Below are 72,089 nucleotides of genomic sequence, written 5' to 3' on the forward strand. Positions count from 1 at the left end.
ATTCAGAGAAATGTGAAACTGACAGCTTTATAAAACTTATGAATAAAAGGTGGGGAGCAAAACTGTATATATACAGTCATGTTAAATTTAAGTTGAAATATTAGACGTTATGTACGAATGTTTAAAAATATTGCAAATATGATTTTCTTAGTTTTACTGGCCCATAAACATTAAACTATACTTTAAATATTGCATGAATAGCAGTATGATTATAGCCAATACAAACCATTGTGTCAGTTTGTTTTTGCATTTTTGCATATAGACGAAAGGTGAATTTCCACACAATGAATCTAAAGTGTTGCGATATAATGGGATAGATCACATTAATGGAGAGCCCTATCTTAATGATTTAATAAAGTGGGACGAGAAAATAGGTGTGAAACATCAGCCATTTTGCAGCCACGGAATGCTCTTTACAAGGTACGTAGATGTCCACCGTGTCTAACCCTAACGTAGAGGATATATTGATGACGCGCGGATGCCACCCAAAGTACGTGCTGTATGAAATTCAAGCGATTGAATCAATGGTCAGCAAATAGACATTTTCCTTCTTTTGTCATTAAAGATCAATACTTTGGAGGCACGTCGTAGCTCACACAATACATTTATAAATTTTGTCTCTAAAGTTTACATACCCTGCAGTAATTGGTAGTGGGGCTATCAATTTTAGCTTCAGATCTCTCTGGGCCTGTCACTTTATCTGCTTGCAAACAGTAGCACATAATATCGATTTTTTCAAATACTTCTACATAAGTTGGATAGGGTATGCGAGAAAATCACCATGACTTCATATTATATTGTTCCTGATGAGACTGAGTAATAAACTGCACACCATTTGCAAGGTAGAACAGACGTGCGATGCACATTGTTCATATCTGTTTAGGAAGACGAATCGCTCATTACCAAGAACATTGTAATATTTGTTTCAAATTAGTCTGAATAGTGCGGTGCATTGGTTACACCATGAACACGATCACGAATGGATAAATAGGTTGCATCAATATCAGCGGCTCCTTAATATTTCCAAAAAAATAAAATCGCGTTTGTTTATAATGTTGTCACTAATATTGGCAAATACGTTTGATGCCTGCATATATTTCCACACAGAAAAAAGGCATTCAATTAAATAATAAAATAGACTGACTATGGTACTGGTAATATTATGCGCTGCTGTTTGCAACCAGATAAAGCAACAGGCCTAGAGAGATCTGAAGCCTAAATTGACATCCCCACTACCAACTATCCGACATATGTCTATATCTTTTATTGCATCCAGAACTATATATATATATATATATATATATATATATATATATATATATATATATATATATATATATATATATATATATATATATATATATATATATATATATATATATATATATATATATATATATATATATATATATATATATATGTGTGTGTGTGTGTGTGTGTGTGTCTGTGTGTGTGTCTGTGTGTGTACATATGTATATATATCTATATATATCTATATAGGGGCCCCGAGTGGCCGAGTGGTCTAAAGCGCTCTTCGTTACGGATCACTGCCATCTCACCTCTGTCTGACGCGGTTCGAGTCTAAGATTCAGCCAATGTGGGCATGTGAGAAAGCTTGCCAGTAGCTTCTCGTGGGGCGGTGGTTCTTTCCGGGGTTTTCCGGGTTCTTCCTCCACCATTAATACTGGCCGCCATGTATAGCCTATCGTGTGCTGAAAAATGGCGTTAAATCCCACAACAACAACAACAACAACAACAACGCAAGTTAACAACACCACCTACCTCCAGAATTGGATGGATTAAAAAGATGATGACCATTCCTTCTTCATCACAAGAGAAAAAGAAAGTGAAGACAGAAGTGAAACAAGAACCGATATCCCTTGCTCCGACATCCTCCTCTGCGACACCTATTGCTGATAGCACACGCAAAACATTGCAATCCAAGAAAGTACCCCAAGAGAAAAAGAGTAGCATCTTCCAAGAGTGGGTGCCTTATTAACACACAAACACAAAATGGAAAAAGTGTTAGCCAGCATTTACTACGATCCCTCGCAACCCCAAGGTTACGCAGGAGTTCAAAAATTGTATCGTGCTGCCAAAATGCGACTGAAAAGTCTCCGTTTACCTCAAGTGCAACGATGGTTACAAGAACAAGCTACCTAAACGTTACACAAACCCATTCGACGCAAGCTTTCCAGAAGTCGCACCCAAGTGGAAGGCATCGATCATCAATGGCAAGCCGATTTAGCCGATATCTCTCATTTGGCCAGCTACAATCGTGGCTACAAATATTTGTTTTATGTCATCGACGTCTTTTCCAAATTTGCCTGGGTCGTACCCATGACTTCCAAATCGAGCAGCGAGTTAGTGCGAGCCCTGCAACGAGTGTTGAAACAAAGCGGTCGTCATCCTCTTCGATGGCAAACGGACAAAGGCACCGAATTTCTGAACCAAGCTTTTCAAAAAGAATTAAAGAAACGTGACATTCATTTCTTTACCACCGAGAATCCCGAAACCAAATCCAGCATCGTGGAACGTTTTCAACGCACTTTGAAAGAACGTATGTGGAAATATTTTGCACATCACAACACTCTGAAGTACATCGACATCTTACCGCACCTGGTGCAAGCGTACAACCAATCTTACCGTCGAAGCATCGGACGTGCCCTGCAAGAAGTGACTCCCGAGAACGAAGTGCTGGTGTTTGAGCGCCTGTTTGGTACGTCCCGACGAGGGCTGCCACCAAGAAAAGTGAACCGTTGACCGTAGGAGATTGGGTACGCATTGGCAAAACCAAACGCACTTTCGACAAAGGTTACTTACCTAACTGGACGACCGAATTGTTTCGTATCACTAGACGAGTGCATGGCCGTCATCCTGCCGTCTATAAATTGGAAGACAAGAACGGAGAAATCCTCAAAGGAACATTGTACTTACGTGTCACCTAAAAGGAAGACAACGTGTACGACATCGAAAGCATTCTCGAACGCAGAACCCGTAAAGTGGGCAAACGACGTGTCAAAGAAGTCAAAGTACGTTGGAAAGGATATCCACTCAGTTTTGATTCTTGGATCGACGCTTTGCAAGTCATCGACTATAAAAAGAAGTGACCATCATGCCCTTTCACACAGACGCAGCTACGTCGACCACTCCTTCACCTAGCTCTTCTCTGCAAGATTTACAAAAACAACCCTTGTGGGTGTGGTGTGGAGAACGTGTGCCTAAAACGCAAATCGTCTTTTTCTGCCAAATCTTCGTGGTGTATTGTGTCATCGGGGCAGCCATTGCCAATTTGAGTTTGCAACAAGGAGACAAACAATTGTGGACCATTTTATTGAGCAGTTGCATCGGTTACCTCTTCCCAATCCCTCCCTGAAATTCTCTTCGAACGGGAACCACGGGAACCTTGTGTCCAGTGCCAGTGCCAGTCACCACTCCAACAACAACAATAACCCCATTTTGAGCGGAGACACGCCTCTGACGTCCAGTAAACCCCTCGGACAGCCACAGAACTCTGGAATTATGAGTCACCAAAACCAATTTTACTTAACCTTACCCAGTGACAGTCCATGGAGGTGTTTCCCAAGAACACGTTGTGCTGTTGCACGGCCAAATTACCTCAGACCATCCCATTAGATCACGAAGCCCATTGGGAAGTGGCTTTAGTAGAAATCATTCACCCGACCCAAGTCCTCAATGTCCTTCCCAATCAAAATTTTTTTGATGTGGAAGTTCATGACGAACAATTGCAACAGTACTTGGATACCTATGGCAAATATTGCAAGAAAATCCCTGGTATAAAAAATCAAAAGTACACCACCTATCACTTGTTCGTTCCCCCAGGCTATTATTTTAGTGGTCAACATTTGGTGCGCACCGTAGCCTCCAGGTTTAATGTCGTGTTTCTGAAAGCTTTGGAAAGTGTCAAAAAAGTGTCACCATGGAATACCACAAAGCAGCTCGTCGCTTCTTGATGAAATTTGACGGGAGTAAAATCGTGTCCATTTTATTTTGTCCTGAATTGTTTGACATGTTGGGCGGAGACATGGACATGAGAATGGCCATGCTCAAGAAAAACGAATTACCAATCATTTACGACAACGAGTCTTTTAGCAAGTTATTTTGTGCCCCGGTAGAACTGAACCAAGGACTGAATTTGATCTTTGTGTACTCCGATGGAGTATAACGTGGTGGGACACACCTCTGTGCCCTTACTGCGTGTCATTCCTTTCAAAGTGGATTCTGCCACGGTCACTGACGAGGAAGGTGGAAACACTTACCACGTTCACCGCGAATTTGTACATCCTCACTATTTGCCTGTCAGCAAGTCGTATTTGGAAACGGTCAACATTGCTATAAAAAGAGATCTGGGACAAAATATTCCATTCACCAAAGGAAACGTCACGGTGAAACTCCATTTTCGAAAACGGTTCTCTCACGATTCGTAAGTCATGTATCCAGTGTACCGAGGGGTTGCTCGACAGCGAGGACACGGTTTAGGAGATATGTTAAAATCGGCCTTTCATTCGGTGACACGCGGACTGCACGCCTTGAAAAATGCGGCACTGACACAAGGCAAAGAATTTCTCCAAAATGTCATCGTCGACAAACAAAATCCTAAAGAAGCCTTCATGAGGGCAGGCAAAAATGTCTTGCTGCAAACGGGCAAAGACCTTTTGGGCCGACGAGGCACACCTATAAATGCCCTGCACGCTACCGAGTCAAGCATTCAGCAAGGACAAGGCAGAAAGAGACGACGAAGAAAACAGCCTTTCACCAGACTTCACACGTCTAAGCTAGAAAGGCAAAGAAAAGAAGAACCGTTCGATACTTAGACGTTTTCGATTATTGAGAAAGATCAAAAAATGATGCACCGAGAGTCTTGCGCCTGTTCCAAGTCGGAACTGGATCTGTTTGCCATGCCCCCCACCATGATGACCATGCAAGAATCCCAGTGGGTGGAATTTCATCCCGTCTCCTCTTTGACGGATTCCGCTCCCATCGAGTTTGAAATCAAAGGACTACCCGAAGATTACATTGATCTGAATAGCAGTTACCTGTATTTGAAAGTGAAAGTGATCAAAACGGACAACACCAATCCAGGAGGCGATGCTAGAGTAGCTCCTGTCAACAATATCATGCATTCCTTGTTCAGCGAAGTGGACTTGTACTTGAATAACAAACTGGTCAGCAGCAGCATGGATACTTACCCATATCGTGCCTACCTGGAAAATATCTTGACGTACGGAAAAGAAGCCAAGAATACTCACCTGGATGCTTGCGTGGTATGGAAACCTGACACGGCAGGTGTACACACGTTTAGCGAAACAATCCTGACAGAAGATGACAATCCTCACAATGTGGGGTTTACCGACCGTCGTAAGAAAATTCTGCAAGGGCGAAGTTTAGAACTGATGGATCGTTTGCATTTGGGCATGTGGTTACAAGAAAAGTATTTGCTCAACGGGGTGGATATCCGTCTGAGACTGAATCGTAGCAGTGCCGCTTTCCATTTGATGGCCCATGCCAATGAATACAAAACTATCATTCAAGAAGCCCGACTTTCCGTGCGTCGTGTGGAAGTGTTACCTAAAGTGGGAAACGACGTCAGTCAGACGTTGAGCAGAACGACCGCCAAGTATCCGATACGACGCGTAGAAGTGAAAACGTTCACCATTCCCGCTGGACAGCGATCTATGATCGAAGATCATCTGTTCCAAGGACAGTTACCCAAACGTTTGATTGTTGGTATCGTCAGGAATGCAGCCTTCAACGGAACCCACGATCAAAATCCTTTTGAGTTTCAACATTACAATGTGTCCAAGATCGAAGTCAGTCGCGACGGCAAGACCTTGTGTACCCGACCCTTTGAGCCCAACTTTGGTGTCGCAAAGAATTATTTGAGATCGTACTTGTCCCTGTACGAAGCCACCGGACAGTTAGGAACCAACACCAGTCGCGGTATTTCGAACGACGATTATGCAGGAGGCTATGCTTTGTGGGGTTTTGATTTCACTCCAGACCAAGGCAGCGACGAGGGACATTTCCACCCTATAAAATCGGGTCAGATTCGTGTGGAACTTCAGTTTGCAAATCCACCTCCAGATCAAACAGTGAACGTCCTCCTGTATGCAGAATTTGACAATACCATAGAAATCGACAGTTTGAGAGAAGTCATTCTAGATTATTAGAAGCCATGGAAGACTGTTATCCCTCTTTGCCTAGTGGAGAAACTTTGAAGATGGAATGTGAGGAGACCTTGGAAGAAGAAGAAGAAGAATCCCAAGACGAAGAAGTTATCATGATGAAGTCAAGATGGCCAGAACAAGAAGCCCATTTAGTCTCCTATTTTGCTACATTCCTGACAGATGTAATGAAAGAATTGACCAAGGAAGAGTGCTATGGATGTCACAACGATCATCCCAGTCAAATTCAACACGACAAATGTCTGATGTTGAGCCAAGAAGAAAAATTGGACGAATATCTGGACAAAGCTTCGGGTGTCATCGAGATAGAATTCGTGTTGAACGAGTGGTATAAAGGCTTTGATAAACATTCTTCTCCTCCATTAACGTCTCTGGAGCGCGGTCGCATCAAATCTCTCTTGGACCAGAGTAAGAAGTCGTAGCTAAACGCCTTTTACTTGTCAGACATTTTCAAGCAAAAGGTCAGGATCGAATTGATGACTTATCATTACCTGTGAAGAAGAAGAAGAAAAAACCACACAAAACATTGATACCTAGGAACTTTATTACCTTTTGAACCACAGTTCGTACACGGCTTCTTGGAATCGTGTCGTCTGTCTAAAGATGAACTCCCTCATCGCAAACCTCAAGACCATCTAGCTTATGTCATCAACACGGACGACAGTCATCTCCCAGGAACCCACTGGGTAGCCGTCTACTTTCCTCAAGAAGGATGTGTGGAATATTTCGATTCGTATGGATTGCCTCCTTTGGAAGACGATATCATTGACTTTATGAGAAGAAATGCTCAGACCACCCGATTGAATAATGTGAAATTACAAGGCACAGATTCCTTGGTGTGTGGACAATATTGTGTGTATTTTCTGCATCATCGCAGCCTGGGCTATTCCTTAGAACATTTAGTGACTCATTTTGATCCTCGTTCTTCTTCTAGAAACGATGTGAAAGTAGATCGATGGTTTTGTGACCATTATGCTTATCTTTTGTCTCAAGCTAGGAAACGTAGTGTCCATCAATGGCCTAATGACTTCCAACAGTGGAAATCACAATTTCATTCACAACGTTCTCAACCCTGTCCAAAAATAATGTGTGAGTTGAAAAAAAATGTTTGTGATTTGAAAAAAAATGTTTGATGTTATATTGTTAAAAATGTTATAGTTGTTTGTTAGTGTTAAGTGATTTTGAATAAAAAATGTTGTGTTTTGAAGAAAAAAATGCCTTTATGGTTTGTTTGACTAAAGAAATCTTGATTCATGCTCTTTGACTTCTTACTATCTCTCTCATGACACTCATTGAACGTTCCGGCTCGAAAACCGTGTAGGGATGTTTTCCTTCACGTCCGCGCTTTGACTTTAAAGCCGGGGTAACCTCCAGTCTAACCATCCATTGTCGACTCATCCTCCTACGAAGATGTGCTCCAAACTAGCTAAGCTAAACGAAGCCTACGTGAATTTGCATAGGGTCAGACACAGTCTGATACCGAAGCCAGAAGAGATAGAGAATGTGAGAATGCTAAAAGTCACTGAAGACCTGATAGAAGAGCTCTTCAGAGAAGAAGTGAACAGGGAGATAGAAGAATGGACAGAGAAGTACAGACTTCAGAAACAGCAGAGAGAGCAGCAACAGCAGCAACAGCATCAGCAGCAACCTGAACCTGACAGAGGCTTTGTCGATTATCGTATCGACACCAAAGAGTTCTTCTTCTCTTTCCGAAGAAGCAGACCTATCGTCAGAAAGTCTATCGTCAGAGGACATCGCATTCTTAGAAACTAAAAGATTGCCATAGCAAACAAAAAAACCCAGTCCTTTTCAGGTCTACCCAATACTCTAGAAAAGAATTAACAATTGATTTGCCAATGTGTGTATGTAGACTAGTGTGAATATAAACACTGACTCTTTTTTTTTATAGTGTGAGTGTATGAGTTTGTGTATAAGATTGTGTGTTTGTAAGTGCTCACGTAAGTTTGTGTGGATAGTAGATCATGATCATGTTTTTTTTTGCTGTCTGACGTGTGGGGAGAGTAGATTTGGGGTTTGATTGCTTTGCGTATGTGGATATTATATTGAAGTGATTAATGAAAATTTTAAAATTAGTAATGGGTAGTATAAAAAAGTGAGTGAATGTTTCTTTTAGGTCCGCGCGTTGTTTGGTCATGATCTAGGTAATATCAATTTTGTTTTAGGGGATGTTTTCCTTCACGTCCGCGCTTTTACCTTAAATTGAAAATCGCTCGGCAGTCTAGCTACCTTTGTTGATTGATCAAGAGAATGAACACCAGACTAGCAAAACTGCTTGAACTTCATGTACACCTGGAATATGCCAGGCGTATAGTGAATGAGCTGGCTGCAGAGGCCATAGTAGAAGAGGGAAGAATGAAAGAGGAGGAGAGAAGAAACAAAGAAGAGGAGGAGAGAAGAAAGAAAGAAGGGGAAGAAAAGGAGAGAGGAAATTTCAGAATCCCAGTGACACAAGATTGGCATTCTGAAGCCACTTATCCCGCCTCTGCTCTCCCCACAAAAAGAGTGAAAGGAGACTGGGGAAGGAAGAAGATGTGTGTGTGGTGCCAGGCCTGGAAGGTGCCATCATTAACCAGGTGTCATGGAGTTCAAAAACAAACAGCTCTTTTCAGGGCTACCCAAACCTTTAGAAAAGAAATAGTAATCGATTTGCCAATGTGTGTGTATATAGAGTAGTGTGAATATAAATACTGACTCTTTTTTAATTGTGTGTGTGTGTGTGTGTGTGTTTGTTTGTAAGCGATCACGTAGGTTTGTGTGGATTGTAGATTATTGGGTTATGTAAGAGCTTAAGTTGGTTTGTGTGATAGTAGATTAGGATTTCATTTTAATGCTTTGCGTGTGTGGATAGTAGATTTGGGGTTAGTTTATTACTCCTTCACGTATGTGGATAGTAGATCATGTGAAATGAGAAAAGTAGGGGATGTTTTCCTTCACGTCCGCGCGTTTTAAGTAATGATCTAGGTAATATCAATTGTATGTCTTAGGGGGATGTTTTCCTTCACGTCCGCACTTTAACTATAAGAACCCACAAAGTTTGATGTTCCAACCATTCTAAGGAATAATCAAAACAAAGATGGAGGTGACAAAATTATTCAACAATTTGAGAGATAGCTATTTTTGGATCATGGATGGGACTTATGTAGTAGAAATATTGAATAAGGAAGGAAGATTTGAAGGTAGCCTGAACAATGTGAAGAGTCTTGGAGTAGCAAAAGATCAAATAGGGGGAATGATTGAGGAAGAAGTAGAAAGAATCAGAAGATTCATTGACCCACCTTACGTGAGAGTAGTTACTTTAAAGGAAGCCTTGGATCATGTCATAGAAGTTAGGAGCTTCCTAGAAAATAGCTTTCATTGGACTGACTGGTGGTACGTAAAGTGGGGTTGTAACCAGTTGATAAAAGCATAAGAACTAATTAGAGAGGTAATGACAGTAGAAGTGATGAAGATAAAAGAAAAATGGAGCAAAGAGAGAAAGGAAAAAGAGAATAAGAAGAAGAAATTAGAGTTTGAAAGATTGAATAACAACTGGATGAAGATCCAACAGAAATTCAGAGAGATGGGCCATCCTGACTGGATAACAGAGGAGGAGAAGAAGAAGAAGAAGAAAGGAATAATGAAAAAAGTGAGAACTTGGTGGAAGAAGTGGAGGAGTTAGAAGAAGAAACCCAAAGGTCCTTTTCAGGGCCACCCACATTTTTCGAAAAGAGATAGACTTTCAATTGCCTACCCCTTTTTATATTTTTTAATTTTTTTTAAAATAGGGTCCCGACCCTGTTCCATTTCCCCTAGTCCCTAAACAGTCCCACGATCAATTCCCCATGTTCAATTTACCTTGTCGCTAGAGTGACCCAACAACTTTCCCCATCTTAATTTCCCTTGCCGCTAAACAGACCCACGATTTATTCCCATGTTAATTTCCCTTGTCGCTAGAGTGACCCATGATTTTTCCCCATGTTAAATTTCCATTGTCGCTAGAGTGACCCAGGGGGGTCTGTAATGCTAATTCCCATTGTCGCTAGGGTGACCCTATTCACTACTCACAAACATGCCAACACGTATGTCAGCTTAATCGCTTTCGTACATAGATAACCATGCAAATGTGCGGGCGTTGTAGCCTTGCAAATTTAGATCCACCGCAAAATATTTTCTTTAAATTTTAGATGAAAACGTTTGATAATTATTCGTTTAGAACAATAATAACGTAGGAATGATGATACTATAAGGATGATGCTAAATAATATAAAGGTGATAATTAATAACATAAGGTAATATAAGGATGGTAATAATATAAGGATTTGGATTAATAATAAAAAAATAATTCAAAATGTATACTAATGTAAAGATGATAATAAGTAATATAATTATATTAATTATATGAATATGATAATAATATTAAGACGATAATACAAAATATAAGGATGGTAATAATGTAAGGATGTTAATTATGTAAAGGTGATAATAACATAATGATGCTCATAGTGTTATGTGATAATAATTGAAAGATGACGAATAATAGTATAAGGTAATAATTAAGTATGTTAAGTGTAATAACATCAGCAGTTAATTAGTAATATTACCTTGATAAAAGGGGCCCCGCGTGGCCGAGTGGTTTAAAGTGCTCACCGTTCCGGATCACTGCCATCTCACCTCTGTTTTAGTGGGTTCGAGTCCAAGGCTGGGCTAGCGTGGGTACGTTGGAAAGCCTGTCAGTAGCTTCTCGTGGGTCGCTGGTTCTTCCCTGGGTTTTTCAGGGTTCTTCTTCCACCAGTTATACTGGCCGTCATGTGTAGCCAATCTTGTGCTGAAAAATGGCGTTAAACCCAGGAACAACAACAACCACCTTGTTAATAATGTTAGGATGATGTTTAATAAAAGAATGATAATTAAGTTTATAAGGATTGAATATGAAAACAAAATTGAGGTCAACTATATTCGTTATACCATAAACGATTGGTCTCCATGTATAATTTCCACACAAAAAAGACTTGTCTTATGTGAAATATAAGGTTGTCTTGCATTTATATTTTACAGGTGCGAAAGGTGGGTGTTTTTAGCTGTGGACCGCTAAGTGTCACGAAAAGCGTGGAGAGAACATGCGAGGAGACCAGCCGAAATACTAGAGCCTTGTTTAAACACCATTTTGAGAACTTTTAATTCTCTCCATCATTTTACAATAAAGAAGGCTCTCGTTGTAATAAAATGAAAAGATTTACTCGTAGTTTTTTACAGCATGTTATTGATATGTTTGGATATTATTTGTGTTATGAAGACCGATTTGAACGTGTATAGATATCGTTGGTAATATGAATGCTGATTTGATAATGTTTGAATATAATTTATGTTATGAAGACCGATTGGATATCATTTGTGTTATGAAGGCCGATGTGAACGTGTATGGATATCGCTGGTAATAGGAAGACTGATTTGATAATGTTTGGATATAATGTATATTATGAAGACCGATAGGATAATGTGTGGATATAATTTGTGTTATGAAGACGGATTGGATACTGTTTGGATATCATTTGTGTTATGGAGACTGGTTGGATAATGTTTCAATATAATTTGTGTTATGGAGACTGGTTTAACATTGTATTTGTAGCTTAGGTATCTGCCAGAGATTTGAGTTGAACTTGAACACGGAAAAGTCTGTGTTTTATTAACACGTAGAATGACATGGTATAAAAATGGCATACATCACCGAACAGCGCCGCTCAAAGCAGCCTACAACAATGCAATTATGTACGAAATAAAAACCATTGATTGTTTTGAAGGTAGTTCCTATCATATTTGAGATGTAGTATATATCTAAGTGTACAAGATGTACTACTGATGATGTAGGAGCTAGTTTCGCGGAACATTCTTTCAAATTCTGTGCATAATAAAATATGTAAAATGAAGGTAAATAAAATGTGTATATGTTCATTTACTTAAATCAGTGCTATTCATTACGAGTTTTGTATGAAATAGTACTGGTCAATCCTGTATATTATTATATACTTCTGATTGATATCATGTAAAATAGATTATGTTCTAAAGTAGAGATCTGATATACTGCATTAAGTCTTATTGTTTTGTAGCAATTATTTGTGCCTTTCCTTTTTATTTGAGGTTCATTGTTTAACTTTGCAGTGTTTTTCGTACTTGACTTGTGACATTTCATTCATACTTTACATTGTGACATGTCTTTCAAACTTGACATTGTGACATGTCTTTCATACTTGACATTGTGATTTTCTATCATACTTTATACTGTGATATTCTCTCATACTTTACATTGTGGCATGTCTTTCATATTTAACAATGTGACATATCTTTCATACTTTACAATTTTTTTTGTTTTTGTTTCATGCAAGTTTTGTATTAGTTAAATAGTCACATACTGATTTATTAAATTTCCAAATCTTCAGTAGAATATCATGACTCCTGAATAATTAATTCATAATAAACATATTTCAAAATTATATTTTCAATATATTTTCTACATATTAAAATTCCATAATGATTCTATGATGTTTTTTCTTATTTTCACATGCTTTTCCGTTATTTTTCGTTATCAATTGGTAGTATCCAACCTTTTATGCTTGAATGTTGATTGTCATTTCTCAAGAAAATTTATTATAACATTTATTATAACATTTTGAATCTTTACTGAAATCTGGAAGAATCACGATACTACGCACACAAGAGAATTTTAATCGGAGGAAATGGGTAGATTTAACGAAAAGAAACATGCATTTAACCAATCACTTAAATGACATCGTATTTTGATGATAACGACCTACGGGTACAACGACATTTTGACACATCCGAGTTCTCCACTTTGGATGACTCACCTGCAATATCTATGTAGGGGAGTAATCTAAGATATCTGTTGCACAACTGTGTGTATTCTAGTAAAATATGTTGAACAAGCACACTTTTAAACATTCCACTGATTGTGCTGATAACTGTATATTTAAACCATTTAACACAATTAGATATTCATTAAATTCAACCTTTTCCCCTGTACTGGGTTTACATGAACTTGCAGAACTGTTTTCATCTGGACCATCGTATAGTTGTCGGTGCTTGTTGTAATTGTATATGTTTGGACCACCGTATCGGTGTCAGTATTTAGTGTAATTGTATACCTTTTGGACCATTGCATTGTTGTTGGTCTTGAGTGCTATTGTGTATATATGGACATCGTATCGTCGGTCATTAGTGTAATTGTATAGATGGCGCTCTAAATTTATTTCTTTTCTAAGGAAAATAATTTTACTGGTTTTCCTCACTGGTTATGTTGGCTATCATACATATGTTAGGTATCGTTCAAAGAACGTTTCGCTTGACGTATGATTGAAGTGTGTAATATGGGTTTTACATTATACAGCTTGGTCTTCAGATGTGCACGTCAGCAGCAGAACAGAACACTTTTTAGACACGTCCATTTGCGAAAATAAAGCTTCTTACGAAAAAGAAATATGAAATTACAAGGTCATTAACGTCAAACCGAAGCCTCTAATCGACCGAGATTTTCTCTAATTGGGTTAGCTAATTTTGTTATTTTATCTTTGTCGCTAGTGTTTTCAAATCTGTATGCGTGTTAGTGTAACCATCCGGACACTCCTTGTTGGTCGTCACCCTCTATGCAGGTGTAGTGAGTGAATAATTAAATCATTATTATATCAATAATGTAATCTCATTCATCTAAACTAGCTCGGGCGCGACTACAGGCAATTAAGAAATATCTCCCCGTCCGTAATTCTGTAAAGCAACAAGTACAAAAAAGTCATGGGTCTAAGGTGGAATTTACAGAGGGTATATAACATTTATATGAACAGGTTACGAAGGCTACCAAATGTCCTCTTCCCACGTTGGAGAAAACCGGTAAAGGAACTGGAAAAATAGCAAAAGGAATAACAAAAACGAAAACGATTCTACGAATGATTCCAGATGAAACAGCTGCTGCTCAACCAATGCAAGAAATACTTGAAGGTATTGACCAAGCTTGTGCTGAAATGGGTGGTATAAAGGATCATATACCACAACCAGAACAAGCAAAAGAGAGGACTGAGCTAAATGATACATTTACCGAAGAAAGTATAACCACCATAAAAACGTAATGGCGTGGAAGAATTATCTTTGTTTGTCATGCGCAGTTTTGACCGAAGGAAACAAATTTGGAACCCGAGTACGTTATTGTTACTGTAAATCGTGATAACTAGTATACATTTATATTTCGCTTACACTACGGAGTTGATCGGATCCAAAGAAATGCTCCAAGATGCATTGCATTTAGTGATGGAATAAATAATCATCTTGCATTGTTACAACAACGAGAACTACAATTGCAACAACAATTATAATTAAAAAAGAAAAAAACCACAGCAACAATTACAAAAGACAAAAACAACCACAATAACGACAAAAACAACCAGTCCAAACAACAAGTGAGAAAGAAGGGCAAGATGCAAGTTATACCACCGGCGCCGCTAGAACGAATGTTTCTACTCGAGGAAGTGGTCTTGTCACTCCTTGTCCGTTCTGGTTCTCGCAATATGACTAATAATACAATTACTCGTCTTGGAGAACCATAATCAAGCGATGACGCTGCAACAAAAAAATGCGTCGATAATTGCGACATTCCGATGATGAACTTATTAATGACAATTAATGATGGAATGGCCACATTTAGATCTGAATATTCTAATTATGTATACTCGTTTATAAATTTTCTCAAGAAAATAAACGGAATCGTTGAAGATTTCTTTGAAAAACCAACATTTATAGGTATTAAACTCTCTGACATAAAAAAGATCAGACATTCTAGCATATACAAAATGGTTGTGAAACGTTACGATATTATCATTTTTGATAACTTTAATATCTAACGAAAATACATTTTTTCTTCAGAATTTATTAAATTTTATTTTCGTAAAAGCAATTACTATAATATTATCAAGATATTACTAGATAGAAATAATTACAATGTATCTATTTTGTAATGCTCATTTTAAATCAATATACACAGTAAATAACCAATGTTGGAACATGAATCTTGCGGATTCTCCTACGTGGACAGGTTCACTATGAAACATTTTTAAAAAATCACTGATATAACTTCTCTGTATTTCAACAAAGTTTCTTCTGGCTTTTTTTAGAAAGTGCTTACCATTTAAAAAGAAAAAATTGATTTTACAAAATTGACAAAATTGAATATTTATATTAACAGGATTAGCAGGATTAATTATCCCTCATTTGACATCATTAGAGAAAGGTTTCTCTTCAAACGTACTTATTCACGTATACAATTCGCGTTAAACCTATAAACATTGTAACTGAAAACAATATGGTATGTATTTGTGCCTAGAATGAATTTATTTAAGTAAACATAAATGCATATTAAAATTGTATTAAGATTCAATGAATGGTTTTAAGGATATTGCCACGCAATTGCAAACATTCTTTACTATTAAAATCGCCATGACGAAGGATATATTTGTGATGTTACTAATCGCGTTTGGTCTATCCAACAATACATTCAGTTGATAATCTGGACTATTAAAATCGCGATTACGAAGGATATGGTTGCAATGTTACTAAGTCGCGTTCGGTCTAAACACCGAATATATTCGTGTTTATTATCTGGACTATTCAAATCGCGATTACGAAGGATATATTTGCGATGTTACTAAGTCGCGTTTGGTCTATCCACCGAATACATTCATGTTTATTCTCTGGACTATTAAATTCGCGATGACAAAGATATGATTGCATTGTTACAAAGTCGCGTTTGGTCTATCCACCGAATACATTTGCGTTGATTTTCTGGACTATTGAAAATGCCCTGAAGAAGGGTATGGTTGCGATGTTACTAAGGTGAGTTTGGTCTATCCACTACATACATTCGTTTTCTGATTGTTGCTATTGCCATAAAACTCTTTGAAAATTCCCATGGGACGGATATTTTAAACAATATTAAATAATGAAGATCATGATTAGGCTATGGAGAAGCGCAAGAAGAAACACTGTATGTGAACACAGCGCTTTAACTTAGGTAAAGCAAATATAAATAACTTAACATACATCTATGACAAGTTCTGCAAACATGTACATTCCCGTAAGGAAATTAGAGGTTTGTTTGAGAAATTAGTAAAGTTTTAGACCGGGTGTGACATAAAGGACTCATTCACATATTTGAAGCTACTAGTATCACACAAAGCCTTTCAAATTGGTTATCTAGCTGTCTCGAAAGCAGAAAACTGGAGTGATGTGTTTTCAGAGTGAAGGTTTGTTAGAGTTGTTGTGCACAAACGATACGTCTTAGACCCTTCAATTTGTCTGATATACATACATGACAAAAGGACGTTGACAGGTACATATATTTGAGTTTTCTCTCCGGTGACTGTTAATGACACACACATAAACTATATAATGGAAAAGGCATGGCCAAAAATTAATGTAACCTTAATTCCAACTTGACCGGAAATATTGAGAATTACCTTTTTATAGTGTATACAACCCATTCTGGAATATGGCTACTTGGTTTGGGAGAACTGAATGATGACTAGTACTACACAATTAGTAAATATTAAATCGCTACACCAATAAATAAGAATGAAACGTCTTGAATCCAGACAAGAAAAAAAAATATAAAAAGAATAGAACAAACAAAAAAATACCCCCATAAACTTACACTTTTGTATAAAATTACAACTGGTTCACCCCTCCATATCTCACATGTGTTTTTCCACTAGCTTTTATCGGCATTACTTGCTATGATTTAAGTAATGTAAAAATGTTACCATCAATATAGGCTCAAGCAAGTCTTTCTTACAACTCATTCCTTCTTTATACCATTCGAAAATGGGATATGTTATCTATCGCGATTTGTCAAATATACGTGTAAAGCACATTAAATACTTGCGATACTTATGTTCCAGGACATATTTATTGCGTAGAAGGAAATTTTAAATTCCACTGCTCTACAATGTTTTTAGAAGTCGTCTGCTTCAGACATACAATATGCTATTTATTATAGATTTTGATGTGCTAAATTGAAATATGACAACTAAAATAACTGATTGGTTACTGGTTCCAAAATAGTTAGGTTTTCATATTTTGCGTCTGTGAAACTGTGTAGATAGTAGAGTTTTAATCATATATTTTAAACCTAGGTCTTTTCATGTGTTTATGGTTGTTTTAATTGCTAACGTTTCACCTGTGCTGTTTAAGTAACACTTGAAAAAACAGCAGAAGGGTTATATAAATAAAATTTATTATGAAACAAAAGGCAAAAAACTGTTATGTAAATATAAGTACATAGTTTAGTCCTTATCAGTGTCTACTCGGCTCTTCTTGGCTTGTCTCTTGTATTCATTAAGTGGAGCATCACATGTCACTGTCCAGCAAAGGCTGCAAGCATTGATGGGCTCTATTCCTATTTCTTAATTGTTGCAATGTTCTAGTGAAATCTCTCGCGGTGCTCGTCGCTCATTGCTCCACAGTTCGGTGGAAAAATCTAGATGAGAGTGCACAAATGTATGTATAGTGACCTGTTGCAACCAAGGCATTTGAATGTCTTGAGGAGATTTTCCGCCAACTCCCTGTAGTTGTCTCCCTTGCTGTTTCTGAGAACATTTGTTGCCACTAACTGGAAAGCTTTCCATGCCGTCTTTTCCTTGCCACGCAGTACACGGTCACATGCATCATCTCGAAGAAGTTCACGAATGAGAGGACCAACAAAGACTCCTTGCTTTATCTTAACTTCACTTAACCATTGAAACTTTACACGATGACACTTGAAAGCTGCTTGTGTTTTGTCCATGGCCTTGACAAAGTTCTTCATGACTAGCTTGATGTTCAAGGGTGGTAACATAATCTTCATTGATTCCAGAAGTGGTAGACGCTGAACACTTTTCCTCTAGGGCTCCAATGTCTATCAGAGTGGCCAGCCTCTCTCGATGTAGTGGGAATTTCTCGCACGACTATCCCGTTCGCAGAGAAAACAGCAATACTTCGGTTATCCAGTCTGCAGGCAAAGTCAAAGAGTAATAACCTTCAAATCGCCATAAAACTGCCATTGATGTCGGTCATTGTTTATGCACCTCAAAATATTTTCATAGGTTTCTCTTTTTTATTTTATTTATTTATTTATTTTCTCCCTTCCCATTCGTTTCTCCATATATTCTAAACTTCCTACACAATATTGGACACTTTGTTATTTGAAATTCCTTATTTTAATTTATTTATTTTCTTTTTCCTCGGCCTTCACGTACTCCATGGTTGTTCATCCTCTTGCTTTATAGACCTTTCCTAAATACTAATGTCTAGTCGAAAGACACATCAATTTGACTATTAACAATTTTTTTGTTTTCACAAAACTTAAGAATATTGAATATCATCCGCCATATATTCATATATATATATATATATATATATATATATATATATATATATATATATATATATATATATATATATATATATATATATATATATATATATATATATATATACACATTTTGTATCGTAAAGGAATAAGATTATAAGCCATTGACTTTCATTCTCCTTAGCTGTTGATACTGTACATCATATAATTACCAATTACTTACTTATGGAATAAAATATGTTTGAACTTAATAGTAATTTGTTTAAGTCCGAAGTTGGGGTTCTTTCACAGCAGAATATTAGAAGTGCGTGACTCTTGACCAAAAAGGATATAGCTGAGCGATCAAATCTCAACCACAGGAGATTTGTTCTATTAATAAACTTTGTTTTATCCGATTCCTAGTTCCTGTATATCATTACTTCGCATATGTGAGCTATATAAATGTAAAATATCTTACAGCCTTCTTGTCTAGCAAATCGTTACTGTTTGACTAAGGACTATTGATTCTAGCCTTGAACCTTAAGGGCTTGAAGACGTGTGTGTATTTTAAAAGAGTCGACTCATCATATTACCCATACCAATTAATTTTAATTTAAAACATATCATGCCGTGAGGAGATTCAGTAAACAAACAACACTCTGGGTATTTGTTTCGATAGCGTCAGGCGACGTTTTGGATTCATATTTGTCTTTATTCAAAAATATACAATATTACCATATACGAGTTTTACAAGAGTAGTTTCAGTACTGTGGCAAGGGTGATATGCATATTGTACATTGCTAAAAGGACTGTTTGAATTCAGATGAGGTACAAGCTGGGGTAGAACAACCTTTCTAAGATTTTTTATATGAATGAGAGATTAGAAACTGGGTGGTAGTTCTTTAAATCGTTATGGTCTAGTGTTGGTTTCTTCAGCAGAGGCTTTACAATGACAGTTTTGAAAAATGATGTGAATTCCCTAGATGTTTTGTTGTTCCTTTGTATGTTTAATTCAAACTGATCCTGAAATGTATGAAAATTGATACCGAACGAAACATAATGGACCCTATTTTCTTGCCTCCTTGTATCATTACAAATGTAGCGTTAATTACAAAATAAGATCTGTGTTATTTAAATGTGTGCAAATAGTGTTAACTATTATACAGGTATAGATAAAATGAATTATAAATATATTTTGATTAGTTGGAGACCAAATTACAAAGGCAATTGTTTCAATGATTATCACACGTGCTGCAACCTTGTCGATTTCATACATGGCTGAGAGTGGTAGGCTAAATCTTGGTCCTGCAAAATACAAAGACCGTTTCAATTTACTGGTATCTTGAGATATCTAATAGACATGGCTAATTATCATTTTAAAAATTTTGAATAAATAATAGTTTAGAATAACACTTATCATCATCCTTACAATCAAACAATCATTTTCATTAATAAACAGGTGCCATTATTACAGTTTGAATAAACACTAGCTAGTTTTAATAGTCATTCCAAAGTTTCGTGAAAGGAATGCTTTCTTTTGGTAATTGTTTGTTCGTTAAATGTGCACTACGACACGAAACGTTATATCGTGCAAAGTCAATATGCTTGACGCCCCTTGCCAAAGAAACCCATGTAATTGCCTACCGGGACTGACCGTGTCTTAATTGGAACCTTCATAAATAACAATGCGAGATTGGGATGCTGAATGTTCTGCCACAGTGACTCCTACTCAGCCCTCACCTAATTGTTAACTGTTTGCAGCATTGTAACACACCTTTCTTCAATTTGTATTTTTTTGCCATATGATTTGTATATATATATATATATATATATATATATATATATATATATATATATATATATAGAGAGAGAGAGAGAGAGAGAGAGAGAGAGAGAGAGAGAGAGGGAGAGGGAGAGCGAGAGAAAGCACCATAATCTATAAGATACATGATTACATATTACTGGTGTTATTTTCTAGGAATCACTTTGATATATATATAAAACAACATCCGTTCATTTAGTTAACGAGCTGTTTATAATGTTATAAGCCAGTCTAATTGAGAGAGAGAGAGAGATACAGTGTTATATATCATTGTTATTCAATACGAATAACTTTTAAGATATATATATATATATATATATATATATATATATATATATATATATATATATATATATATAAAGTTGTTTTGTTTTCTTAAAATTTAGCTCATTTGCTTGACCTGAATTGACATTTTCCTTTTATTCTGTGTAAACATGTAATACATAGGTAGATTATTATCGATATGTGTGGGTTTTAAATCAATATTATTAATAGAAGTAAATCTGTTTGTTTGGTTTAGGTCTAGGTAATGGAATTTCTCTAGTACATAATCCAAGTTCTGGTTTTTTATTTCTAGAAGGTTATTTGTTATTAAGGTAATGGGTTTTTTTTTGTATTAGAAAATGCTATATTGTGATCTTAGGTCAAGTGGAGAAATTGATATTTTCAGTCGTATTTTATGATCTAGCACTTTCATATGTTATTATATGTTGTGTCCAGTATTTCCTTTTTTGGTCTGAAAATGTTATTTCTTCAAATTATTGACTTCAAGTGATTATGTTCAATGAAAATAAAAATTACTCTGCTAAAATTCATGGACAGAGATTTTTGCTGGAATTTATAGTGTATTCAAAGCTGCATATATATTTCTATGATTCAACAAAAGACTTTTGACACATCAACACTATACAAGATACCACTGACACATCATCGCCTTCATGTTCTTGACCTATTTTGAATTTTATTATCAGGACTTTAAATTGCTAAGACTTGTGTCTATAATTCGTGGATTATTTTGGGATTTAATTTGCAATATCGTCAGTTATTTTGTGTCATTTTTTCTTTGTCCTCTAGAGAAATAAAATATTTATTGAATTTTACAAAGCTTTTTGCCTTTCACTCTTTTCTATTACTTATGGTAAGAACATAGACTCGCATATATATATATATATATATATATATATATATATATATATATATATATATATATATATATATATATATATACACACACACCCGCACATAGCATAATTAGCGTAGTGATGCCGTGGTAAGTATAAACACCGGATACACCGGATCTCCACCTCTGAAACGAATTATGCTATCCCTATCACCAAATGATGTTATTGTCTCGTTATAAAACATCATCTTGTCATTTAATTAACGAACTGTTTATAACAATATAAGATAATTTCAGGGGAGAGAGAGAGAGAGAGAGAGAGAGAGACAGAGAGAGATGATTACCCTATTATGCCCATATTTAGTTCCTCTAGCTGCACTAAAATATTTAGACATGCATTTTCTCGTTTATGGAATCGTACACCTTATTAGGTAGCAAACATCTGCTGGAGCAGTCTTACAAAATGCGTACAATGATGTATAACTTCAATGCGCATGCGCTCATTCAACTAACCAATCACGCTAAGCTGAGTCGGTTGAGACAAAATGGCTTCGCTTCCCAAAGATGGTAGGCATAGTCTGTGTCATTTATATTTGCTTCCGCGAACAGCCTTCAACTACAGTTGGTGCTGGGGATAGTAGAACTTGTTTCAGATTTGGAGATTGAGTGTTTGCGAATCTCACGGCATCACTACGGTTATTCAATGCAGCCATTATAATTTCTACTACACCCATATCTTCATTCTTATACACGGAAAAAAAATGGGAAAAGTATATGAAAATTAGCATAGGTCACGATGTATAATCTACATATAGTTGCATTCGAACTGAATGACTGGAATTGTTATTGCATTTGACCATTTCAGAATAGACAGAAAATCACTCCTAGCCACATAGGATTTGCAGGTTCTGGTGACTCGCGGTTGAAATCGTTCATTCTGATTTTTTTTTGTAATTGTCAGAGTGTGCTAAAAATATACAATGTCTGTAAATAAGAAGATAATAAGACACAGGATGGCTGAGTAACTTTTAAGAATGCTGCAATGCTTTATCATGGAGATGAATAATTGGAAACGATTGTAATAATTGAATTAAAAGTCATTTAAATAACTTGCAATTACCTTTCCGGCAATGCACTAATTTAACTTATATTTTAATGATGATAGTAGTTACTGTGTCAAAAGGTAGATGATTTTTGTGAATCGGTTTGATTACAGAAAATAAAAATGAATTAGACATTCTTTCATATAATGAACTGGCGTAAGTATTTATACGAGATCAAACTATTATGCAGCATGTCACCAGCAGTTATAAATTCTTTATCTAACTCGGCTAAATATACAGATATAATATCTTTATTATCTTATTGAATGTTAATTGTGTATGCTGCCGTTATTTTAAAATCGGGAAATTGGCTTACTAATGCAACGTCGCTTCCTCAAGCTTTTGACTTGCGTCATGGTACGGAAATGTATAAATCAATAGCAGATTAATTAAATAGCAGATGATCAAAATTAAACAAAGTCGTAATTAAGAGTATTGGATGAGTCATGTAATCTTGAACCCTTGCTAAATGACAGATGTACTGTATGAAATGTATTACAAATTGTGGCTGCATCGCCAGTAAATAGAATTATGTTTATGTACCAGTTATTTATATTGCTGACAATTATTTTTGTTTTTGTGTTCTTATACATATTTCTTCTGTTTTTTTCCAAAAATTCAAAACATATATTTAGCAATAATAATTTTGATTAATTTGAAATTTTACCTAATTTGGCTGTTTAATCTAAACAGAGTCATTATATTTATTATATTATATATATCTTATATTTTAAGGTTGATTGATGACACAATCTATTATGAGTTTGCGAAGTTTCTTTTCTCATCATAGTATAATTTATGACTGGATTAAATTTAGACACCAAACCTAAGCAGCAATCTATTCAGAATGTCTGAAATTTCACCACTGAGTACTCCAATACTGTACTTGTTTATTTTTCGATGCTAAAGATGTTGACCTTTCACCAGTGTCATAAAATATAATGTTCTTCATCATGTCCTCATAATATCTGCACCTTTCGAAACGGAAAGACACTGAATCGGTATTAGCTCAATCCTGTTTCAATTTGCTACTGTATCTGTGTCATTTGTGTCCTATAATACATTTTATTCATTAATCATTTCATTAATTCTATCACAGTAAATTTTGGATATATCAGCTTAAAAAGAGTTAGGTATTTTTGTTTGTCGTACTCACAAGAGCAGGCTTCTCTAATTTAGTAATATTTGATATTTCATTTTGTCTGTACATATTTTCATATTGGTCTTTTTGCCATAATATTCCATTAATTTGCAAAACACACCTTTGTTGATAAACCTGAAGAAGAAGTCCTTTTTAGAACGTTAGCTGCGTTTTGTCCAAATTGTACATCTTAAGTTGCTTTGGTCCCTATATATGAATATGATCACAGGTAAGGTTGCAGATTGTGAAAAAAACAATTTTGTGTGCGTTTGGTAATATCAAGCCCAATTGTCAGTACAGTTAGGGATTTCAATAATGAATGCTATGCTTGTGTTTATACTCAATGTGGATAACTCCAATTTTACGACTGACATATTGATTTTGCATTTTTTTAACATTTATTTTATAGTGCAGATAAAACCAAGTTTATAGGGAACACATTTCGTGAAGGGATGGATGGGGTAAGTGATCTGCAAAGTCACGCTAATGGTGTGGGATTTGATTTCTCCCTTTGATTACATGATGGCTTTCCAATTCATGTGTTCCACTTTTAAATTGCTTCAGATTCCTAATTACACTTTGAGGTAAAATATGAATGAGTTTGTTTAGTTAGAGTGGCAATATATTTAACCCTATTGACAACAGTTATCGACTTCCGGTCACAAATTCTACATCAAGGCAATCGTCAGTGAAAAAAGTTTCATCTTCAGTTATTCATTGTTCCAATTTATTGTGTTTATGCTGTACGGTCATTTCATGCCTACATCGGCAATTAGGTAGCTACTCTTAAATATTTAAAAATCTAAAGTTTGTCATAGTTACATCGGGTCTAGGATCGTAATAAAACACTGTCTCTAAAGCATCGAGGTGCAACACAATCATTGGCAGATCAGAAAGTTTTGGACATGTAAAAAATTGCAGAGTTCGTCAGCTCTGGGTATCTGAATGTATCTCTCTTCTGTTGTTATCAAAATCACAGTTCTGAATCAACATCACTGTATTGTTATGTCCGAAGAATAGTTAGGAATATTTCGTATTTCTATACGAATGGCTATTCGTATAGAATTTAACAGCAGGGTGTTCAATTTCAGAGTGTTAGACGGGTAGAATGCAAAGGCGTTCAAAGTTTATATATGACTAAACTTACGCACCTTATGAGCCTAGCTTCTGAAAGTAATGCATACATATCGGTTTAGTAAAACATGCATAATTTTGCATATCACTGAATTCTGTATAGACCGTTTTCACAATATTTTGTTACCATTTATACTATGTACTCTTTCCTACACATACACGCACACACACGAAGTAATACCTCACAGCAAACACATATGTGCCCCTTAATGAGCTCACATTGCGCATCCGGATTGTATACCTCTCCTGGATCTTTCTTCACATGCTGTTTATATTCATCATTATTGTAGAAATCACCCGGCTGAATGACGCACCGTCTGAAATGAGAAAAGATAATTAGTGTAGGGGGATGTTATATGAACAATTGGACCCAATACAGACTAGAACAATTAGTATTAGGCCGCTGTTCTCGAATGAAACCCTATATAGAGTTTGACATTAGCCCACATAAATAAAATGATGAACGGTAATATGGAAAACAATATCATATACCACCCATCACTGACGTTGTGAAACTATATTCTTGCAAGAGAACACGCAAGTTTAAAGTGTCCACATATTTAATATGATTGTGAGGTATTGTGAACAAAAGTAAACATACTGTAAAAGAATCAAGCACGCATAACTAGTAATCAGCGCAAATATTTACAGAAAAACACTTGTATCTACCAATCGATTGAGCTTTCCATTATAGTTTTAATGGCAACATCCATAAGTGTATCACGTGACATTCCACCATTACGGTACTGTTATCACCCAGCGCTTTGTACTATTGAAGTTTTATATTCACATTTACTGTAAATGTCTTTTATTCGAAAAAATATTTAGATGAACAGGATACTTGTGAAAACAATATTTTATCGAATTTGTTGCTTTAAAAGAAATTTTCATGTGTAATTTTATATAATTGGTTCTTTTTTTACCCAAATAGTTTGGTGATATCGCATGAATATAATATGAACACGCACTTAAATAACATGGTGAACAATACTAATGAATCAAACTTACTTTTACTTTATCCATGCAGAGAGATTGCCAGTGCCATTTACATGAATGACTAAAGAGTAAGTATTAAAGTACATGAAAGACTGTGAATACATTGGTTGAACTTGTAGAAGGCATTTTTAATCTGGTGTTGCAATTTGTGGCTGGAAATGACAGGGACGGGCTTGATGGTAGTATTATGGTTGAAGAAGATGGTTTTGACAACATTGCATCTATAGTGACATTTAAACAGATTGGGCACTGAAACATGTTCTCATTATTTACTAATGTGTATTAAATTTCAGATTAGGTTAACGTCATCCTTAAGATCGATCGAATCACATTGCAGAAAACTCTGTAAATTCATAAAAAGTAGAATTTTTTAACATTATCGTCCCTAACTGAGAAAGGGGAAATATAAAGTAGATACGATAAAAGCTGGTATGGGAAATTTCCTCAGTTCGATTTAACTTATTGTATACCTATGAATGATCGAATATTACACTCAGCCGATCTCAAGTGTCATAGATCATCATCCAGTGTCTCACCAATTGTACGCTGATGACATTCAAATAGACACATCTAGCCACCTAACTGAAGTTGATGCTGTCATCCTAGGTTTAGAGAGGTGCATTTCGATGTGAAATCATGGATGACATGTAACAAGTTGCAGATGAATGATGATAAAACTGAGGCCATTCTGATCACAACACAAAGCCATTCTCATTCACATTCTTTACCTCAGACAATAAATATCAGCAACACCAACATTAAATTCACACAATCAGTACGAAACCTAGGTGTTACTCTGGACAGTACTATCACATTGCACCAACATGTCAAGAACAAATGCAAGGCTGCATATCTTGAGCTGAGACGCATCAGCTCCATTTGCAAATATCGTTCAGTTGATGCCACTAAAACAGATGTGTGTTCATTAGTACTTTCAAGACTGGGCTATTGTAACTCAAGTCAGTCTGGTACATCTCAATATCTACTCCAAAAACTTCAAAACACAGCTGTTCGGATCATACATAGAGTACCACGAGCAAAATGTCCTATGATGGATGGATGGTACATGAAGGGTAAGAGGATGTGGCAGTTGTTGCAGTAGTGGGTGATTCATAAAACCTAATAATTCCTGTTAATCCAGTAACATATATAAAGAAAAATAATGGTTTAATATAAATGCTATTAAATTGAAACAGGGCTGTGGTCAGGTAACTATGTACAAGCTTTACGTATATATTTAACACCTGTGATTGTATTTTTGTACGTTCCATGAAAGGTAACCTAGAACTTAACATCACATATTATCATTAAGAGCTTTATTCTATGTTATAAGACATTTAAGTGATATTACTCAACACATATGATGCGTTCCTTTGGGATATAATATGGGACTTATACAACTTCGTTATGTTAATATTTGTACACCTAGAAAGGATACGTTTTATTAGACACCTACGTGGCAAATGTATAATATGACCTAGATTTATGAAAGATTGTGGCAAATACAGTAGACTAAAAAGTGTCAATCCGGTTATGCACGACCGTAGAAAGATCAAAGCTTGTCTATATCTGTATTGTTTAATAATCAGCTCTCCGGTATCTAGACCTTGTCTGGGAGCATTTAGAACTTCATCATCAACACGCCTTTACAGTGAAATAAATTAACCATCGTTTTCTTTCAGACGTACATACAAATATGAAATATTGAAAAATTGTCTCATTCGGATAAATAATTGCTTTAATATGTACAATATCCATACCGGATGACACCCATCCATGCTCGCATGTATGCTTACATACATACATACAGACACACACACACACATACACACACACACATACATAAGAAAATACTTACATATAAATTAAAACATGAATACATAAATGATAAGTGCATTCATACTCATATACATAAGATTACATATTCGTACATTATGTGGTGCAAAGAAAGCGTTCGTTTATTCATAGGCTACCTCAAACTGTGGATGCATATTTACTTCAAGACTTGTGTCTTTTACATATATATATATATATATATATATATATATATATATATATATATATATATATATATATATATATATATATATAATACAAATCATGTAGCGAATAATAATCCTTTCTAGTGCATCGGATCCAGCAAGGGAGCACGTGTGTCAGGGATTGCCACAACTTCAATAGCGTTTATATCTATGCGCATTTATCACATAGTAAAAACGGCACGTGATTGTAAAACAATTTTGTTCTGAACTTTTAAGATAAAGATTTATTGCCTGTAGAAGTAATGTATCCAATGTTCGGCTTATAACTTTGCTTGAAAAAAGTCCCTCTAGGCTCTTCTTTTAAGATTTTTGCAGCATAAATTTTTTTGTTTGTTTCACAGAAGTATGTAATAATAGTTTCCATAAGTAAGCTGAAACGTGGCAAGAATAGAATTTCATAATTAGATCTCACCTTCAAACTTTGACCTCAACCAATCCTATACTTTAGAGTCTAGCGGAGAAGAATGTCAGTATGTCGACAGTTGTCAGCCAGTCCAGAAAATGAAAAGAGCTGTCTACCTTTTCGCCGTTTGTCTCTTTGCCTACATTCGTTCAGGTGGGTACATACATACACGCACCCCCCCATATATATATATATATATATATATATATATATATATATATATATATATATATATATATATATATATATATATATATATATATATATATATATATATATATATATATATATATATATTACAAATCATGTAGTGAATAACAATCCTTTCAAGTGCTTCGGATCCATCAGCTGATCACGTGTGTCCTGGATTGATTAAGATAAATGCAGTAAACTGACAATGAACAGTGCGAGCTAACTAGCCTGAGCTTATTAGACTCTTTAATGAATCTTTAACAAAGGCAAATACAAAACATAGACAAGAAAAAGGAATAAAACAATAAAACGGTTCTGTGTGCAAAAAGTTACATAACTGTTTCTACAGAAATGAAACCTTTCAATTTATTCTCTTTCAACTAGTTTATTTCAACTTGTTGGTGATATTGGGCAATAGTTTTATTGACCTAGCAATTGATGAGCCATAAGATCTGTTATGTTATGTAAATTTATGCAAGCGCAAGTTATATCCCGGATATTACATTGTTTTAGTAGTCAGTATAGGCTATTTAGCAAATTAGAGAATTATTTAAAAGAAAACGCGTCGGCTGCAAAATATAATTGTATTTGTGCATGGCTGCCTTTTTCTAGTCTTCTTGATTTAAACCGCTTGGTTTCAATGTTCTTAGGCGGTGTATCAAGTAAGATTCCTATTCTTTTCTGGCTTGGGAACTCCAGTTGGTGTTGTGACCAATTTCATTAAGTGTTATATCATTGAAAGTGTGTCCAAGGGATGATAAGTGTTCGGCGACCGATCTTCTATTCAGCTTCTATGTCATCCAATCAGATCTAGGAAGGTTGATCCTTTTGTGTAGCTTTTCAGTTTCTCCGACATACTGGCGGCTGCATGTGACGAGATAAATTACATTATCTGTCTTTTGCACGTTTCGTTTGGACCAGGAGTGTTTAGTTTTTCTCTAGTCATTGTGGTAGACAATGTCATGCTCTCTATCATATGTTGATAGGTTTTGCCCCTTTTACCACCACTGGGGCCAGGTTGACAAGGGTGACCTTGATTAGTGATTGACGTAAGCTTTGCCCTGATAATTGCAAACTCTTTACTCTAAATCACTTTAAAGCTCTTCTATTCAGATTCCATTAATTCAACAGAAGCATTCTCTAAGGAATTCATTTGCTGCGCTAGTTCGTTGGCCTCTTTTAGTTTGCATTTCTTTCTATATGAAGCATATTAAATGGCTCCCATGGATTGTAAAAAAAGCAATGAATCGCGACTGAAATAAGATATTGATTCCACACAATAACTGTAGTTCCCGATTATTAAGTTCTCCATGATTTACAGCTGCCAAAATTTGCACACACTTTGCACTTGGGTTAAGGAGAAACACCAAGCAATCTTAATTACTAAAAACAATAAAATTACTCTCACTGAAATATGCATCATGGTTCCCGCTAAACAGCTTGTGTTCTGCATGATTAATGTTGCAATAAAACATTTTGGCTTTCACTTTATGTCCTGAAGAGACTCATTTCTTTAGTCAAGGGGTCAGTGATCAAAACTGCTGCAGTTGAAAGACAATATTAAGAATTCTAGACAATATCGTTAATTTTATGTGGATGGTTATTGATTAGGGGTAAAAAGTTCAAAGGTAAATCAGGAAAGTGCGTTCTGCGTAACAATGTCAGTTATTAAATATGAGAGTTATAATGTATATGTCAGTTTTATCACCGGAGTCAGGCTATCACCTTTGGAACAGCTTTCATTTCCCATCTATGGTAATGTACCCTAATGTATTTTACTCATAGTTATGCCTTTTTCATTTTTCTACTTCTTCTACTACCTGCATCAGTTTCGTAACTATCGGCCCTATATGCACATCAGGCTGAACAGATCTTAAAATATATCAACTATAGACTCTAGTGTATGTTTAGCAATCGTTGAAAAGCCACCAATGTATGCATACAAAAGGAATTCCGCAAAGGAAAACGTAGATTTAATGCATGTCCTTTGATTACAAAAGAGCGTTTGCTTGAAATGGTGCGTGATATCTTAAATATAACTGTAATGGCAAATTTCTATATATGGGGATTTGTAACATTTTAAAAAAGTCTATTAAAATAACACGTTATTCATTTTAAGAATTTTGGTTTCTCAAACAGATTCTTGCCACACTTGCATAATTTCCTCAACAAACTTGGTTATGAATTTCGAAAATTTTCTAAACTTAACTCTGGACCCATACATACTTGCTATGTGCTTGTTAAATATATAATCGCGAAGCGGAGATAGATTGACATTTAGAGCAAGATTATGTTAACTGCACATGCGTTTTAGTACGTAGAATTAATACTAAAAAAGATAAATAAATCAAAAGTAATACGAAAATTACAAAATAAAATAAAATCAAGTAATTATCTGTTTCAACTTTGTTAAAACAAGTTAAGAAAATTCGATATGCATTGTATTCCTCTAATGATATCTGATACATAATAACTCGTAACAAAAATACATTTGTCAAGATAACGTACATAAATTAGTTTTTAAAGGAAATAATCATCCGTAATATTTTAGCACAACTCAGTTTGTAAAATGTATTGCAAGCAAGATACTAATATCAATATATAACTAATTACAATACTATTAATTGCATTAGAGGTCATAAATAAATATGTCTAAAAACCTTGTGGCAAATATACAAGCAATTATGTTACTTAATGAATATGTTAAAAAATGAGGTGAGCATTATGCAGAATGTTAAAGAGAATTTCAATCATTAATTCTGTAAATTCCAGTTTTGCATAGTATATGACCAATAAAAAGAGTGGACTTGAGTAAATCAGAGAAATAATTTGATAGATCTTTGAATGTGCATGAAATATATTCAAGATAGTGATACGATTAGCTGACATTAATTTAGGAATTGCATGTTGGACTCGTTGTAACATTTACTGTACCAATATGTTGAAATAAAAGATGTATTTACAATGTCATTACCGAAGTAGAAGTTGGTGATTATACAACTCAAACCACATAAGGCAAGATGATTTGACGCTTCTTCCTTTATCATTACCAGCAAAACTACGCGTTGTTGTTCATACTGACTTTAAATCTCTCAGTGTACCATACTCTAAGCATTCATGTTGTGTACCATGTAAATTGTGACAGTATTACATATCCAATAGATATTGCTAAAATATATGAAATAAAAATAATCACTTATTATATTAGGTATTTTGCTTTAATGCAATTGCTCACAACCCGAAAAGAATACAATTTACTCTGGATACACCATTTTAGAACGTTAAAAATAAGCTATTTAATCCAAGACGACAAGAACAAGACAACAAATCACGATAAGAATCGTTATCTTGTTGCAACCGAAAATCATATTTTAAATAATTCTATAAATTTGCATATTTGTCAACCATCCATCTCTAATTACTATTAAAACAACGAAACCTATGGGATATAATTTAAGTTAAACAGATAGCGATGTGGCTTATTAATTACTAAACCAATATATAAACCAGTATTCATCATCATTAACAAATTGAAGCCTCCTGGTAAAAAATAAAAGCATTACAGATTGTATCCCTGTATAAATAATAATTTACAATTGTGCAACCTGTTCTTGTTTTTGATTTCTATTTATCTTCTCTCTGTTTTCTATTTGTCTTTGAACAATATTCATTTGGAGTAGAAGGCACGAAGGCATTTTATAAACTGGTTTTGCACTGTTCGTTGTCACACACACGCGCACAAACACTTATTAATATGTGTCTGTATGTGCGTTCTTACACCAAGCCTGGTTAAAAGAACGGAAAGCCAATGGACCGATACCAACCACAACACAGTACTTATCTCATTAGAAGTTATATATTATTATACCAGTGTTACACATGGTGATGGAATACGGACATCGAAAATATAATCTGAAACAACAATTGTAAAAACGCCATATATAATTCTTGAACAGACTTACTGAGTTAGTTGTTAAAATCAATATTTTCGAGTTCGATGGCAAGAACAAACTCGATATAAACTGAGTATCCACTGGGACTAGCTCGGCTTACTTAAATATAAACAATATTAAATATCTAACTTTTGATACTTGTAACACATATTTATTAACAGGTTCCACTTATGTTATGGAAAACAATTAGTTACAAGGTAGGAAAACAATATAAGTGTTCATAATGCAATCAGTAACAATTCAATTAAAGCATTTGTTAGACCGAATCATTTAGAAACGTAGTAGAAAGAGGAATTCAATAGCACTCTCAAATCAAAAACAGACATCAAATCATAAAAACAAAATTCAAGACGTGCCGAAACTTTAAATATACACATTTTACAGTACAGTCAAGGCTGAAACAATACTTGCCAATAGACAGATAAATGCAACAACATTTAATGAGTCCAATTCAATGCAAAATATTCAAATCCAGTATCATGGGAGACGAATGAAACTAAATAGTAAAATGAATTTCTATAAATAACATTGGCAGATTGAATAAATGGAAGGAAGACCAATGGAGGAACACTTATGTTATCCGGGTCACAATTTCAGTGATGTATTTCTGTCCGATTGCAAATGCCTGTAACTCGAAATCGGACATACATAAATATAATGCATCTCCATGCTGTCAATAATCATAGTCCAATATCGAGGAGAATTTAAACAGTAGTTTCGACCATTATAAAACTAACAAGTAATTACCAAGTTACAAAAATCTCATTTTCCTAAGATTAATTAGTTTTCTTAAATATATGATGGAAGCTTCCATTCTTTTGTGAAGGAAAAAAATAATAAATAATGCAAATGTAACAGCAGGGATATAATTGATTGTACTTATCAGTCTAAATTCTTAATGTTACGAGCCTATGCTCTTAAAATAAGAATAGAAAAGAGCAAAGACAACAAGTTTTGTAAAATTTAACAAAAAATTTATTTTCTTAGAATAATATTTGAAAAATGAAAAGGCACTAACTGAATTGCGAATTAAATCAAAAGATAATCCAAGAATTAAAGACACATGTCCTAGTGATAAATAGTCCTGATCGAAACTCAGTTCATGTCCGGAAGAGATCCAACATTGAAGGAAATGACGTGTCTGTTATGGCCTGCGTCGTACGGATATGTCAACAGTTTCTTCCTGAATCACATACATATTATTCTAGGTTTGAATTCAGTATAAATTCTAGTGCATGTCTTTATCCAATAATTTTTCCAGAGAAAATAATCACTTAAATTGAATAATTTGAAGTATACAATAATAGGCCCAAACAGGTCATAACATAATACAACTTAAAATGCTAGATGTTAAAGAATGACTGGTATAGTCATAAGATAATATAGTTTTCTGTTCGACATAAAGGCACAATTATCAGTTTCTAAAAACAACCTTTACCTAATGGAAAATAACATTCTAGAATAATCTAATGTCTTGTTTATTTGCAATGCAATATCATATATAATTCATTTCGAAATCTCAAAACCCTGACCCTGTTCAACACATTTACTCCTTCATTGTTTGCCTCAATAGTAACCCTGATAATAAGCTCATACACATATAGAATAATCAAACTATTATTATATAGACAACATGAAGTAACTTTTTTATCTTTTCTAGTTTGGTATTTATTCTCTGTAGTTTTGACAAAGGTATTGGATGGTTCCGAAAAATTAAATGGATTGGTTTTATACCAGTTGCCAAAAGTTACGTATTTCTTTAAATAGGACATGGCTTACTACCAGGACAGGGAAAATTGGGCATACATGACCGTCAGATGTGTCAAAAAATCAAATGAATCGTGTGACAGAATCATCGTAAGTATATTATGACATGAAGATAAACATGAAGAGTGCTGCACCTGATACTTCAATTACAAATCAGGATATCTTTCTTGTAGAGTATAAGATTCTCGTACCAAATTATTGAAAGTACTTCCATGTAATAACCCCACAATAGGTGTAGTGTCTGCAAAGTCTTAGAATTTAAACATCTAAGACGTATACGGTAGATGCGAACACACCTAACCACTCTATTTTGTTAGACATGCCAACTGACGAACTATATAGTTCTCAGGTTCACAGTTTTATTTGCACATGATGAAGTCAAAGCTATGGCTTAGTGGATGTTGCTCCAAACTTTTGCAATATGCATTATTTCCATTTGTTTTTATAGTTCGATTGCATGGGTTCTAATTCTTTACGCACACATATATACACGCATACACTGTTTCACGTTCTGTTGAAGGTAAAAGTCACTAATTACAATAACACATTTTATCTTTTAGCTCTAGTTTTGATTATGCTGGATAGGAATTCAAGTTTTATGCCGCCTCTCATTCAACATGCTGGTCGGACAAACATACACACTCATAGGTCGAACAAGACATGCTCGAGATATATTTAAATATCAAACTCGCTCATGGTGTGCTACCTTGTTGAAAATGGATGGTCTCTCAAACTGAAACCTTCCATTTTCTCATCGGGATTACCATCCGAAATTCCCAATGCAAAAAATGTGTATTTTCTGGTGCAACAACCAGAGTCTTTATATTATTAATGTGTTGAATCGTAAATTCGGAAAGATTTTGGTGTATTTGTTATGAAGTTGTTGTATTGGTTAAATATTCAGTTTCCCACGAACACTTCCAAACCTTAATCTGGCACAATGATTATAAATCAAAACTTCTGATAAAACGGATTAGAAATCACTATTTCTTTCTACGTTCAGTTATTGTAAAACAATGGGCACGTAATTGCTTAATGATAGGGGTTGAAATACATGCTACAAAATGTGTGTGTGTGTGTGTATGTGTGTTTGATCCTTCACTGACAAGATATATGAAACTCGTTTATTATGTAAAACTCTGGATCGTCTTGTAGCGCAAGACGCATTGTAACAGATGTCCTCAAGTGCATGCTATTTTCTGGATCATATATTAATTAAATTAATGTTTTATTTCCTAATGTACCTGCTTAACTATTTTGGATAAATGAAAATAAGGCATCTAAGCTATATTCATCAACATCACGTCTGTTAAACCGGCAGCACTGTATCAGTAGGAAATTTAACTAACTAATTTTTAACGTCTGTCCTGTACTCAGTGTCTACTCTGTTGGTTTAAAACCTTTAACAAAGTAAATATAAAATTTCGTGGAGTATTTAGAATAGTGATAATTTACATTTAATATACGTTTAAACGTTCATGACTTGTGTTGTGATTCAATTATAATGTTAGTCTAATGCATATTATTTTCTGGATCATATATTAATTCAATTTACGTTTTATTTCCTAATGTTTAACTATTTGAAAAAAGCATCTAAGCTATATCCATCAACATCACTTCTACTAAACATGCAGCACTGAATCAGCAGGAAATTTAACTCACTAATATTTAACGTCCGTCCTGCCATAAATATATAATTGGTTGGTATAAAACTTTATGCAAAGCCAAATAAAATTTATCAGACTATTTGGAATGATGATAATTTACAACTATACTTTTGCACGATAATACTTTGTGGTGTAATTCAATTAGAATGTCAGTCTCTTTTTTATCTATAAAGTTATTATCATAGTACATACTTGTGTTATGGTTGAGGTTAAATCTGGAATGTGTGTAATTCTGGAGACATTTTTATCTGATATCGTGTAATGCCATTATCATAGCTAATATACTGTTAGCTGATATCACAATAAACACGATATACAGATGTAGGGATGTACAATTGGTGGGTACGATCTAACACAGTTTGGGCCGATATTTAAACTTATATGACGTTACCTATCATCATCATCATCATCAGTCTCATGACCTAGGGTGGTCGTTGAGGAACTGTGCTGCTGAACATCTGACCAGTTCCCTCCACTTGTCTCGATCATGTGCCAATGCCTGTGTCTCCGCAAAACGTTTCCTGGTCCATTCTCTGATATTGTCAGTCCACTATTTTCTCTGTCTACTTCTCCTTCTGCCACCCTGGACGCTGCCTGCAGGACTGTTGTGGATAGACTGTTGGCTCTAGTGACATGGCCATACCATATCAGCTTTCTCTTTTTAACGGTGGTGAGGAGGTCTTCATATTGGCCTACCTCGCGCCTGATGGTGTTACGCACTTCTTCATTTGTGATGTGGTCCATGTAAGAGATGCCAAGGATGGTTCCGTAGCATCTCATTTCAAGTGACTGGAGTCTTCGTTGTAATTCTGCTGTCAGGGTCCATGTCTCACATGAGTATAAAAAGACTGAGATGACTAGAGCTCGCAATAGTCTGATTTTAGTTTTCAGAAAGATATTCTTGTCTCTCCAGATATGTCTTAGCTTTGACATAGCTGCCATTGTTTGTCCTGCTCTTGACAAAATTTCTGCTCTTGATCCCTCTTCAGTGATTATGGAACCAAGATATTTGAACTGGCTTACTGTTTCCAGTTCATGTCCTCTGACTTTAATCTTGGCTGAGATTTGTTTGCCACTATTTGTCATCAGTTTTTGTCTTCTCAGCGCTTATCTCCATGTCAAATCTGGAAGATGTGGAAGATGTTTTATCCAGGTTCTTCACTAAGGTGGCTAGCTCGTCTTCACTGCCTGCCAGCCGATCAATGTCGTCTGCAAAGCGGAGGTTGGTGATGTTACGCCCTCCAATGCTGACTGTCCCACAGTGGTTTTCCAGGGCTTCGCTCATGATGCGCTCTAAGGAGATGTTGAAAAGCGTGGGTGACAGGAGACAACCTTGACGCACTCCCACTGTTGTCTGGAACCAGTCCCCCACATCACCTTGGGCAATTACTGTACTGGTAGCCTTGGCGTACATCTGCTTCATGGCATTGGTTAACTTTTGACCCATGTTATACTTCTTCATTGTGGCCCGCAATGCCTCATGCCACACTCTGTCATCATGCATTTGTTTAATCAAATAAATTTGAAGTTTCAAACGTCATGACTATGCTATAGCGTTAAATATAATGCTGAAATATTGCTGTTTTATTCAGATTTATGATTAAGTTTATTTTGAAATAATATTTTGAAGTGTATCTATAAGTTCAGTTTCAAAACCTTTTGATTATTTCAGTTGTTCCTACTTGCACAGAACTGAATTGATATGGTGAATCATCTACACCTTTATGACTTAATTAATATCACCAGGATTTTATATTTTTCGGACATTATCCGGCGAACTCTCAATTTGGCTTTATTACTTAATTGGCGTTTTGGTTTAAATGATTTGAATATTATGATTAATCAGGCCATGATTTATTTTGCTCCGTGCAACACTCGTATGGTGACGAGTCAAAGTAAACATTTCGTTTCAGTTCAGTTTGTGTTGGTCATATATGACTAAATATTATATTATATTATTTCGCTAAATTCATGTCAGCCTATTTTAGTCCTTTTCCTGTTTTTGTTCTGTAAATAAAATGTCACATTCTCTGGTTGCTACTATGTTCTCAACAACGTCTATTCTACTTCTTTGAAATAGCAGAAACAAAGTCTACTTTGAAAATATACAAATACATCTATGTTCTAGAATGGAAATTTACGAATAGGAGACAGAAGTTACGTTGTTGAACCAGCCGAGACTGATGTCCCATCAAGAAACTTAGTGGAAAGTCTTGGTGGTCTTGTGTACAATATTATCTAAAGGATCATGCCCATATGCAAAGAGGATATTCATTTGAAAAGAAAGGTTCATATTATTTAATTCGGATCAGGTCACGTGCTGAAACGTTTACATTTTTGAATATTGTGTATTTTACTGCAAAAGACTGCGAATGTTATTTTGTTTCCTGTATTCAAGAACATACTTATGATGAGCGAAGCACGACTATATATATATATATATATATATATATATATATATATATATATATATATATATATATATATATATATATATATATTTTTTTTATCGCATATTTTAAGATCCATTTGATCTGTTTTAGTTTTAATTAGGCAACGACTACTATATCTCGTTTACTCGAATGCGGTTAAATTACGTTTGTGTTTCTTCATTTAAACGAAAATCGAGATCGGAAGAAATTACGGAAAAATCACAATACTTGGACCCCTTCTCTCCCTAGCTTCCTTAGTCTTATCATTTGATTTATTTATCGTTTGTTTGAAATTATTCACACAAACAACACGACAATATAATTAAGTTTAAGTCATGATGATTGTATTTGACAAAAGTATATATCCTGCAGGTAGAACACCAGTGAATGAGAACAATGAAGAACATACAATTAAAGAATTCCTCCGACGTTTCAGAGGACAACACAGAAGAAAGAACATAACTTCCTTAGATGATATGCTATTTTCCCAAAATGTAGCAGCTGTTCATAATAGAACTGCAACAGGCGAGTACAGTTCTATTAAATATTTGGAGCTCATGCAGTGTTATTTCGTACAAAGATGCAAATATAATTTCACATAAGAAAATGGATAGATAACTCATAACGATAATGATAAATCCAGTATACATATATATATATATATATATATATATATATATATATATATATATATATATATATATAAATAATGAAGTATTACGTGTCGTATGAGAAAATACATTAATATCTATAGGGTGCTGCATTTGTATGGGAAAATATGAATGAGTTGTGAAAAATGCTGCACGACGTTTGGAGCGCAATATTCCTCAGAAACAAAACAAGTTAATATGTATCCGTAATAACCTTTTGGTATATACTCATCGCTTTTCTACCTGAGGCTGAATAATAAAAATAACACAGTACAATTTACAAAATGATTGAATTCACGATGGATTCAAATTCAACTAAAATATCCCCAAAAGGCGCCGGATTAAATACTGTTGCTGGAGAATAACACTTTGGTTTCGAGTGCAGTAAGAAGAACATGATTTCTGTTGGAAATATAGTTGACAAAAAAGTGAGGATCAAAGTTTGGAACCCATACAAAAGCTCATTGACAAATATAACCAAGAATATATAGTGTGGCGAAATGCCAAAGGTAAGTATGTTTTAGTCATTTTATTACCAGGTAATGACGACTAGAGTTTATGCACTGTCACTTGCACGCTCTTTGTTTGAAGTACCCCATTTATTTACAAGACCTGTATAACTTGTATCTCTACTATAAATATTTTGCCAAATAAGTAAACCAGGGAAGATTTTAAAGCAGCTGCAGCGTCACATCCATTTTTCCGTTATATTGGCTTCTTGGGTCTGCGGTTGTTGATATTCTGCTAAAACCAGTCTTCTTCAGTTTTTGGACTGACATGTAAAATGGGATGTCTCTTAATGTACTTTTCTTCGCCATTTTTAATAATGCTTGGGAACACGATTCATAGTCCGGACCATTTGATTTCCATAGTCCGGACCATTCGATTTCCATAGTCCGGACCATTCGATTTCCAAATAATACTGAATATTTCCCCTAAATAAATAATTAAATGGTCATAATGGTATTTTCAGATCTTCTTGGCTCACGTTTTGTTGTGGACATTGTGGATATAACGTTCGATCATTTACTTGAAAGTTTGTCTTGTGCCATCTTTATTACGTATATGTTCAAACTGACCAAACGGCTTATTTAGTTCATCCACATAGACTATTTTATAAATAGAACGCTCCGCCGTCTTCCACATGAGCGTAATTTGCTTACAATAAAAAATAGATCCTAATGCGAGATAATTTTAGAAACACGTGTTATGCGGCATGAAGAAATAGTCAACGATTCTGACAATGTAATGTTCACGGGAAAAACAGTTAGTAAATAATAAGGACAAACTATAATATTACCCAGGCAATCCATTCTGACGACAATTACGTTAGAATATCCTGACTGGAAAATACAGCAGCTACACCGATTTATGTTTATTACCAAAGGAAGGGACTATATTACATGAATATATTTTCTTACTGCAACTTATATACACAGATAAATATCGCGAGCTAAAGAAAGTCTACTACGTCAAGGTCGCCGTATTGATAGATTCATCCGCATGGGACTTGTAAGTGATCTCTTTGCATGAAAACACATTCTTTCCCTTAAAATTGTCAATCTATCTATCTCTTTATATATATATATATATATATATATATATATATATATATATATATATATATATATATATATATATATATGCCTGCATATGAGCTATTCCAGAGATAAAGTTGATTGCACGTACACATATCTATCTATCTATACCTACTAGGGATGCAAACGAATACTTGTTGAACTATTTGGACAGTAACATGCTAGAGTAAATTCCGAGCCATATTACCTTTTGTACCAAAACGTAACTGAGCGCCCACCGTTAAAGGAGGAATCCGTGTGTGTGTGTGTGTGTGTGTGTGTCCATGCATTCTGGCCTATCGAATTCCTGCATATTGCATGTTCTACTCATTTTCTGAATTCGCAATACGATTCGAAGAGATAACTCATGACGAACACATTAAATAATTTAACTTTCATATGTTCGCAAATGTGAATCGCGTAGCAAAAGTAAAAAATGTTACACACAAGACGCAGAAAAAGTCATCGCTTTCGTTTGTTACATTTACTACTTTTACTTATTTCCTGAAACTGAGATCCTTAATCAAATTCACGTGGAGATTGTACGTTCCATTTGCGATGCACACAAGTCTACACATGAACACATACGCCCATTTAAACATATATATTTTGTCACTTTTGCAGCTATTTATCGACTGAAAGCCGGTTGAATTTCCTAACAAGAAGTCGAAATACGAAAAGAAAGATAAAACAAATTTATTCCCACATTTTTAACGGCGTAAGTTTCGAAACCTTAAAAATGAATACATTATTAACTGGGACAATAATTCTTAACGAGTGAACACATTATCAACGGGGTGATAATGAATTCTTAAGCTATTCGTTTGCTATACATACCACATGTTCTTACAGAAAACGAACACGATCATGATGTGTAATGGGCCGATATGTATGTAAAACAGTAGAATATAGAAACCATATTTTATTACCTAAACATTGAAGATGGTACATTTACTTCTAAGCGTATCGCTTAATTTAATTTCTTAACAAAATAGGCATTGTGTATTTTTTAACATAGATGTAATTATAACGCTACTTCCAAAATCTGGCCCATCTGTGAATAGGTCCATGTTTCCTCCATCCATGTCAGTAAAATAAGACGTGATGCGTACCGATGCATTCCATAAGGGAAAAACACGAAAAAGTTGTATTGTATTACTAAAAAGATGATCATGTTGTTCACCTCCATGAAACGGTCTCTTGATGTTAATTATGTCTGTTTTAGAGACATTTCCTTTTTAGTTACAAAATGTAACAGTCATTTTGATGCCAAAAGGAAATACTTACGTAAGTTCTATTTATAGATTCTTCAAGAAGAATATTTTATTTAGTACATTTTCATATTCATTTTGTAAATTATAAACAATGATGAAGCCTTTATTTGTATTTATCACAGGTAAACCTGCTCTACAACGGAATTGAAGATCCTGACATATCAATCAATATCATCCTTGCTAGATTCATATTTTTTAAGGTAAGACTAAACTATTTGTTAATTAGATATGTCTGAATATGTTAAGTACTTGTAGTTGAGTCATGTTTTGTCCGTGAATATAGACTACATGTAAATTATCTATTGCAATGGCTGTAGCATTTTTGATTTATGCTCAAAATGAGCAGAGCTGATAATAATTCTAGCGATGCTAAGTAGGCCAATACATCGTCAAATTCGACCTTTGATATAAACGATCATTCAGCTTGCAGAAGAAAATACAATAATTAGCTCGAATTACAAATACCTGCACAGAATGCATTGATATTAGTATTTCTCAAATAATTCCAACCAATTTATTCATCAATATCAGATTATCAACAAACAAAAAAAAATATTTTCAGCTCCAGAGCAGAATTAAGTATGGACTGATGTTTATAGGGAAGCCATCTTTCAAACTGCGATAACTTATTGTATTTATTTTCCATGTAGATTTGTGATGATGTTTGAAATGAATAAAACTTTGTGTATCTGTCCACAATGTTAGCAATCTACAATATAAATATTGTCCATTTTTATAGAGACAGGCGACCAAAAAAAAAATGCCCGTTTAAAGGAACAATATTCCTAAATAAGTCATATTTTTGTTCCTACATAGTTTCGATGTGTGATAGAACCAACCATGCAACATTGTTTCAAGATCAAACTGGCTTCATATCCGGCTGATTTATATTGAACAAGCCTGGCTTATTTAGAATTAAAATATCCTAAGTTAGGTTTGAAACATGGATGGACACAAAGATGTGTTCCAAAACCATACTATATTCACATGCATACAAAATTATTTTAAAATGCAATGTTAGATTCAGCAAGCTAATGATTGGACCAAAGCAAATTCTAAGATTTTCGTGATTTCACTGAACAAATTTACTTTATAATATATTTTAAATGCATTGATTACCAGTGCCATTGAAAAGAAATATACACCTCTGTTTCAAACTAACATTGTTTTGCATTTTTGGTTATAGAAGTACACTGATTTTCCGTACAACCTTTCTAGAGTGGTGACCTTTAATAAGACAAAATACATTGATGGAGACGAATATCTTTATGATATGGAAGACTGGGACCTGAGTGTAGGCGCGAAGATTCAGCCAGCCTACGACATTGGAATGCTCTTTTCCAAGTAAGCATATTCTCAAGGCTCAAAATTCTATATAGTGACAATGCACGAAATCCACTCAAAGTATGTGACGTATGCGTTTTCAACATGCGAATCAATGATCATCAACTAAAATTTTGCTCATTTTCTCAGGAAGGCGTTGTATAAAAGTGGCAGTTCATTAAAAAGTAGTTTTATTTTTCTCAAAATTTTAAATTCCATGCAATAAATACAGTTTGGACTATCTAGCTGCTTATACTAATTGGCATTGTGTGTGCAAGAATTTAATTCGGATTCCATACTGTTTATGATAGCAATCACTCGGATTACATACTGCATATGATTGTAATCATTCGGATTCCATACTGTATATGATTGTAATCAATCGGAATCCATACTGCATACGAATGTAATCAATCTGATTCAATACTGCATATGGATGCAATGACTTGAATTACTTATTGTAAAAGATTTTAATCATTCGGATGCCATATTGTATATGATTGGAATCACATTCCATATCGCATATGATTGCAATCACTCAAAATCCATAATGCATATGATTGTAATCACTTGGATTCCATACTGGATGTGATTGTAATCACTAGACATTCATATTATATATGGTTTTAATCGCTTAGAATCAATATTACCTATGATTGCACTCACTCGGATTCCATATTTCATGTGATTGTAATCATTTAAAATCCATACTCCATATGATTGTAATCACCCGGATTCCATACTCCATATGATTGTAATCACCCTGAATTTATATTGCATATGATTGTAATCATTTCGAATTCAGCACACCACGTATGTATGTATGTATGTATGTATGTACAGCACACCATGTATGTATGTTTGCATGTATGTATGTAATGCGGTATGGATATTGTACAAATGAAACTAATTAATTCACCATATTTATATGAGAAGAATGGGACATATTTTCAATATCTTATTTGTATGCACGTCTGAAAGAAAACGATGGTTAATTTATTTCACTGTAAAGGCGTGTTGATGGGTATGTTCCAAATGTTCCCTGACAAGGTATAGTCCCTGAGAGCTGATCCTTAAACAATACATAGTTTGACAAGCTTTGATCTTTCTTCAGTCTAGCATAACCGGATTTACACCTTTCAGTCTACTGTCTTTGGTACGAGCCAAACTAAATCCAGGTCGATTATACAATTGCCACAAAGGTGTCTAAGAAAGGTTTTCCTTTCCAGTTGTACAAATATTAACATTGGGAGATTAAGGGATCTTTTTAAGTCCCAAATTCTATACCAAAGGAACGGATCATATATGGTGAGCACTATCATCTAAATGCCATACAACATAGAGACATGCACTTAATGAGAGCTGGTGATGTTATATTCTAGGTTAACTTACATTGAACATACAAATACACAGTCATAGGTGTTAAATGTACACATAAAGCTGCAGTTACCTGACCACAGCACGGTTTCATTTTAATATAATTTATATTACCCCATTATTTTCTTCATATATCTTACTGGATTAACAGAAAATATTAGGTTTTATGAATTACCCACTACTACCACTACTGCCACATCCTCTTATCCTTCATGTACCATCCATCCATCATAGGGAAAATAAAAGAGTTACATAAGTCCCAAATTATATCCCAAAAGGACGCATCATATATGTTGAGTAATATTACTTAAATGCCACTTAACTTAGAGACATGCATTTAATGATAACAGGTGACGTTATATTCTTGATTACCTTACATTGAACATATAAAAACACAATCATAGGTGTTAAATATATACGTAAAACTTGTACGTAGGTACCTGACTACAGCCCGGTTTGAATTTAATAGATTTATATTATTCATTAATTTCTCAATATCCGATTTCTGGATTAACTGGAAATAAAATATTTTATGAATCACCTGCTTCTACCACATCCTCTTACCCTTCATGTAGCGACCATCCATAAAACAACATTTTCCTTCCATCAAAAGTATATTAGATTTAAGTTTTCAGACATGTATTTATGTCTTTCTGTATTTATTTATGCCTGTCTGTCTGTATTTATGTATGTATGTATGTATGTATGTATGTATGTATGTATGTATGTATGTATGTATGCATGCATATATGTGTATATGTGTTTATGTATGTATGAATGTATGGATGTATGTATGCATGTATGTATGGATGTATGTATGTATGTGTATAGAATCTACGTTTATATGGCGAATCACAGTCAAGTGCATCGGAACCAGCACAGAAAACGTGTTAGGGATTTTATAAGATAAAAGCAATTAACTGACAACGAACAGTGGAAAACTAATAACTAATTAGCCTGATTGTTTTCAACTCTGTATGAGTCTTTTTCAAAGGCAAATACAAAACATCGAAAAGATAAAAAAATAAACTAAAAACCCGCTGAGATTGCACAAATTGTCATTGCTCTTTCTACAGGAACTGAACCTTTATGTGTATTATGTTTTAACTAATTTATTTCAACTTTGAAACATAATGCATTTTAAGGTTTAATTCCTGTAGAAACAACCATGGAAAGTTTTGCAAACGCAACAGTGGTTCTTTTTATCTGTTTCTCTTGACTATGGTCTTGCAAAAGACTCATTAAGAGTAGAAAGCTCTCAGTTAGATATTAGTTTATTACTTTTCGTTGTCAGTTTATTGAACATACACACACACAACCATATATATATATATATATATATATATATATATATATATATATATATATATATATATTATACAATATACCCTTTCAGTACTTAAATCTGTTTTATCGAAATTCAATCAAAAGTGTCTTCGTGGATAAACTTACTGTCCCATTCTTCAAACGTTCCAGAGGTCACCCTTTTCATTTCCAATACATCATTAATTGGGTGAGTATTCACTGTTCGCTGTAGCCCCAATGCATAATGTCAATAGCACTATTTATTTTCTAAGAATGGCTTATATTCTGAAATTCGAATATATTCGAAATAACACTACAATTATTATTATTATTAATATTATTATTATTATTAGTAGTAGTAGTAGATGTAGTATTTCTTAGTGTCATCATCATCATTATTATCATTGTTGTTATTATTAATTTATTATTATTATTATTATTATCATTTTTATTAATAATAATAATAATAATAATAATGATAATAATAATAATATTATTATTATTATTATTATTATTATTATTATTATTATTATTATTATCCCAAATTCGATGACTCGTTTCAACCCGTCATTACAATTCCATCCTTTAACAATGAATGTTTAGCGTGTTAGTTGTTCTAATATATCGATATTTTATATATACTTATAATAACTATATGTTTATTGTAGGTACTGGCTTTTTAAAGATAGTCTTGCTAGCCATTTACAGAAAGAAGCTTTCATTGGCGGTACGTTCTCTCTCTCTCTCTCTCTCTCTCTTTCTCTCTCACTCCCCTCATGATAGCACATGATGTGATATATGAATTGTCATTATGTCTAAATGCATGGAGGAGACAAGTTTCTTATTTAGGAGTCGGCATCAATTTAAAGAAAAGCCTCACTCAAGTGAAAGCTTATTCTGTTTTACACTTTTGAGGAATTATAGAATGCACTTAGAGTTTTGATGTTGAAACACGTGTACAAATTAATTTAGCCCAGCATAGCCATTGTTGGACCTATTTGAAAGGTTATTGCCGAATAGGTTTAGATGCTAATCGATCTGGTTACTGATTTTCTGGTTTATTACAGAAAGCATGTATCGAAAAATTCGTATTTGCTGAAATTTTTCATTATATTACTTCTAATTTATTTGTATGGACGCAGTTAGAAGAGAATGTAACCGTATTCATTACCTTTTCTGCTGTGAAATCATCACAGTGCTTCACTTTTGCAAAGTACTGAGTGTGTGAAAGATCTGCTGAGTATCATTCCATTGAGCTGAATCAAATATATTTTTATGAAAAAAGCATTGAGTCGTGTGTGTTTGTGATCACTAAGTGATGCCAGTCCAAATCATATTATCTGGTATGAACTTGTAGGAATGTTATTATGATATGTTATTTTTTCTTGTTTTCAGGTCTTACCTATAAAGGGCATGTATGTGATATTGATGAAAGAAATTTGGTTGTCATGGTAGATGACTTGGGTTGGATGGTGACGGCAGTGGCACATGAACTTGGACACAGGTAAGTCAACCCTTGGCACCTCTTTTGTCTGCCGCATTTACGTCCACTCAGCGCTTCTATTCTCCTAGTTGGATTCCTGACTTCTACGTGAGCAGCTATCAGTGTCAACCAATCCAAGCCTGTTGTTTATTCTATAGTTTCGTTTTCCTATGTCTCAATCACCTGATCATTGTATCATCTGGGCGGTTGCAATTATATCCAATTAATGTAAAATATAGTAATACTACACTATGGCCACAACCTTAAATAACAGGAAAGAAGCAAAACCAACAAGTTTCGTAAAACTAAACAAACAATTTAATTATAAAAGTTGTAAATGAAAACTAATATTGGAAGGTACAGTATTATGAAGTAAATCTAAATTTATAGAGTTCTACGAAAGTCCTCATTGAATGAAAAGTTTCTTATAATTTTAAATACTGGAAATTTACTGGTCCTCATTGAGCCTCTCCTATGACCCGCTCCGACACTAAACCATACAATACGATATTTGCGTCGACGAAGATAGGGCAAAGTGTGTAATTTGCTGATCAAATCAGCTGAACTGATGATAAATAATGGTTCATTAACGTTGGGGGTGATAAGGTAAGATTAGCAGATGGATAATTCCCAAAACATAACACTTTAGTTGTATATTTTTGAGCACTATGCATAACCATTTAGAAACGTTGACGTAAAAATGTTAAATAACACAAACTAAACTGTATATGATTTTAAATATAATCCCCCAAAGAATCGTTGTAAGGCTCCAGAGAAAACGATCGAGTTACTAGATACATATAGGGGGATACGTGTAATGATTTGCGTCATAATTCGAGTTGTAAGCTTATCGTTATTGTTGTTTCGATAAAAGGGTGTATGACATGTGGCAGTAAGGTGGTTTTTAATGCTTTTGCGATGCTAAAAAAATTCAAGTGATCAAAATAATTCTTAAACCTGAATATCTCTAGCAAGATGATGCAAGCATTCCACATTTTTAATGGTATAGCCTATACAATATTAGAAGATGGAAATAACTTCTAAATATTAGCCACAAGTGCTCTCATAGCCGCTTGGGTGTTACAATAGTTAATTACATATTGAACGTGTACGTATTTTGAGTACAACGTTAGCGGTTCCATTGATAAACTTTAGAAATAATTATATATATATATGAAACTTTACTTCGTTTATGATCATGTGCTGTGGCCGTTTTTTATTTCCTTTCCAGTCTTGGAGCACATCACGACGGCCAGGGGGAAGCCAGTGATTGTAGAGCTGAATATCTTTTTATCATGAGTTCTCGAAAGAATGAATCTGATCCAGATGAGCCATACTCCAGAAACCCATGGGTATTTTCTTACTGCTCTGTGAGATCATTCAAGCACACGTTAAAGGACAAGTATGTACAATGTATATCGAGGCATATACTATTATTATAATAATATCTTATTATAATAATATGAATTTGTGATGGAAGGAGTGGTCACGGAGAGGTAGTACGTATGGTGGGGCTAGCATTCGTACCCCCGTGGTGGTAGCTAGTCCAACTTTGCACCCACTTGAAGCTCAACTCTTTCGTATAGCATCAGTGAGCGAAACTCGCTTGGCCGACGGGGCTCAGGTGACTAAGTTGGTGTTGGATACACCTCTTTTCTGGAGTGGACGTTGCACCAATGAACATCGTGAGTTTGGAGTTGGTTTCGCCGTCAAGCTGAGTTTGCTGAATAAGCTCTCCATCTTATCAACATAAATTAATGACTGGCTAACAATGCTGAAACTACCGTTACATGAAAAGAATCAAGCACCACTCAATAGTGCTTATGCATCAACCATGACCAACTTGGAGTAAGCCAATGTCAGGTTTTACTAGGAACTTGTAGCTCTGATTGCTTCGGTACCAACGTCAAATCATGATCATGATTTTAAAGCCATAGTTGGCGCGGATTACATTTCGTGGGAGGAATTTATGGGTAGACATGGCATTGCCAACTGCAGCAGCAACGCAAATTTGCTTCTGAGGATGTGCGCAACACACGATTTCTTGATCACAAACACCATAGTCCGTCTGTGTAACCGTAAAAGAATAATTTGGATGCACCCGCGATCTAAGCATTGGCATCTGGTTTAGTACATAATAGTCCATGGGAATGACAAGCACGTTGTCCGGGTGACTAAGGCCATTTGTGACGCTGGCTGCTGGACATACCACAGGCTACTGATTTCCAAGATGAATCTTAGATTTCAACCCCCCAGACGTCCATAGAGAGTTAAAGTCCCAAGGCGACTGAAGGTCTCCAGTATGAAAGTCTGCAGCAGTGAGTAAGCTCTGTACGAAGCTCTGACAAGGTCGCTGGAAACCACAGACTTCGATACCAACGACGCAGAGAAATACTGGGCAACCTTGAAACATCTAAGGCACTCTACTGTATCTGAAACCCTTGGCATCACTACGAGAAAACAGCAAGACTGACTTGACGAGAACTGTGAAGAAATACAGTTACTGCTTGAGGAGAAGCGTGATCTCCATCGTGAGTACAATATCAACCCCAAGTCTGCTGAACACAGCTTCCTTCAGCAGCGTCTGCCAAGCTGTACAGAAGTAATTGAGCGAGATGCTGGACACATGGCTGAGACAAAAGGTTGTTGATATTAAGTACTTTGTTGACATACACGACATACATAATGTATATAGTGTTCCTCGTGATGTTTATGGACCAATAACAGCAGGCACAGACCCACTATTGAGCACAGATGACAACACTCTTGTATTCGAGATAGCGAAGATACTGGATCACCAGGCGAGAACTCAATACCAGAGGCCTCACCCTGCAGACCGCCCCCATAACAATCGCCGACAGACCACAATGGTGCTCCTTTGTTGTCGCCTGAAGCACCAGACGGCGCAGAGAGGATTGATTGATTGATTGATTTTTGTTAATATTCTTACATCAAAAATGTATAAATAGGTTATACAATTTCACGCTGTTTCAACTTGCCCACAGAGGCATTTCTTCCATCGGCCTGTCCGCGGATTCAGAGGAATAGCCCGTGGTGACATGATTTTTCCCTCGATATAACTCATCGTTCCTAATATGTTTTAAAAATTACAACCGCACCAGTGTATATGTGTATGTGTCATCCGATTCCCTCATTTCCTGATCCTATGCACATCCTATTATATTGGTCGTGCTCTGAAGACATAGTTCTTTAAGCATTATCTTAGGCTTGTAATCCATAATAATCATGTGATTATATCGATGGATTCCAAAGTCTTTAATGCTCTATTTAAAGCTGTCATTCTCGCACTGACAAGCCGTTAACTCTTCTTTTAATTTCCCTACTCCTCATTCACTTCTTGTATTGTTTACTGATATGTTCACACATTTTTGACAACGCTTGAATTAGGTGGATAAGGATACATTCTGTGTTGTTAAAGACTACAACATATTGTCTGTATACTATTTGCAAACCATATTATACATTCCGCAATCTATATAGTCTATATTTGTCAATCGATTTCATTTTGTTGGTGTCGGATTCAGCGACCTCAACACCGATTGACCGATATTGCGTCAGAAAAATGGAAGTCTGTTGGTGGATATTCCTTCTTCTGATGCACGGGATACTGCATCATCTACTTCTTCCTCACTCCCCGATGCACTTGATGGTCTGCTCTGTTGTTTCTCTTTTTGCCACTTTCCGATGTTGCTTGACTTTCTTCTACGATCCGCCGTTTTCAGGTAAATTCTTTTACAACTTTCTGTTTAGTAAATTATGCCAGGGTATGCCTGACACACTAAATGGACTATACAAATAAAAACTGCTCAAACGACCTACAATAGTATGCTTTGTTTTCCAGAGTTGGTGTATTTTGTAAACCCATTCCAAATATCGTTGCTAGTTTTCTTGATTGGAAACAATGTTGATTTTCACGCAAGAAGAAAACATTTTTAATAATGCCCGTTAACTCAGTCGCAATAAAAGAAATGAGGAATATGGATTAAGGCAATCGGGTCTTTTCAACTGCCGAGGGCAAATGCAAAACAAGTACTGCTTGCTTACAAGAGGTACGTTATTGATAAGTACGTTGCGACTTCCAACCATTTACACGAGAATCATTTATTAAAATGCGAATCTAAGACAGCATTAATGAAGAAACTACACTACGTTTTGTCCATACACAACCTTGTCTGATCATGGAAGCATTTGATTACTGAAACGAGTTTAGATAAAATTTCGTTTCAGAAATGTTTGAAATCATCTAGGAGAGGAAGTAATCCATATGTATAAAAGTTTCAACATTGTGGTTTTGGAAAGCAGATGGTCACTCGTGGTTACATACTATATGAAATAAGCTCGAATGTCTTTAGGTTTTCGACAAGGAAGATCATTTTAACACAAATCATTGGATTCCATGGAACGGAATACGAAATCCAGGTCCCAAGTTAACGACGGTCCGATTATTAATTTTTACAAGTAATGACAAGTGATAATTTGGCAAATAAATTTACTTTTTCAAATATCTGTTAAATCTGTCGATTAACTGGAAGTTTCAGTATTCAGTTGGAAGAGAGCTTTGATGAGTTGTATCTGAAAAGGGGTCAATGGAAATATCAAATGGTCACTCAAGGTAGTCTCATGTAGTCAAATCAATGTTAACTTTGGTATGTCCTTTGACAACAAACTCGACAGGAACTGAGGAGGAAAGAGTCGAATCTGTGTGCAATTCTTTGTTGGAACATTTGCAAGAACCTAAGTACATGGCCTAGGTAATCAAAATGTTTGTCTCTTATTCTTTTTCTGGTAGTGGTTTGAAGTCTGCATATTTTACAGCACCTCTTTCAGTCTCAACTGTGTTGTGGCGTTGGTGATAAACAGTATGTTATTGCTGATTGTTCTGGTTGAAGTAAGTGAAGAAATTGTTTCCACAAATACAAAACAAATTGAGAGAAAATATTGCGGACAGAGTTATGTGGTCAGAAAATGAAATTTGATACGGTGAGAAGATGCATCGTACTCGTTCATTATATTTTTGTCCGGTTTATCAAGTGTTTTGCCAAAATGATTGTTGAAAATACCTCAAATCACAAGAAAGACCTATCGAACTTTAAAATAATGATAAGCGTAGTAAATTTCATTTGTCTTAAATGGGTCTTGTTTTTCAAATGGGAACGTATTTTCCGTTGTTTAATTTGTCTTTCGTTACCGTTTTTAATGAATAAATGAAACTAATCGTTTCGCTTGGAGTAGTCACTTCTTATGGAGCACATCCGATATTGCGAGGATGCGAGTCATTGTAAGCTTTAAAAGGGCGTGGTTACAGGTCTATTCATTCTAGACCATGTTGATGTGCATATTATTTACACACACCTTCTTTGAAAAATCATCCGCAACGTTCCAAGACACTAATTTTGGTTGCAGGATTTTTAGTGTAGAAAATAGGATTTGTTTTAAAATATTATCTAAATATTTGTCAAAGGAATAAATAAGGTCATTTTAAATATAAACCAATGACTCAGAAAACATACTTGCTTCCTCGATTTATAAAGATACATTTGTCGGATCGGCTTGCCATCGGTGGTCGATTCGTACGATTGATTAACATTAAAGCTGGGTTTGTGTAATGTGGACCGCCTATTGTTCTCGCCACTACTATCGTACATCCTACATTTGCATAGGCTTTTGACTTGGATTTACCTTGATGGTACAGATCTCTGAGTGTATCTGTGTCCAGCTGTCTATATAGGACTGTAGTAAATGATGCCTAAAAGTGTGTATATGTTCTTAAGTTCATTAAGTCATCGAATGTTCTATATTCTTAGAATATTGCAGTAATTTTGACAGGATGTGTTCGATGCTTAGCTCCTGTTGGGAAGATTCAACACAAGTCATTTATTTGCTTCTCTTTTCATTTTTACATCTTTTTTATTGTTTCTGGCTCTCATTGTCTCTTTCTTCCGGAAGTTGTAAACTTTTCCCACTGTAATATTCTTTCCGATCATTTGTCAAAGGTCTTGACACTGCTAACTGACGCCTGTCTCTCTGTCTTGTTTTATCGATTGGTTCCGTTAAATTGGTTCAAGTACAATTCACAAACAAGTCCAATCAGCTGTTAATGTATTTTGAATGATCCTGATTTCCCGTCCATAAGTTCACTTTGGAAGTAATGAAAAGACATTTCGAGGTTTAGCTAAATATAGAGATTGGTCCATCTTTGAAGTAAATGAAGTGCTGTTCAAATACAAAATCTCAATGCATGTATGACATTAGACTACACATTATTTGTCCAATTTTATACATTACTTTCGTGCGTATGTGCAATCTCCTAGGAATAGGAGATGTTATCGAAGTCATTTTAATCACTAGCAAGAAACATGGAGGTGAATGTCGATTTTTTCGAAATTCGATAGGTGGCAACCTAATTATTCTTGGAGTTTCAACTCTCACTTTGAATGTCCCGGAAACCCAAACACATCAAGACTAATATATTCCATTAATGATTTTAACACCCACAAACATGGTCACATTTTAGACTGGATTCTTCATAGACCTGATCATGATATTCTACGTTCCTCCCTGGTATTCCACAAACTTGCATAAGATCACATCTGCATTATATGTCATCTTGACGTATCAGTCCCTAACCCTCCACCTTTTGTTGCTACTAAAAGAAACAGTCATATGATAAATAGAACCAAACTAATGCATGACATTCATGAAAACCTAACAACTTGCCTACCATCTACTGCAGAATAACTAGATAAGTGCCTGCGTTCATTGCTCGACAAACATGTCCCAGCCACCAAGTGCAGAGTATCAATTCAAAAGTGTTATCCATGGTATATCAGTGTTACGGACCAGCTTCCCATTGCTGAAAGAGACCGACGTAAAGCTGAGACGCTTTGGGTTTCCACCAGACTCACTGTTCATAAGCAAGTCAAAAGTCACTAAGAAGAACGTCACAAACATAGTCCATGCAACAAAATCAGCATACTACAGTACTAAGATCATGGAAAGTTCCAGCTGCAAAGAGCTCCTCGAGATTACTAACATGCTAATGTCAAGGAACAAAAGTACACCTCTTCGAACTATCTTCTCTCTAGTCGACCCTCCTGAACCGTTTGCAAATATCTTCCGTGACAAAGTACAAACCATCAGAGATAGGCTTGACAACACATTTTCACTTGCTACTTCCTCACCATACAGTTGGGATACAGAATTTCAGCGGCAACCATTATCAGCATTTGAATCTGTCTCTATGGAATTAGTACTTACGATCATTTTTGAAAACTGCCATTGCAAAGCCTCTGCTGAAGAAACCAATACTCGACCATAACGATTTAAAGAACTACCGCCCAGTTTCTAATCTCCCATTCATTTAAAACAATATTAGAGAATGTTGTTATATCCCAACTTGAATCTCATCTGAATTCAAACAGTCTTTATAGCAATGTACAATCTGCATATCGCCCTTGCCACTGTACTGAAACTGCTCTCCTAAAATTAGTTAATGACACTCTTTCTGCTTTGGACAGCGGAACGATTGGTCCTCACCGACCTTGACTTGCTTGCAGCATTTGACACAATAGACCATGCTATAATACTTCACCGTCTCCAGCATATATGTTTCATTCATGATACAGCCTTACTGTGGTTCAAGTCCTACTTGGTCAACAGGACACAAATTGTATCTGTAAATGTAATGACTCCAACCCAGTTGATCTATGTTGTGTGGTCCGCAGGGGTCTGTTCTTGGACCTGTTCTCTCCATTCTATACATGCAGTCGCTCTCAAGAGTCATAAATCATCATCCAGTGTCTCAACAATTGTACGCTACAAATCTAGCCACCCAACTGAAGTTGATGCTACCATCCAAGGTGTAGAGAGGTGCATTTCTGATATGAAATCATGGATGACATGTAACAAGCTGCAGATGAATGATGATAGAACTGAGGCCATTCTGATTACCTGACAAAGACTTTCTCATTCACATCCTTTACTTTAAGCAATAAATATCAGTAACACCAACATACAATTCACACAGTCAGTACAAAACTTAGGTGTCACTCTGGACAGTACTATCCCGCTGCAACAACATGCCATGAACATAGGCAAGGCTGCATATCTTTAGCTGAGATGCATCATCTCCATTCGCAAATATCCTTCCGTTGAGGACTGTAATCATTCCGCTGTCAAAGCAGAAAGAGTGTATGTTCATTAATATTTTCAAGACCGGACTAATTTGACTCATTTATGTCTGACTCATCTCAATATCTACTTCAGAAACGTCAAAAAGTACAAATCACAGCTGATCGGATCATACTTAGAGTATGATGATCAGAGCACACGTCCCCGCTGCTCTGTACCCTACACTGGCTATCCATTCGATCCAGAATCAAACAGAAAATTTGTTCTCTGTGCTACTTTTCAATGACTGACTCCAATCCAGCATACCTATCCGACCTCACACATGTATTACGTTCCTCTTCTGACAATCGTATACTCATTAATCCCACTACGAAAACGAATTCATATGGACAACGTTATTTGGTATACCAGAGCTCAGCAACGTGGAATGAATTGCCACTGAAATAAGACACATAGACACTGTGATTTCATTTAAGAGTGCTTTTAAAACTCACTTATGTCGACTACAAGAACAAACTTAAAGACCTAATAATGTTCCTGACCTGAAATATTTACAGCATGTTTTTATGTTTTTTAATTTCATGGTGTTTGTTTTTCTGTAATAATATCATTATATATATTTCTATGTTATAGGTGTTGTCTAATGTTGTAAAGCGCTTAAATCTTCTAATGATTAGGCGTGATACAAATTCTTCATTAATTTTAATAATAATAATAATAATAATAATAATAATAATAATAATAATAATAATATTCAAGAGTGCTTTTAAAACTCACTTATGTCGACTACAAGAACAAACTTAAAGACCTAATAATGTTCCTGACCTGAAATATTTACAGCATGTTTTTATTTTTTTTAATGTCATGGTGTTTGTTTTTCTGTAATAATATCATTATATATATTTCTATGTTATAGGTGTTGTCTAATGTTGTAAAGCGCTTAAATCTTCTAATGATTAGGCGTTATACAAATTCCTCATTAATTTTAATAATAATAATAATAATAATAATAATAATAATAATAATAATAATAACATTATTATTATTATTATTATTATTATTATTATTATTATTATTATTATCATCGTTTTAAAGACAGACAATAATGATGATTGTGTTTCGAACATTTTTGCACTTCCTTCTTTACACCAATAGCGAACCGATACAAAATACGAAATAATACATAATGCATCGACTGAGTCAAATCAGTGTCATTGACATAAACATAATTCAGCCAAGGTGTCCCTAATTATTCGTCCAAAACATGAACTGTAGATTAGTTTCTAAGATCTTTACACATCACACCATAAAGAGCGTCAAAATTGGTGCAGCTTTGTTTGCATACTGAGTAAGGTATATACTTATTGGTTTACTTTGTTGTTCTTTTCGTATAGGCCGAAGATCTCGAAAATACTATGCCGGCAGACGAGTCAAGATGAATTGGACTAAGATTCTTTCTCCCCATATATATGTGTATGTGTGTGTGAAAGAGCCCTAAAATTGACTCTTGTTCTCTGGGATTTGCAAAAACTGATTCAAAAATACATATTAATATTTAAAGTTCTTGTCAGTATATGTTCTGATTGGTCATATTGTATCCCTCTACGCTAATTATACATTCGCATTTCAGAGCTTGTGTGACTATTAAGGGTGACTACTACAACCACCAGGAATATACCCAGCATGTGATGAAACAGGCAGGAGAGGTGTTCTCTGCTAATGAGCAATGTGAGCTCACGTATGGGAAGAGATCTGTCGTTTGTGAGGTATTCTGTTGTGTGCGTGTATAAGCGTTGATGTATGTGCTTTTAGCGAACTACTGGGAATTAAATATTATTTATTTGTAAACTTCTGTATATGTTGCCAGTATGAGATGTAGGCTGGACACTATGTTAAGCATCCCTTTATATGTGTATGAATGTTTTACCGGTTCTGCATTTATCCTGACACTCTGACACTAAATCGGATGATGTAATAGTAATATGAATAATCCATCATTCGTGCAGAAATGTCAAACTAGTTCCAACTACCATGCTTTTGTCGTGACAACACACTGGTGTGGTTTTTGTAGCACACATGTAATAACATATAATGGATATCTTCTGGCACCCATGGTTGTCCAACAACACATTTTGTACCAGAACTAAACGTTCCTCTAAGCTGATGTTCTTGATACACCTCGATGTCTCAGAGGCAGTGTTTTATTTGGAAACTAGAGCGAATGTAACCATCTTAGTGCGTTTGTCTCCAAAACGCAGGAGTTGTTACCTAATAACGGGACTGGATATGACGGTAAAACACGAACCACAATGCAACGGAACTGGCCGATGTGGGGTAAAGTGTAGTGGCAGAAGAAAGCTTGTTTGCTTAGCTTTGCATTGACATAAAATATGTGACCGGAAGTTTAATAACTGCCTAAACAAACAGTTACTGGCATTGCCACTTTAAATGTGTCATTGAGCTGTTATTGTAGATATTGTTATCAGTAAATCAATAATTTTTGTTATATCTCTGATAGAACGTGACGAAATACTAACCACTCAAAACTATTACTTGTATTTAAAGGAAAGCAACGTTTAAGCCATAACAGAACATAAATTGATTACAAAGATATACATGACTATGTTCACCTTATAGAATATAATTCATCTTATTACATGCCGCGTTGAAACAAACATTTTACATATCCATGACTTTATCTGTGTTTAAAGTTTTTCCTATTTTTACTTTCAATTTTGAACAATTAACTGAAATGGCAGCATCCTTATAAAATAGATTACTGTGACCTACATTTCAATAATGGAGATTTTAGTTTTGCATTCAACTCATGACACGTATGACGTTGGTATACTAAGACCATTGTATAGCGTCTCTTGTTATACACGTAGCGAGAGGGTTGTTCTTGATGATCACTACTACCTCAGGTCAGTAGCCATATGTTATGGCCCATGTTGAATGCCTCGCTAACTTACGTCTTATCTTGGATGTGTAATGTTGATTTGGTAGATATTGCTAGTGCTAGCATAGCGAATTAGACGATGACATGCATCTTTTGTATTGCCACAGTCTTGCAAAAAATCAAGCCTCTTGTGACTATATTTGTATATTTTTCTGGTTCTGTTTTTGTTTCTGCATTTAACATTGACCGTTTTTCGGTATGCGTTCATACGTATTTTACCTAGAATTATACAACTTGGTTATTGGGGGAAGTTTATTATCAAGTCATCAAAAAACACGTTACTACACCTTATTAACAAGAATGTCGCTGGGACATAAATTGTATCATCTACCAATATGAGTTCATTTTTTACTTTTATGATCACATATATAAATCAATACTAGACCGATATACCTCCTAACCTATTAGAAATTCCCTTCGTGGTCGTTGCAGTTAGAAATATAAATAGATAAACTAATTCATTGGTATGAATTCCATATTAATAACTTTATATTTATTTTTGATCGGATGACGTTAGCAGTTTGAGAGGTTACCATCGACAATTTCCACCATAAAACAAGTGACATGTTACAAGCAATAGTAGCGACATGACTAAAGGTGTTACAACAATGTTAAAAATCTACATCAAGAACACACACACACACACACACACACACACACACACGGACGCCCCAAAAATGGGTCCCTGCATCCATGTTGGCAATCTTGTCAGGTTTAGAGTCATTGGCTTTCTTCAAGCACATAATCCGTAATTATCAGAACCTACTGCTTTAATAGCGGATTTAAAGCACGTGAGAACATATTTACCTAATGTTACAATAGTGGTAATAAAGTGTTACCCATGAGTGGAAATGTCAGATTTCATTTCACATCACCGCTTTTACTCCAGATGTTATCAATGCATAACGTAATTACCCAAATTAATACACGCAATACCGATTACAGCTGATTGCTTGCGCATGAAAATGAATATTGCTATAACAGTAACCTTAAAGAGATACTCTTGCACTGTTGGTTTATTTTATTACAAAGGAGATATAAGAAATCAGGTACCTTTGAATATGAATTTTTGTTTTATCTAAACCACGAAATCTGAAACCTACTAAAATACAACGGTTTAGAACAAAACTCAAAGTTTTTTTTCCAGATTTCAACAATTTCCAAATTCAATCTTCAACAGGTAGAGTAATTCCAAAAGGAAATCTGGCGTATGCAGTGTCTAGTTGCACAACACAAAATAAAGTCTTGGTAAATCTTTAACAAATCAGATGTTTCTAATATGTGTTGATTAGAGTTTCATAAAAATTAAAGTAAAATCCAGTTAACAGCAAAGCAACCGAGACACATATTCCTTCCGCCCTCATCACGTAAATGGACTACCCCGAAGCTAGCTATTGTATTCCAAAGACAAACATAAGTTATAGGCTGTTTGCAAAATGTTAGAGGAAATAGTCCCATTCTATACATTTAGTCATCGGGATCAGAGCCAGGTCAGTTTTGCATTTATAATAACATAGCTCTAGACTAAAATAACTCGATTAGTGGCTGGCTATGAGAATTCAGACACTTCAAGCTATACCTAATTTTAAATCTTCTTTTTTAAAGACTCCTATTGAAAACATCTGCAGTTTCATGAGATGTACGGATCCAAAAACAAGCGTTTGCGAAGAGGGATATTATATTGCATCAAGAGGAACCGCATGTGGATCACTTAAGGTAATTCCTCCTTTTCACAATTTCTCTACAAAAATGCAAATGCAATTCTAAAGTTATACAATTCTAATTTACCCGATGTTCCGATGGCCGTTTATAGCAAAAGGATATTCCGTTAGATAACTAAATTATATTTTTGGGCAAATAATGTCTAATTGTGAAACATGAAGATTGCAAAAGATTACATGATGTTCTAGAAGACATTACACTGTGATCTGGTTTGTTAGCAGCCATGTGAGCCTCTTGACAGTTAATCTATTAAGATCTTGTTAACAGAAACGGAAAGGATTTCCGAAATTACGCTTTCTATTACAAATGTAGAAATTATCATTATTATAATATATATATATATATATATATATATATATATATATATATATATATATATATCTTCTTTTTGCTAGTGGTGCAGAGACGGAAAGTGTGTTTCTAAAGACTAGAATTAGGTGAGTTGGAACCAATACAACTTACCATGCCAAACTCGGAAACATCATATGATGTAGGTTTAAATTCTTCTCAGACCAGGCATCACATGCAACCAATAGAAGTTACATTGACAATGAATTGTGTTGTACGCAATATAGCCTTTCACGTGTTCATATTCAGTTAAACAGCACACAAGTACCAAAAACAACATTCATAAAGACGTTGTTAAATTTATAACTTTTAAAAAATTAAATCGGCTATTAATAAGCGAAACGTTTGAATTTGCTGTTTATTAGATTACAATCATCGGGATGATGATTATATTCCCTATAAGTATTCTACACCCCTGTAAGGTTGAAAAATAAGTGCATGAAAGTTCTCGTAGATTTTTCGAGAAATCAAGATTATATATTAAAGCACGCCTTTCATTTTACAGGACCAAGATTAGTTGGGTTTATTTTATTTGAAATCTCTTGGAAAAGAGATTTAATCATTGGGTCCTCTCACTGCCGATATCGCCATATTTTGAGATTGGTAATGGATGTAACAAAAGTACTAGGAACTTGAGGTATTTACTCGCTTTATTGAAAATGACAATAACAAAGTGACCTCACACAACGGGACTTAAATGCTCATTTATATCATTCCATCATCAGAGGATGCTAATCTGGAGAATATATGAACGAAAGAAAACAAAAGATCTCATTTTCAGCAATTATATGTGATTAAAAAGTTAAGCTGAAACATGATCAATAAAATGAATAACTACATCTAGCATTGATACATGCTCACATTTTCATCTAGTTACATGTAGAAGTATTTCCTGCTATAAAACCGATTATCTGATGACTTTTGGCCCAATAGGCCGAGTGGTTTAAAGCGCTCACCGTTACGGATCCCAGCCATCTCACCTATGTCTGCGTCGGTTCGAGTCTCGGGCTCGGCCAGTGTGGGAATGTGAGAAAGGTTGCCATTAGCGTCTCGTGGGTCAGTGGTTCTTTCCAGGGGTTTCCGGGGTTCTTCCTCCACCATTTATACTGGCCGCCATGTATAGCCTATCTTGTACTGAAAATGGCTTTAAACCCCATAAAAACAACAACAAAACTCTCTCCCCATATCCTAAACCGTGTTCCACAATTGAGAAGTCCGTTTCTCTAAACTCATTACCGACTTACTGAACATTATTGTAAGCTGTATGTAGCAAAAGTTTATTTCAATGGAAACCTCAACACATATATGCACCATTTCCATCATATATTGAAACGATTATATTTTAATCTTTCCAGTTTAATTCTTTTTTTTTACTGAATGAAATGTTCCATCCGTTTACGAAAATATAACGTTGTACCTCATTTTGAAAGTCTGTGTCATTTGCTTCCTTTAATCTTCATATTTATTTAGCTCAGTGTAGGGTTTTTCATGTGAGTTTTATTCTAAGCATGACAACTGTGCCATTTTATTTAATTGAATCTTAATTAAATAAAACTTTCGGTTTCTATCTTGAATAAGACACATATGTTTGCGCCTGAATGTAAATGCACATAACAGCTTTGTACAGTTCGTCCTGTCCTAGGGGCCCGGGTGTACGAGTGGACTAAAGAGTTTGCCTGTACGGATCATTGATATCTTACCTGTTCATCTGGCTGCAAGTTTTTCCTAGGACAGTGTCGACATGCAAGCAACTTTGTCAATAGCTTCCCCTGGTTTTGGAGGTTGTTTCTCCACCTAAATATATCGGTAGCTATATTTAGCGTAGTATATCCTGAAAAATGGTGCAAAACACCGCAAAACCAAACGAAATATATTATACATTTCAGCTAACGTACAATGCTCCTTTATCCTGGAATAAATAATTTTCATTCGGAATTTTTTTCTCCGAGTCGAATGAGTAGTCTTTGAAATACTCCTGAAAAGTGATTTAATCTCCAAATGTGTTTAAATAATTTAAATTTTAAGTTCATTTAAACATGTCGTAGGTATCATATTTATCTATTATTTCAAACAGAGTTCCTCCTGCTGTGCCTTGCTCCGTCTCTGCATGTGTATATGATTTTATAGCTGATCAGGATCTTCCACCACTACTAATCATCACGGACATGACATAATTTGTTAAAGGTTGATGTTCTAAACCCAGAATATTTAAACATGCATCATGTGATAATCCAGCAAAACTTGTATTAACCTAACTTTGGAAATTCATTGCATAATAATATATAGATTGATTATACAAATATACAGTCAACGACAGGATGTCAAAGGATGCATGCTTGTTATTGAAAGACTGATGTGGCTAATGAATTTGGTGATATACTGATGCCATTATTCAAATCATTTTAACCGACTGGATATATTATAACATATTTGGATAAGCCGCTTAACTGAGTTTATTACTTTTATATTTGGACGTACATCGCATTTTGGATTTAACACCTCATATCTGTTTTATAATTAAATGAAATGATGCAAGATTGGCAATGAGTGTCACATCTGACATTGTTTCAACTGTCTGCATGACACTTATCTTAATAGTACTAATGGGTTATGTATAGAGTGATAATTCATTTATACAAGAACTATTTGCTCTTAGGCCACTTATGAAAATGCTTCAATAAAAGGTATGTAAAATGTTAATAATAATTGAATATAATGTTAGCCGTTTCATTCCGGAAAAACTGCTCCAGTGGCATTAGTGGTAAGAGCGTCCGCTTCGGATGCGGGAGGCGTGTTCGAACCCGGACAAGTCATACCAAATACATAAAAGTGGTACTAGCAGCTGTCTCGCTTGGCGTTCAGCATTTTGAGGTTAATGCTCGGACAGGTTGGCCCGATGGCATGGTGATGTGATTGGATGGGACATGACGGTACATGTGTGCACCCTGATGCATCAGTACTAGACATCATTATAATTTTCCACACTGTAGACATCGTAACAATGTAACTGAAAAAAGGGTAAAATTATGTTAAAGATCATAATCACACGCGCACACACACACGTTTTGTTAACCAAGGCTTTTAGTTTTGACATGCTTTTGTTTAGTAAATATCGTTGTGTAGAATTCAGAGTGCACGATAAGACAAATGTAGGATTGCAATAAAAGCCACCTGCCTATTGTTTCCTTTAATAAACAAATAACGTGTTCGTGTATATATGTTGTTGAAAGATTTTAAACGACACCACTTTACAAGTCTTGATTTGTCTTAATCAGGTGTTAAAACATAATATTTAGATTCGGTACATTAAGCACAAACATGACCAACAAAAGTGATGGTAAAGATGGGAATATATACAGGAGGGAAGACACGATAAAATCTAATTGAAATGTGCAGGATATTGTGTCAGTTGTTGACAAAACGAGAAAATAAAAGGACGGAAAATGTTGGCGATAAAACGTGATTAGTATGTAAATGAAATTACATGTATCGCTTCGACAGAGCTATCAAATAACATTTCCTTAATCAGCATAATATTTCTTCCAAAACACAAGAAAGCTGTACTATTAACTTTGTACACAATTCAACGGCAACGTACAGTTCATATAATGATTACTCCGTGTTTAGAGTGTAACAGCAACAGACAGGTTCCAAGTATAGTTTCTACACTGACTTTACCAAGTTTGGTGTACTCGGCAATCAATATCAGCATGTATCATAATTAAAACATATTACAGCCAAATATTCCATCAAGTTTACCAAATAAATTGAAACAAATAATAAACTACATAATGTATATTCACCGAAATATAGTATACAATAAAAGAATAAAAGTAGTACCATTTTGTCATGTTTTGTCAAAATTATATAACAAAATGCTGCTCGTATATTCTGATTAAGTTCTGCTAATAAGATACAAGATCGCCCCAATAATATGAATGCATAGTGCCCATTTTATAAATTACCATATACCTTGCTTAAGATAAGCATGCATCCCAATTATATATGGTCTTCAGAGTAAAAACAAGTTCAGCCAATCACATACAAGATTATCTCAGTGATATGCATAGATCTCATTCAGTATGGGACTCAAATTCGATCAAAGAGATACATGCATATATTTAATATTTAGTTCAAATTGGATCAGAAATATGGCACACAGAGTGGTACTAAAATCAGCCAATCAAATACCAGAACACTTCCCTACAATGTATAGATCTTGTTCATTTTTTCAACTCGTCCATGAGTTTAATAATATCGGCATATATACTAAGTAACAACATACTTTGCTTCGGAAATATGGCCTCCAACAATACATCAATGTTATTAAAAAAGAAGCCAACGTAACTCATTAACATGCAAACATCGTGTTCATTATCTTGTTTGTACATACGTGTTTGTTATTAACCCATAGTTCACGCTTGGATGACAATTGACCAGAAGTGTGAATTACATTGCAGTAATATGACCTTTTACCAGGGAAGAGACACATTTAAATAATAATAATAATAATAATAATAATAATAATACTAATAATAATAATATTAATAATAATAATAATGAAGACATTGTATAGCGCATAATCTTTAGAAGCTCTAAGCGCTTTACAACATTAGACAACACCTATAAGATAAAAACATATAATGATATGATTAAAGAAAAAACACCATGAAGTTAGAAAACATTAAAAAACATACTGAGAATATTTAAGGTAAGAAACATTATTAGGACTTTAAGTTCGTTCTTGCAGTCGAAATAAGTGAGTTTTGAGAGCCCTCTTGAATGTGATCACTGTGTCTTAGTGTCTAAGTTCAGTGGGCAATGCATTCCACGTTGATGGGCCCTGGTATGCAAAAGAACGCTGTCCATATGATTTTGTTTTCATAGAGGAAATAATGAGCATACGATTGTCAGAAGAGGAGCGTAAGTATCTTGCTGGTGTGTAGACGTGGGTGAGGTCGGATAGGTATGTTGGACTAGAGTCTGATAGTGAAACGTAACACAGAGAACAAATTTTGTGTTTGATGCTGGATCGAATGGATAGCCAGTGTAGGGTACAGAGCAGCGGGGAGTTGTGCTCTGATCGTGGTACTCTAAGTATGATCCGAGCAGCTGTGTTTTGAATTTTTGGAGGCTTTTGAAGTAGATATTGAGATGAACAAGACAAAATTGAGTTACAATAGTCCAGATTTGAAAGAACTAATGAACACACACGTGTTTTAATGGCATCAAATGAAAGATATTTGCAATTTGAGCCGATGCGTCTCAGCTCAAGATATGCAGCCTTGCATATGTTCATGACATGTTGGTGCAATGTGAGAGTACTGTCCAGAGTAACACCTAGGTTTCGTACTGATTGTGTGAATTTAACGTTGGTGTTGCTGATATTTATTGTTTGATGTAAAGGATGTGAATGAGAAAGTCTTTGTGTTGTGATCAGAATGGCCTCAGTGTTATCATCATTCATCTGCAGCTTGTTACATGTCATCCATGATTTCACATCAGAAATGCACCTCTCTACACCTTGGATGATAGCATCAACTTCAGTTGGGTGGCTAGATTTGTGTATTGGGGTGTCATCAGCGTACAATTGTTGAGACACTGGATGCTGATCTATGACACTTGAGAGCGACTGAGTGTACAGAATGAAGCGAAAAGGTCCAAGAACGGACCCCTGTGGAACACCACAACATAGATCAATAGGGCTTGAGTGTCAGTAAGGCTGTATCATGAATGGCAAATACATGGTGAGGTAATATATCATGGTCTATTGTGTCAGATGCTGCAGACAAATCAAGGAGGGTGAGGACTGTAATGTTTCCGCTATCCAACGCAGAGAGAATGTCATTAACTACTTTTAGAAGATTAGTTTCAGTACTGTGGCCAGGGCGATATGTATATTGTACATTGCTAAAAAGACGGTTTGAATGTAGATGATATACAAGCTGGGATAGAACAACCTTTTCTAAGATATTTGATATGAATAGGAGATTAGAAACTGGGCGGTAGTTCTTTAAAACGTTATGGTCTAGTGTTGGTTTCTTCAGCAAAGGCTTTACTATGGCAGTTTTGAAAAATGATGGGAATTCCCCGGATGAGAAAGAGGTATTAATAACATCAGTTAGTGAAGGCAATACTTAATCTAAGTACTCAAGCAGCAGTTTTGTTGGAACTGGATCAAGTTCACATGACTTTGGTACACTCATCATCAGGATTGTACGTAAAAAATCCATAGAGTCAGGTTTAAATGCTGCTAATGGGTGCGGCTCAAATTCTGTATCCCAACTGTATGGTGACGAGTCAATTGAAATTGTGGTGTCAAGTTTATCTCTAATGGTTTGTACTTTGTCAAGGAAGAAATTTTGCAAACATGTCCGGAAGGTCGACTGGAGAGAAGGTAGTTGGAAGTGGTGTAGACTTGTTCCTTGACATTAGCTTGTTAGTAATCTCGAAGAGCTCTTTGTATCTGGAACTTTGCATGATCTTAGTAGTGCAGTGGGCTGATTCGCTGCATGGATTACATTTGTGACATTCTTTGTAGCGGCTTCATAGATTTGCTTATGAATAGTGAGTCTGGTGGAAAGCCAGAGCCCTTCAGCTTTACGGCGGTCTCTTTTAGCGGTACGAAGCTGGTCCCTAACACTGCTATACCATGTAGAACACTTTTGAATTGAAACTCTGCACTTCGTAGCTGGGACATGTTTGTCAAGCAATGAACTCAGGCAATTATCGAGTGGTTCTGCGGTAGGAGGTAAGCAAGTTCTTAGGTTAGCTTGGATATTGTGCATTATTTTGGTTATATTTATCATACGGAGGTTTCTCTTAGTAGCAGATAAAGGTGGAGGGTTAGGGACTGATACGTCAAGATGGCATATAATGCACAAATGATCTGATGCAAAGTCATGGGATACCAGGGAGGACCGTATAATGTTATCATCAGGTCTATGAAGAATCCAGTCTAAAATGTGACCATGTTTATGGGTGGGTTGGTTAACTGACTTTTGAGGTTGAAAACATTAATGGAATCTATGAGTTTTGATGTATTTGAGTTTCTGGGACAGACAAAATTAAAGTTGAAATCTCCAAGAATAATCAGGTTGCCACCTATCGCATTTCCATAGTCCAGGAGATTCTGAAACTGTCACCAAAAAGAGAGAGTCAGCCAGCTTGTTTTTTTTCTACTAGGATGAGGGCGGTATAGGCAGAAAAAATGGACGGACCTTTGCTCCAGAGTGAGTGTGGTTTGGACTAATTCAAACGATGTGTGGTGGAAATTGAATGTTGTGGTGTGGTTAAGACGTTTGATGATGGAGTTCTTTGTGATGACAGCAATTCCACCTCCGTGATAATTACGGGGGAACGACTTGATGGAGTAACTAGTGGGTGTTAGGTCCGCACACTTAGGCTCATCGCCTGATGTTTTAGCCATGTTTCTGTCAGGAAAAATACGTCAATATTCTGGTCGTTGATAAAATTAACTATTTCTATGCGCTTTTCCGGTGGTTCTACTGACTGGGCATTGAATTATGCAATGCGCAGATGTATTTCTTGGATAGTTGACACAAAGGTTGACGAATTAATAGGGATTTGAATTAGGTTATCTAAATTAATGGTCTTTTTTTTTAAATTGTTGATCCGAAATAAGTGAGATAACTGGAATTCTTCTTCTGGTTCTAAGCCGACCAGCTTTGAAACAAGGTTTCTTTCATTGCCTCTGTTTGCATTTAAGTAATGATGAATGTAGTCCCAGTTCTTTTAGTCTAGAGCAAAATGTAGTGTGGAGAGCCAAGGAGTGATCATTTAAAGCAATTAATGAGGGTCCATCGTAGCATAAAAGGGTTGACTAGCGAGTATCACGTGACGGCGGTTTGTTAAAAAACAGTGGAGCAAGACAGCTGAGAAAAAGTCTAATTGTTCTCATTTCCAAAACAAAGAGATGAAGAAACACATACGAATTTAACAGCCAATACATAATGAACACAATAACGAAGATGAAAACAGGCAAGAAGCACAAATATGATGAAAATGGCACTAAAAAACGGAACAGCTGCTTCAAGCCGGTTAAGCGATAGCGGTCATCTTGTTTAAATGCAAGGTAATATAATAGAAAGTTCTGATCAAGTTACACAATAGACAGCTGATGGCTGACAACAGACTATGAATCCTTAGTTTTATTAAAGCAACATGATATTGAGAATTCATTTATCGTATTGATTTATTTATGGCTATTACACTTTGTGAACTTTTTATGGAGCCCTCTATTTTTCCAAAAATGAAATTCCACCAGTGCACATAGAAGCAAAACATCAGATAATGTTGTTTTTGAGATCCCGTACGTGTGTGTACAGTATTTTCCGTATATACTGGGATAGATCAACATAATTTCTAAAGTAACTGACTTGCATTGTACATTGTAGGACAAATCCTTGTTTCCGAGCCGTACGTTTTAGGATATCTTACAGTGATAACAATGGCAATCACTGTAACAATGCTAAGCTGGTATGGTTGTTTGCTTTAAAAATGTAATTGTTTGAAACTTGCATATACATAAAATACCATTTAACATTAACTTTTATGAAGATGATAAAACAAACCAAAAAAAAACCCCAAAACAACACGTTTGAAAAGCATTAAATTCAAATGCATTGTTTAATAAAACATATTTCATTGTACATCTATTCTTAGCAAGAATCACATGCAAATTATGGTATGCAGTATATTATCTATTGTATTACTGCATGTATTAGACAATAGTATAATCTACGTTTATTTTGGATTTTTATAATTTCAAAAATTAAGGTAAAGTTATTTAGAGAGAAGAGTCAATGAATGTTGTTTTCTATTAAATATAATCATTCAATTTTCATGCAGTACTTCGTTACAGAATGACTTACATCAACTGTAGTCTATGTCCAGACATATAAACATGCAAAACACACAATTTTAGTTTGCATCTATATCAAGAAAATATCATGTTATGCCTGAATAAAACAACAAATAGAGCACACATTATCATTAAAATATCCTTAATCATGATAATATTTTCTAAAATTATGACACAAACAAATGTATTGTTTACTTTATGCAAAATTCAACAGTAACATGAACGTTCCATATAATGATTACACCGTAGCTGTTGTACTGCAATAATAGACATGTTCCAGTTCCAGTTTTTACACTGACTATACCATGTTTAGATATACAGAGTGGTGTGAAGTTTTAATAAGAAAAACGTGAATAAGCCATTACCTATTAGAATGAAGTTCATGTCGTTATAGTATGCGAGACTAATGTGACATTATTCAAAATATAAAATCCCTACCTTACGTATATAATTTGGGACTTGCAAAAATCTTTTATCTCTATGGTATTATTGATTTTACACCTGAACAAATATTAGTTTACTTAGATACCTAGGGGGAGAATTTCGTATTTATCTGAATTGCACGTGAGTATTGGCAAGTACAGATGGAGAAGTGGATTAACATATATGTTCCATTTATTTTAAACCGTAGATAGATCTTATGGATTAGACCTAGCCTAGGAGCATTTAGAAAATTCCTATGAGAATGCCTATTCATTTAGGCAAATGAACCGTCTCTTACACCCATACACATATACGTCAATATATTCTTATCTGACAAGTTCTGTTGTGTAATTCATGTACCGCACCTGCCTCTTTATTGAGACAATATAACCTTTGCTTTAATCCAGACACATATACATCAATACGTGCTTTCATTTGTCCACACACACACACACACACACACACAGACACACATATATATATATATATATACACACACACATATATATATATATATATATATATATATATATATATATATATATATATATATATATATATATATATATACGTGCTTATATTTTAAATGTATATTATAAATATTTTATATATTATAAATGTACTCATCATTAGAGCCTTGTGTGCATATTGTATTATAGCAGTATAACAATTTCTAGTTTCACATCGCATTAGTTTTCTAAATACACCCCTTTACTGGAAAAAAGGTATATAGATAATTGTACAAAGGTCGTTGTAGAACGCCTCATGGAATATTGAACAGCAGACCAGAGGAGCTTCCTCTTTAATTAAAGTTATAAGTATTATTAATATTATTATTTTGAATATATTTATTAGTATTATATTATATTTATTATTATTATTATTATTATTATTATTATTATTATCATTATTATTAGTATTATTATTGTTATTATTATTATTATCATTATTATTATTATTATTATTATTATTATTATTATTATTATTATTATTAAGAAAGATGATAATTATTGGGATCAGTTGTTCAGAATGGGATGTGCGGCGGTGGGTGGCTTACAAAAACAAATAGTTTGCAGTTGTCAAATATGAGATGAAGACAAAGTTTGATTACTATCTTTCACACACACACACACACACACACACACACACACACACACACACACACACACACACACACACACACACACATGTTCCTTTCTTTCGGTGTGCCCTGGCTACCTAACAGTAGATTGCGAGTTGTTAAATTCGAACTTTTAATATTTCCTATTTTACTCTTTGTGTTTATATGGTCAAGCTTCTTAAAACCGATGTGTTTTTAGTTTTGTGTACTTTTGTATTCTTTTTCTAAGACCGGCAGTTAACCTTAGCAATTGCTATAAAATAAGTACATGCTTGTGTACAGGCAACTAAGCACACGTTTTATTTATGTATTTAGCATAGATGGTCGTATTTTGTGTTGTAATTTCCATCGACGATGCTCTAAAATACATCATTTCCTTTAAATGCACTTCTAGATCTGACACAAATCTGAAGTGATGCTATCAGACATATGCAATCCCTTCTGCTCTTATAGACTTTTGATTTTCCTATCTCTCTGTTCTGGTCTCTAAATTAATAGGCGTACAGATGAAAATAACTACTTTAATTAGTAACATGAGGGCAAGCGTAATATATCAGCGGATGAATATGAGTCGTGGCAAACAAATAATAAACCAGCACCTGAGATCTTTGGAAAGGTCGCAACTTCACCATATTGTCAACATTAAAATAGGTTTAAATCCTTTTGCATAGAAAAAACAAAAACAATACGACACTGCATTATAAATTATTTTTATGGTAGATGGCTCTGGTGCTTGTTTTGTAACGTCACAATTTTTAATATCCCCAGCCAGTCTTGTTTGATCCCCCTCGTTATACGAGGTCATAAATGGATGGCCTCTGCAGTCTTTTTGAAGACAGTTAAGGTGCAGAGCCTTCACTAGTTGGGATTGAATAAACTTTGCATCAACTATATTACTGTTTATTTTTAGAAAAAAAATAATAATTTTTGTCAGAAGAATAAATTCACTTTCATGATCATGCTGACAGTATACTAGAACACTAAGCTCACATATGTCCGGAATCTCAGGCAGCAACATTAATGACAAACAAAAACACAGTATCTGACATGTTTTTGTTATTGATGTCACTGGGAGGATTCACTAATGGAAGTGATCAAAATTGTAACTTCGACACGTGTTGTTTGGAAGCCTTCTA

Source organism: Sinohyriopsis cumingii, chromosome 9, assembly GCF_028554795.1.
Source record: "Sinohyriopsis cumingii isolate HCF-2022 chromosome 9, ASM2855479v2, whole genome shotgun sequence".
NCBI classification, from domain to species: Eukaryota; Metazoa; Mollusca; class Bivalvia; order Unionida; family Unionidae; genus Sinohyriopsis; species Sinohyriopsis cumingii.